The sequence below is a fragment of the Zalophus californianus genome, chromosome 2, assembly GCF_009762305.2.
Source record: "Zalophus californianus isolate mZalCal1 chromosome 2, mZalCal1.pri.v2, whole genome shotgun sequence".
Classification (NCBI taxonomy): domain Eukaryota; kingdom Metazoa; phylum Chordata; class Mammalia; order Carnivora; family Otariidae; genus Zalophus; species Zalophus californianus.
The window spans coordinates 43,286,353-43,358,441 of NC_045596.1; the positions used below are offsets into that span (position 1 = coordinate 43,286,353).

Below are 72,089 nucleotides of genomic sequence, written 5' to 3' on the forward strand. Positions count from 1 at the left end.
TGGGGTTATAGAGACGGGAAATATGGCTTGAAGAGATTCATCTGTGGACTTCATCTAAGTGTTAATATCCTCTTTCCAAGTAGCATAAGAATCAAACAGAATAGGATGGCAGAAGACCGTAGCAGAATCCACTAACCCATTTCCTGTTAATGGCATACTCCTGTGCTTGCTAGAAGCTCTGATAATCCAGAAGTAAAAGCAAAAGAGTAACAGGTACTGCATGCTTTCCTATACATATGGAAGAGGCCACATTCCTGAAAGAGGAGATCTGAGCCTCTTCCTGGGTGGGACCATTATTCAGAGCCTCAGCTGCATTTGCAGAAAGGGGTGACAGATAGCCCTACCTCACAAGTTGCCAGGAGGATTAAATGAATTAATATATGCAAAGCTCTTAGAAACAGACCTGGCATGTATTAATTATTATTGCTGGTATTATTATTTCCTCCTTTTTAAAGATGAGGATTGAGACTTAGGGAATTTGAGATATATACCCTAAAATCTCACAGCTGGAAACTCGGCAATCCTGCCCCTTAGTCAAACAGAGGGATTGGAACAGGGATGTCAAAATAAAATGTGCACATCACAGCGCTGATACCATCACCTTCACCTGTGAAAGGCATTGCTAATGGGTCCCAGCACACTATTCTGCAGAGCCCAGGTAAGGCTGCCGAGCCCTCCTGCAGCCCGTGCTGGGGCTGGTGAGGGCTGCCTAGAAGCCCAGAGACAGACCTGCTTGACCACACCTGCAGTGGGAATATTGAATCTGGGGACACTTGTAGAGTGTTATAAAGTGAAAGGGCCAAACTCAATAGTAGAAATACCTACAGATGGGGAAGAATCCTACCATCTTCCCTCTTGCTCCTTCTGGGTTATGTTTCCCTTACTTGCAGCCTTCCAGATAGGGCAGATAAGTCAAAGAAAAGAAAAGCCATTTCTATCGCCATTCTACCTTTGGTATAGGCCAGTAGTTTCTTCATATTTAAAAAAAAAATAACTTTGTGTTTCAAAAGGCACGCATCGGTAACTCAATTTTGTCTAAGGCAACCTCACATTAAATGCTTCCTGACCAGCAGCAGGAGCTCCATTAAAACCAAATAAAAAGGGAAACATTTTAAGGATCAAAGCAGATGAAACATTACAGAAATGCCACCATCATATTCAAAGGTCCAGTAATTCTGCAATGCAAATCCCCGATTCTTTACAATGGTGCTAGAAAAATTAATTGTTTAATCACGATGAAGACATGGTTATAAGTAATATTAATTAATATTGCCTTGGGCTGATATTTTATTCTTCTCCCACACTGAGAAGGGGATTATTATGCATAGCAAAAGATAATCTTCAAAGAGATGTTTCAGCATTCTCCCCACCCCCTCCCTGGCATCATGCACACAGGCACTTTCTCTCACCATTATTCCCTGACTGACTTCACAAGTTCTCATTCTGGTCAAGGCACGCACATACTACTTACTATGTGCCACACACTGTTCCACGCACTTCACATGTATTAACTCATTTATTCCTTACCAGATCCTATAAGATGTTACAGAACAAACCTGGGCACAGAAAGTTCAAGTCACTTGCCTGAGGTCACACAACTAGGACGCGGCACAAGACCAGTAGGGGCAGGTGTGATGACGTAGCCTGGAGAGCGTATGACGTGAAGTGTTCCTGGTGAAGCTCTGCCTTCACCCTGTGTGTGAATTATACCCACTGGCCTACATTATCTCAGGGCACGCTTCGTTAACCCTCCAAGGAAGTCACCAGTACTTCTTTGGATTTTACAGTTAATGAGAATCAAGATGAGAGAGGCAAAGAAACTTGTCATAGCCACACAACTAACAAATAGATGGGGGGATTCTGACCCACTGGGGGACTCCAGAGCACCTCTATGCAGCAGGCTGTATTGGCGAGACTTCTAGCTCTCTTCCTGCTATCCTTTGTCTTGGGCACAATTCCCTGTTTCTAGCTTTCCAAGGGAGGCCTTTCACCACTGCCAGCACCGCTGTTTGGCTATGTGGTTCCTGGGTAAACAGTTTCATTGGAGTATTCCCACATTCCCCTCCTGAGTGCGACACGCAGCGGCTCCCAAGGCAAGTCCAGACACATGAGTGAGTCTGCCTCCCTCTCCAACACCAGGGTAAAAGTCTACATTCAATAGCCTGGACTTAGTCCTGCTCACCGCTGAGCGCTCCTGGGCCCATCACATCAAACCTGCCCAAATAGAACCAGTGTGCCGAGAAACAGACAACTTCCTAGCACAGGATTCTTAACCTAAGAGTTTGCATTTCCCTGGCAAAAATGTTCTTGCCTGCACACCAGGAACACTCATCTATGGCAGAGTCTGGACCAGAGAATGAAACCAAGTTTAATTTTAAATAAAAAGTGGAGGGAGAAGATTATACAACAAAGTGCAACAGAAATGTTAGCTTCTTAAGTCTTTAATGTAGTTAGCGTTTGAGGGACCTAAACTTTCTCTGGAGGTGTTGGGAACCCAAACACCTGGATTCCAGGGGCTTGTGTTAAGGGTTGTCTTAGAGATATTGTCTCTCTGTCTCTCCATCTGTCTCTCCCTGTCTCTCTCTCTCTCTCTCTCTCTCTCTGAAGTGGTACATCCCTGTTCATTTCCTGATGCGGAGCTCCCAGGAGTTGGAAACAAAATGTTTTCGATGGATGCCCTTTATCTTTGGAATCCCTTCCTTCCTGGACTGGCCGAATCTAAATCTCTTGGCCTTCCACAAAGGCTGTTCCAAGGTTTGTCTTTTTAATTGAGCTTCCGCTTAAGAATGCTTAAGACTATTTGCTTACTACTGACAACACAATGAAACTCGGTCATCAAACAGCGCTAGGCCCTCATTTTTTCCAGACTTTTAAAAGATCCAACTCAGTGTTCACTTAACTAGTAACCATCCTCCCTCTTGTAATTTTCTATTAAGAATTCTTTTCTCAGCCCCTAGAAAAAAAGGCTTTATGGTGTGATTTGCTTTGGACTTAATTTTGACTCTCAGAGGAGTTTTTAACCCATGGTAAGAGGAATGCACAAAGAGAAAGCCTGCAGGGGTGACTTCCAAAGGCCAGGCTAAGTGGAATGTGAGCATCAGATGTGAGTTCCAATCTCCAGAGCCTCCAAAACAAATGATAAGGCATAAGTTAATTTGAAAATGTTTTTATGTTAATGAGTTTAAAGTTTTAGTAAAAAGAGCTATTTTCCCTAAGTTTATCTTGCACTAAGAAATTGAAATGCCATTTTATATATCCAGATTTGAGTAAACAAACTGATCCGACATCATTAAATTTTTAGGAAAAAAGATTATATAAACACAGACTTTCCAAAAGCAACATATTTAGTAACTAGTGAAGTCTATTTTCTCCACTGAAACTCATTTTATTGTGTGTCCCATTTTCCTAGTAAAACCTGAGTGAGGAAATCAGAATGATTGGTATGATAGGAGGAATATGACATTTGGCTGATGTGGCTGACTTTCCTTAACTCTTGGTTTGCACATTTCCATAAGGCTCTGTTAGCCAGTGTTGGACCCTGCCTGCAAAACTATCTGTCCGTTTTCCTAAGTACAGTTCATACCCAGGACTGGACTTTGTGTTCCCACCATTGGTCATCACGCTGCTATTTCCCGGCACCTGTCAAAACCCTGAGACAGTTTTTTAAGCTACTAAGGTCACTTGTGGTGATCCAGAGCAGAAGGCAGGAAGACCCATGATGTTTGCCAATCAGAGTATTCTCTGCATCTTGGCTTCTGTGTTCCTGCTTCCTGCCTGCTCACCCTTGAAGGAGTCCCGGTGGAACCATGAGCTGGGGGATACAGCTTCTACAGCTCAGATGCTATCCAGACTCCAGGTCTTGGATTTTCACTGACCTCTGGGCCCCTAGCTGGCTGACTTCCCCTGCCCGCCCTCCCACCCAGGTGTTTGAAATGACAAGTTACTATTTATTTAGCTCCCTTTCCTACTTTCAACAGAAACCAGTGGCTAAAGATGTGCCAGGTGGTGCTGTTGATAAACAAGTTCTAATACAAGATTTCCTCCTGGAACTCCGGCTTCTTTTTTTTTCTGGGTGATGACCGAGGTGGGAGGAAACTTGGCTCTGCCTTCTAGACATTTTTCCTTTGATAGCTCATCTCCATGCCGCATAGAGTGATGGGAGAAAGAGAATAATAAGCTGGCTGTGCAGGAGTCCCTGAGGCTATTTCATTCACCCTTACCTCACCCAACTTACTGAATTCCCGAGGCCAAGCCACCTCCCCCCGCCCCGCCCCCGAGTGCCAGGTGCATGGGCACTTAGGACAGTGCCCATATGACTCTGGGGTTCCCCTAGCAAGCCCCTTCATCCACCACAGCCCTACAAAATCTATCCCTTAGATCTCTTGCACATTCCATCAGGGTATTTCTTATCTCTGTTCCTGGACATAGGAAGTGCTCAATAGATATTTTGAAAGTTGAATTAACTCTACTCATTGTTTTCCAGTTTTACTAATAGTCCTTTATTCCAGAATTAACACATCAATCCAGTAACTGACTTCCTTGTTTCTGAATTCCATGAGAGATAGTAGAATACACTGGAGCCTGAAGTTTTCATGGAGATCAGCTTTGCCACTTATAGTCTACAGCTTTGGCTAGTTTCTTCATTGATGCAGGAAGCACCGACGAGTGATTATGGGTCAAGGACTATGCAAGACACAAAAGATGGAGACATGAAATGCACAGTGCTTGCCTGCAGCCTGCAAGGCTCCCACAGCTTAATGGGGGACAGCCAGGGAACGCTTCCCAGAAGAACTCACACTTGGGCTAGGTCTGGAATTATAACTTAGCCATTCAGAGAAGGAGAAGAAGGGTACTTCTGGCACAGAGAACAGAATCTATATTGTCAAAACAGGCCAATTTGAAAAAAGCTGGAGCAAAGGTTCTTGTGGAAGAATGGAAGGAGATAATACTGGAAGGTGAGGCAAGGGGCCTGCATTCTATAATGAGGTATCTGATTTTTACCCTGAAGATGGTAGGAAGCAAATGAAAGATTTAAAAACAAGAATAGCCTGATTATGGGGCCCCTGGGTATTACAGTCAGTTAAACATCTGACTTTTGGTTTCAGCTCAAGTCGTGATCTCAAGGTCGTGAGATTGAGCATCATGACTGAGCTGGACTTGGACCCACCCACCCCCTCCCGTGACGGCTCTGCACTCAGCACAGAGTCTGCTTGGGACTCTCTCTCCCTCTGCCCCTCCCCCCTCTCTAAAATAAATAAATAGATCTTTTAAAAAAAGAAAAGAAAAATTATGTTTAAAATAAATAAAATAAAATAAAATAAAAACAGGAGTATCCTGATCAGACAGGCATTTTAGAATGCTCACTCTGACTAAGGAGGAGAAAACAGTAAAGGGAGTTAAAATTCATTCATTCAACAAATATTTAGGCATCTTCCCTGTTCCTGGTGCACATTTGGCAGGCAGGGCTCCTGTCAGCTGGAGCTTGAAACCTAGCTTAGAGACAAGAGGAGAACTTGGAGGCCGATATAGGGCAGTGGGAATGAAGAGAAGGATGTTGATTTGAGAAATATTTAGAAGGTATAATTAACAGGACTCAGTGACAGGTTAGCAGGGTGAGGAGAGGGGAAGAGAGAGGAAGGGATCTTGGATGACTTCCAGGTTTTTCTCTTGGGCAGTTGGGTATCCAATGCTGACATTCATATAGTGTTTCTTAATGGAGGTACTAGTGGCATTTTGCACAGGACAAACCTTTCTATGTGGGACTCTTTTGTGCATTTTAAAAATGTTTGGCATCTTTGGCCCCAATCCACTAAATTCCAGGAGCATTTCCTAGCCATTATGACATCCAAAAAGTGACCCTCCTACCACATTTCCAAATACCTCTTGAGAGCCAGAATACAGAAGGAAAAATGGATTGGAGTTGCAGAGGAGAAATGAGACCAGTTTGGGGGCATACTCAACTTGAGGAACTAATCAAAGTCTTCCATGTCTGCATCCACCTGTGTGCCACCACCCCCATCACCTGCAGAACAAAGGCAAGTGGAAATGCCAGTGTCTCACTGTGGGAACACCTGTGCTGCTCTCACCGGCAAACCACAGATGGGTTCACCTGCCCAGAAACTGCAGAATTCAACTTCTCCAATTAAAACACATTTTTTTCGAAGTACTTCATTACAGTTTTTCTTCCTACTATTTTCATCTCCACATTTCCTACCTCCTGGAAGTATCAACATCCCTTTTCCAAAACTCAAAAGAGCTGTGGTTCAGCATAAGCTCAGACATACTGAGGGGGTGTATAAAGTCACTCTCATCTTTCTCAACTCTCCATCCTCACTTGGTTCCACAGCTCAGCTCAGTTCACCTTGGGCTTCTTTTCTGATGGATGACCCATTAAAATACTCTTCCGTCCCCTCTCACTCTTTCCCTTTGATATGATCTGATATTCCCCCATGGCTCTGGTATCAAAGCTGTAAGTATAATGTGTTCCTGCTTCCTACTCCAATTCCTATACGATGCACCCATTTACTGATGAAACCAGGATCATGAAAGTAGTTGCCTAGGGAATATGTATGTGTTAGATAAGATGATCCAAGGCCAGAACTTTGGTGAATACCAACAGGGAGCAGAGGCAGAGGTACCCCGAGGGGATCCAAGAAGTAGCAGGCATAGACCAGTAGAAGCCACAAAGGAAAATAAATATCTCACAAAGGAAGGACTGATCAAGTATTAAAAATGAAGGGAGGTCAAGTACAATGAAAACTAAAGATGAGTATTCCAAGCACAGCAACTAGGAGGAAACTCGTGTCTTTGGTTTATCAATCAGGATAGGCTAGGTTATGTTGCATTAACAAATGGCCCCCACTTCTCAATGGTTTGCGGGATCAGAGCAAAGATTTCTTGCTCTGATTACATGCCCACTGTGGTTTGTGGCTACAGATCTGTTCAGATCCTCTTCACTCTAGGACCTGGGCTGACAAGGTAGCCTCTACTGAGAGGAAAAACAGCAATGGATCTTCTGCTTAGAAGTAGTGAAGGTCACTTTCACTCACATTTATTGGCCAAAGAAAGTCATATAACCAAACTTGATGTCAATGGCACAAGTATAATCAGAAAGTTGTCTGGTAGGGTGGACCTGATAAAGAGAAGCTACACGGGGAATGACAAAATATAGTTCTGAACAATAACTAGTCTACCACACTTGACAAAGCAGTTTCCCCCAACCCTCATTTTTCCTTCTGTAAAATGATGAAGATGATTATGTTACCATCCCCGTCAGGGTTGTGAGGTATAAATGACATGTTGTATGTGGAAAATTACTATAGAAGATGATTTTATCTCTTATTTACCCAATGCACAGCTATTTTTACTATTATGATGATTATTAATATTCTCTCTCTATATATGTCACTCCTATATTCAAGAACCATTGCTCCCTCTATAACATTCAAATCAGGACCTCAAGCCCCCTTCCAACAGGCTTGTTTGGCATTCATTTCCTATCATCCCTCTTCACTCCTGCAAAGCTACTCACAGTATTATCTCTGTCTCAAGTGTCTTTCTCTCTTTTCTCCCAACTCATATCTCTCAGCTCTATGTGAGCTCACCACAAAGTTATCTTGGTCTGAACCAACTCAAACGTAACAACTCCTCCACAGTATGTCCTGTCTTATTTGATCCCAAAACAATGTGGTGCATAAGTGTCCGGCAGGAGTTTCAAATGTGTCTGTGTGTATCAAGTTTATGAGAAGCCTAAGAATGAGGGAGTCAGGTTATAGAAAATGGGATTTGTGCTGGCTATTCTCCATGTGCCTCTCTGAACCCCTTCTCCACCATTCCTTGCCTGGTTCTGTGCCCCAGGAGATTGCTGTCCACAGATGGCAAAACTCAGGGTCACTTGCCATCCAGCTGCTGGTTGGTTTGGCCAATAGGAGGCACCAATATGGAGACTGGAAGGTAGAAGAGAGGTGGGTGTTTTGCTCTGCATCCTCCCCTGGCCTGCTCTGGTCCTGGCAGTGGCCAGGTCCTGTGGCTACAGCTGCTGTCAAGCACTTCTCTTCTCTGCAGCTCAAGCTCCAACAACACCATTCCTGTTTCCTGCCCCTTTATATTATGAAGGCCATGTTCTGGTCTTTTTTATTGCAAATTCCATAATTAGAACCCGCAGGAAAAGTGACAACCCCCTCCACTCTTACCCATACACATATATTTTAAAGTATTTTATTGGTCACCTTTTGTCTACACTTCCGTCTGGGTCTTTATACTCTGCTTTAAGTAAGGTCAAGTATGCTAGCTGTTCAGGAGTCTAACATGTGGCCCTTTCAATGGCTAAATGAAACCCCTGACTTTGAGAGGACAGATGCCCTGACTGGAGTGATAGCTCATCTGGTTTGGATAATTTGACGCCCTAAAAAATCATTAGCCTGACTCAAACTATATAAAATTGCATTCCTATAATGCCCGTGTGGAATACTTAGTGATTCAAGTGGAGTTATCTAGCCTACAAGTTTCCAGATAAAAAATGGAAAACAATATGCATGGTGACCATACCTGAATTACCATATTTAAGTTCTTAAAAAAAATTGAACAAAGTATGTAAAAGTCCCACAGAAATGACGGGTTTGGAAGACCTTAGAGGTCACCTTAATTTTCTCATGCTCCTAAATTCCATTTTGTAAAAAGGTAGGACATTAATTAATCAATATGTGGTAATAGAAGTTACCTAGGGCCTTGCCACTCAGAGTGACCTAAGGACAAGCAACGTCAACATCACCCAGGAGCTTGTCAGAAATGCAGAATCTCAACCCCCACCCCAGACCTCCTGGGTCAAAATCTGCATATTTAACAGGGTTCCAGAAGTTCCTTTGCACACTGAAATTGGAGAAGCACTAAACTAAGAGAATCCACAAACTATCTGTACTGAAGGGCCAGTTGTTGTCTACTCAGGGTTCTTCAGAGAAACAGGACCAGTAGAGGGTGTGTGTATGCATGTGCACATGTGTGTGCATGTGTGTATGTGTGTGTAAAGAGACTTATAGGGAATCGGCTCACACAATTATGGAGGCAGGCAACGGTGAGTTAATAAGAAAAGACCCATGGTTTAGTTCCAGTCCAGGAGCCCATGGCTGAGTTCCAGTCCAAGTCTGAGGGCCTGAGAAACAGGAGATCTAGTGGTGTAGTTACCATCCAAAGGTTGGCAGGCTTGAGACCCAACATTTCAGTCCAAGTCCAAAGTAGGAAAAAAAATCCAAATGTCCCATGTCAAAAGCAATCAGGCAGAAAAAATTCTCTCTTACCTGGGGGAGGGTCAGCTTTTTTGGTCTATTCATGCCTTCAACTGATTGGATGAGGCCCACCACATTAAGGAGAGCAATCTGCTTTATTCAGTCTACTGATTTAAATGTTAATCTTGTCCAAAAACACCCTCACACACACACACCCAGAATGATGTCTGACCAAATATTTGGTCACCTTATGGCCCAGTCAAGTTGACACATAAAATTAACCATTACAATGTTTAACCACTATCCCATCCTACCGCCCTTCCCTACTCTTTTCATGAACTATTAATTGCGGGTTATACAGAACTTGCTGGCCCAGGCTTGCACACAATCTTATTTTACATTAAAATAATATGCTAGCCCAGAGTTTTTGAGACCTCTGAAATTGAGCCAAGTTTTCTGCCACTTTGTAACAAGGAACACTTTTCCTCCAACATCCAAGAACATGTTCATCATTTCCAGCTGAGACCTCACCAGAAGTACCTTTCACATTCACATCTGCAGCGACATTCTGTAGGACAGCATATGCATTCTCTAAGACGATAAAAGCTTTCTCGGCAGTCTCCCCACTTCTTTCTGAGTCTTCAACAAAATTGTCTTTCATGTCTGTATTTCTATCAATCAAGACAATCTAGGTTCTTTCTATCACATATCTTAAAATTCTTCTAACCTCTGCTGTAACCCAATTCCAAAGACACATCTACATTTTTAGGCATTTATTACATCACCATCCCACATTCACTACCAAAATCTGTATCAGTCAGGGTTCTCCAGGGATTTATTTTAAGGAATTGGGGGGCTGGTACATCCAAAACCCACAGGGCTGGCCAGCAGGCTAGAAGCCCAAGTGGGAGTTGGTGCTGCTTTCTTGGCTTGAGTCCAAAATATGCAGGGCAGACGAGCAGGCTGGGAACTCAGGCAGGAGTTAAGACTGCTTGGTCTTGTGCAGAATTTCTTCTTTGCTCTTAAGGCCTTTGACTGGTTGGGTGAGACCCACCCATGTTATCAATTATGATCACCTTTACTTAAAGTCAGTTGATTGCATATGTTAACCACACCTCCAAATTAACTTCATACCTAGATTGGTGTTTGATTATGTAACTGGGTAAAATAGCCTAGCCAAGCTGACATATAAAACTAACCATTGAGACTGCCCACCACTGCCTTAACCCTTCTGATCCTCCTAATTGCTTACCTTGATCTTCTTTATTTCTTTATTTTTTTGCCATAGAGCTTAACATTTTCTAACATTTTATATAATTTACTTATTTATTATGTTATTTATTGTGTGCCTCTCTCCCTTGAATTTACAAAGGGAAAGGAATCTTTTCTGTTTTGTTCACTGATACTGTCCAAAGACCTAGAACAGTGTCTGGCACTCAAAAAATAAATATTGAATGAATGAATCCAGATTTTGCCACTTACCAGAAAGTAATGACCAATGGATAAATTATTTAACTTCAGTGATCAATTAAAAACAAATGAACAAATAAGAATTTTTCTCTTAAGATTGCCATAGGACAAAGCAAGATAATGTTTATAAAGTGTCAGTAAATGGTATTGATGATTGTCATCTCCTCAGTTGTTCATTCAGCAAATGCTTACAAAGTACCTGCTATGTGTTGGATACTGGGCACCAAGGATACCACAGAGTGTAACGAAGTCTTGGAACTTACTGTCTTGTGTGAAAATAAGACCATAAAAATATTCCCTGTCTTAGAGAGGAAGTTTCTACATTTTTATTACAACTCATGGCTCTACTACAGGGTCAGCAACATGGGCAGTCAGGGGTTCTTTCACAGAGGATTGGACATAATTGCCTCAAGGACATGTGGATGTCTACTTCAAACCCGAGCTCTTCTTCAACTGTCAAATCCTTTGCCACATAGGCCTTGCATCTGGGCAGTAGGAAAAACACTTGCGCCTCGTGATTGGATGACAAATCTTACAAACATGGAAGGTCAGGGTAATTAGCATCACATCTGAAGCCTCCTCTTCTTCATTCAGGGTAAGTTATTTCATGTGTGACTGAAAGAAAAGGAGGAAAAATCATTGAGGTGGGATCGGGGAAAGCTTTCCATGCCAGTCTGCGTCTGAACAGTGCTAGTTCTTTGATAATTACTGCTCTACTGATGATAATAATGATCATAAACTTTGGGGCGAACAGCCTTGTCATGACTTCTCTGACCCTCCAAACCTAGAGGCAGATTCAGGTGTTTGGGTGTGGGGATATGGGTGAACCCTGAGGAACTGCTGAGGACAAGGCATCCCCAGAGCAGTAGAGCTCAACATTGGCTGCACTTTGAATCATCTGGAGAGCTTTTAAAACTCCCAGTGTCCAGGCTGCAATTAAGTCAGATTCTCTGGAGGTGGGATCCAGGCATCAGTACTTTTTAAAGCTTTCCAGGGATTCCAAAACGTGGTTGAGATTCAGAACTATGCCCTTAAAGGCTTTAGACCCCTCTTAGACCAGTGCTTCTAAAACTTTAACGTGCCTGCGTCACCTGGGGATCTTGCTAATGGTGCACACTCTGACTCAGTAGCTCTGGTGCTGAGATTCTGCATTTCTAAGAAGCTTCCAAGTAGATGCTGAGGCTGCTAGTCAGCAAGGGCATTTTCAGTAGCAAGAGCCTAGTCATTTCTGATCCAAAATAGACCCTGGGGGGTTGGGGTAGTTCTGAAACTAATACAGGAGTTAGTATTGACTCTATAGAGAGTGTGGAATGGCACCAAAATCATAAAGAAATGGGTTTATCCAAAAGCCTTCTTAAACCATACCCCCAGACCTGCAGTATGCAAGCTAGCATAGTGCTAAAGTGGACATAGTGGTGTTCCAAGAAGGTGGCTCCCAGAGTTAAATTGCTCGAATTCAAACCCTGGTTCTACCCATCTCCAGCTGTGTGGTCTTTAGTAAGGCACTTAATCCTTTTTATGCCTCGGTTTCTCCATCTGTAAAATGGGGATGTTAGCAAAACCTACCTCGTAGTCTTGTTATAAACATTCAATTAGTTACTATCAATAAAACCCCTAGGGGCACCTGGGAGGCTCAGTTTGTTAAACGACTGCCTTCGGCTCAGGTCATGATCCTGGAGTCCCAGGATCAAGTCCCACATCGGGCTCCCTGCTCAGCAGGGAGTCTGCTTCTCCCTCTGACCCTCTTCCTTCTCGTGCTATCTTTCATTCTCTCTCTCTCAAATAAATAAATAAATAAAATCTTAAAAAAAAAACCCTTAGAATGTGGCTGGAAAATAGTAAGTTCTCATTAATTTTTAGCTATCGTAATTATTAGAATGGAAAGATGTAGGGTTTTGAGTCAAGAAAGTCATGGGTTCAAATCCTAGCTTAGCCGCATAAAAACTATGTGACACTAAGCAAGGCATTTAGTCCCTCTATGCCTTGATTTTGTCATCTGTATATCACAGCAATGATTCCTTCTCTATAGACTTGTTGAAAGGGTCCAAATAATATGTGTAAAGCACATGGCATATAACAGGTGCTATGATCTGAATGTTTGTGTCTGTCCAAAAGTCATACGTTGAAATCCTAACCCTCAATGTGATGGTCCTGGTGGGTGATTAAGTCATGAGGGTGGAGCCATCCATCATGGGTGGGATTAGTGCCTTTATAAAAGAGACCCCACTGAAATCCTCGGCCCCTTCCACCGTGTGAGGATACAACAAGCGGGTCTGCAACCCTGATCTCCAACTTCCAGCCTCCAGAACTGTGAGAAACAAATTTCTGTTTACAAGCCCCTAGTCTGTGGCTTTAAGCAGACTAAGACAGTAGGCATCAATGAGTGGTAGTTGCTGCTGAAGGGTCAAGTCCAGATTTGACTGCAGGAGTAAGGGGCTCACTAGCTGTGTGACTAGAAGCAGGTTGCTACCTCTCTGAGTCCCCATTTCTGCATCCATAATAGGCGGATGACAGCAGTGAGGTTGGGAGGAGAAATGAGTACACATAAACATGCTTAATAAATTGGAAAGCTCAAAAATACAAATATAAGTTTTTCATATTATGAAGGGATCCCTCCCCCACCCGCATAGTAAAAGGAAAATGAGACTGGCTGTGGGACACCAAAAACTTTCCCAAAGACCTCTTTCAGTAAAGTGGGAAGTTGACCCAGGTTAACAACTCACTTGCCCCTCCAGCCTGATCGCACCGTGAAAGAAACGTCACCACTCATTACAAAAATCTCTTTTGCCTTGTTGATGGCACAGTTTCTCTATGACAAGGCTTCGCTCCCACACTACTCTCTTTCCTTTTACAGATTTTGGTGGTACCCCTTAGCCAAAGGACCTCCAAACACATCCCGATGAGTCCATTAAATGGCGGGAGCAGAAGGGTGGTGTATGTGTTTAATGGGTATCTAAAAGCAAACTGGATAATGCCCCAGAGGGGGCAAGGTGGCACTCAGCAGTGCCAGGCCACTCATCTCGGCTAATAAAACCTCTCTCAGTATCCATCCCATGTGCCCAACTTTAAGTGCCATCTGGCACCCACATCTTGCGATTTGCTGCTTCTGTTTGTGATCCAGACAGCTACAGCTCACTTCCATGTGGCAACGTAAGTGTATTGACATTTATCATCGGATTCCACTTTCCAGAACAGAGAGAGATGGGCCTGGCAGGCACAGAGGGCGTACATCTCTGTGGTATCACACCCAACAGCTGACATTGGGGATTACTTATCTATTCTGTCACCCTTTGGCACGGACACCTCTACTCAGTGTGAATGACAATCACTGGCTTGTGCTTCAAATAAGGAGAGAAGAGAGTGTCTCCAAAATCTCCATGCTCCACACAAGCTCCTCTCTCTAGGACAGGATTACACAACTTTTGCAGATGCAACTCACATTTCAAAAAAAACCCACAAACATGTATATATATACATAACGTGTGTGTGTACATATATATATGTGTATATATATATATATATATATATACACATATATATATACATATGTTTCTGTAAAAAATACTGTGGCATTATTTGAGCATGTATCTGTGCATGTGTCAGCATATTCACATACGCGTGTCTCTGTGGATAAACAGCATACAAAAATGCAGGTTATTTTCCCACAAACTGTGTCCTAATGCTGCATTAAGCAACAGATTCAGTTTTTCATTATTAGGACTCAGACTTTTGTTCCCCAATCCTTAATGAAGGGCTAAAAATCTGCTTGAAAGCCAAAACACTTTTGCCCCTCTGCTTAAAGTCTTTGTAGTCCCATTAACAAGAGTCTTAAATGAGCTCCAAGCACAGAGAAAGCATGACTCCACTTTTGAAGTCCCTGAAAATACTATGTCAACCAGAAAGTTCCCCCAAATTGCCTCATTTATTCAGGTGTTACCGATTCTTCTTAGTCTTTTTTTTTTTTTTTAACCACAAGCCATTGTTTTAAAGGTGAGCTCATAACCAGAACAATGCATCTTACATAACTGGGGCTGTCAGAGAAGGAACCTGTCACCCGTGTTATCAGGAGCTCTTGTTTACGGTGACCTCACAGTCAATGAACCGGCCTCAGAACCAGCCAGTGAGTCACGTTGCAGGAAGATGACGACAGCCATGATATTTTGAATCCTCTAGAGAGGAGACCGAAGAGGAAACTTTGGTGCATGAATGAGATTTTACTACAGAGAGAGAAAAGAAAAAGAGACTACCAGGAAAGAAGAGTGGATTTGCATTTCTCTTATGCCTTCTATGTCACCACGAACCATGCAGCTGCTCAATCAGTATTATCCAAGTTGAATTGAAAGATCTTTATCAGCCTGAACAAAGACAAAGATAGAACTCAAATTTCTATTAAGGATGTACGTTTGCAAGGAAAGGATAAGAAGGCAGAAAAATCTTGTCCAAATATACTTGACTTTGGATCGACCTTTCTGTCCACAGATATTGAGGATGAGCTGGCAAGAATGTTCCCTGAAACAGGAAGACAAAGGATCGTAGAAACTAAGAGCTGGAAGGAAGACAGATGAGGTGCCTTGAGCCGAGGGATAGAAGTAACTCCCAAGGACAAGGCAAATGGCCCCCAGGCCAGGACTTTTTGACTTGAAACCATTTTGGCCTCCGTATGTTATTAGCGGTCCAGGTCTTCCCGTGACTTAAAAATGGTGGCCCAAAACTTCTTGCCAGAGATTATTAATCAGTCCACTTAAGTAAGAAAAAAAGCCAAATGAAAGCAGTCTCCTTCTTACATGGAAACAGAAATCAAGGATAAGAAAAAATCTCAAGAAGTCATCGAAGGCAAAGATTTTTTAATGCTAACAGTAAGAGAAATGATGTCAGAAAACAGGCATTATCATATCCTGCTGAGAGGAGAGTAAACTGATAAATACTTCTGGAGGACAGCTTGGTAATATTGTACTAAAAGCCTTAAAATTTTGCATACCCTTTGACCCATTTAAGGTATAATTGACCCAATTATAAGATCTTATTCATAGGAAATAAATCATCATGGCTTTGTGGAAAGATATAACTAAAATGTCATTCATTCTGCTGTTATATAGTGAAAAAATTGAAACAATTTAAATTTTCTATAACAGGAATTGGATGAATGATTATTACATATATGAAATGAAATCCTATACAGTCATTAAGTTGATGTGTAAGAATATTATTTAGCAGGGAAACCGCCAATGCTATATCATTCAATTTTAAAAGTTATAAAACTACGTATCAGTATGATCCCATTTTTGTATAATGTGTGCATAGAAATATACACACCTGAATATTGAGGGTAATTATCTCTAGATGGAGGAATAATGTGTGACTATCATTTTCTTCTTTATATCTATTTTTAATTTCTAAGTTTTCTACAATAAACATGTGTTGTTTTAATTATGTTTAAAATGAGTATTTTTAAAGTCATCTATTCCTAAAATCTTTGTAGGTGATTGCCCAGTTCTTTGGGGTGGGGATGGGGGTTGGGGGGAGCAGAATAAGCAGAGATTAAAGTCACCTTTTGAAAATTATTATTGGTGCCATTTTACCAACAGATGAAGCAAGGAAACAAAGTCCTTGATCTGAGCTAGGAAGATACAGAACTAGTACTGCTCTGAGCAGTTCTGCACCTCCAGGAATTTCTCCAAGATCTTTTGTGGCTGGTCTCTCTGCCCAACACCCCTTTGTACAAGATGGCATCCAAGTGCAGCTTCATATTCTTATGGAGGAGCCTCTGGTTCACAGAGAGTTGTCTCTATACTTAGTGGCCTCTGTGGAGGTGTCCTTGGTCCCAGCGTGTCACTGGATGTCAGGCACAGGTACCCCCCTGGTTTTTTTGGGTGTCATGCCTTGACATGGACTCCAGTAAAGAAATCTCTGTATTCTGCAGGCTCTTCACACTGACCCAGGCCTTTCTCTTACATCCATCTCTCAGGCTTCTCAGTTCCTTAATGGGCTTAAAGCTATACCAGGACCTTCTGCATATTGTGCATGAGAGGAAATGGGGTACTGTCTTTGGTCTTTCTGCAGTGTCCTTTTTCCCTCTTGCTGCTCCTTCTAGACAATTCTCCTCTTTTCCTGATCACAAACTCCCATGCCCACTTGGCTTTAAATCTTACGTCATTAGATCACATCACTTACTACTCCTCCTTGTCATGTCCATGAACAAACCCCAGGTCATACCCTTCATTCCCTGAAGACTTTGGAGCCTGGTTCACAGTCAGTTTTCCCAGCACTACTCTGGGCATTATAATTTGCGGGTTTAACATTCAGGGAGATGGACCTTCCTCCATCTTGGTTTCTCAATTTGTGGACCTCTTCTCCTCCCATGATATGATCCCCTACCTACTTTATCTGCTCACTCCCGTGATCATACCCTAGACCTTGTCACTCCAATAATTGAAATTTTCCATTTTCCCTAGTTCCTGTTGTTTCAATTCAAGTCTTCCACTCTCCTATTATCACCTCCCATCTTTCTAGATTTTTTTCTCTAGTAGTTCCCCAAATCCTCTAACCCACAGGGATCCCAAATACTTTGATCCTACCCCATTTTCACTGTCCTTTTTTTTTTTTTTTTTTTTTTTTTTTAAAGATTTTATTTATTTATTTGAGAGAGAGAGAACGAGAGATAGAGAGCATGAGAGGGAAGAGGGTCAGAGGGAGAAGCAGACTCCCTGCCGAGCAGGGAGCCCGACGTGGGACTCGATCCCGGGACTCCTGGATCATGACCTGAGCCGAAGGCAGTCGCTTAACCAACTGAGCCACCCAGGCGCCCCATCCATTTTCACTGTCCTTGACCCCTGCCATGTCCTCACTTCCCTACTAACCCAGCTTGAATTCCATAATCAATTATTGTAGTCACTTCCTTGCATAGATGCTCAGTCCCTCACCTCTCTCTTATTTCATTTTACTAACTTGACAAAACTACAACCATGCTTAGATCCAATTCTCTGCCCATTCTGTGCCTGCACCCATTGACTGTGGCCAGAGAAAACCACAGTGTCTGTTGAATGATTTCATTTTAAATTCATGATCGGTAATATCAATTGATCACTTTCACTGATCACTCTTTCCTTAAGCCTCCTTCCTTGTCCTCATTCTCATCTGATGACCCTACTTCCTATTTCACTGAGCAAATAGAAGCAACCAGAAGAGAACTTCCACCACCACACCTACCAGCCTGCTAGCATCTGTGTGCATGTATCTCTCTACTCTCTGGTTGCTGTGGATGAACAGTCCATGCTCCCAGATAAGGCTAACACCTCCAGTTGAGCACTAGATCCCATCTCTCTTATTAACCCAAGTTCATAGAGCTACAGCAGTTCTCCCTTCTCTTACCTGGATTATTATTTTTCTATTAACTTTACCCACCAACATATAAATCTTATTATTTCTTCCATATAAAACATCCCTTGATCCCATTTCCCCTATAGCTGCCACCTCATTTCTCTTTTCCCTTTTCACAAACTCCTTGAAAAATTTGTCTGTCTTCACTGTCTCCAACAACCCCTCTCTCCATCCCCTGAACCCATTCAAGGCTTTTGCCTATTAAAATCCTATTAAGATCCCCCAGTGATCTCTACTTTACCAAGTCTGGTTGTCAATTCTCAGCCCCCATCATAGCTGCCCTTTCAGCAAATTGGCCAAGGTGACTCCTTCCTTATCCTGAAACACTCCCTTTATCTGCCTTCCAGTATACCACATTCTCCTGATTTTTCTCCTACTCATTTGCTGTTCTTTCTCAGCATCCTTTGCTGGTTCCTCCTCATCTCCTGACCAAGACCTCATAACACTGGGCTTTTTCTCCTCTACCATTCACACTCACTTTCTTGGTGGTCTCATTCAATCTCATGGTTTTAATACCATCGCTATGCTTGATACCTCCAAATTTATATCTCCATCCCTGACTTCTTCCCTGAACTCCAGACTCATAGATCTGTCTACCTACTCAACATCTTTCCTGGGGTGTCTAACTTAACATATCGAAAAGCAAGTTCCTGTTCTTAGCTGCCAAATCTACTTCTCAGCCATCACATCAAATAATGGCAACTCTATTTTTCCAATTACTCAGGACAAAAACCCGTGTGTCACCTTCAATCCCTTTCCTTCTCTCATATTGCATATCCAATCCATTAAGAAATCCTGTTGGCTCTTTCTTCAAAATACATTTGGGATCTGACCACTTCTTATCCTCTATGTTCCTATTACACTGGTAGGAGCCACCATTATCTCTTGCTTGGATACTCGAAAATTCTTAACTGGTTTACCTTATCTACCTTCAGTCTATTCTTAATCTACTTTAACAGACTGGTCCTGCTAAACACTAGTCAAATCAGGTCATACCTTTATCAAAACCCTCCAGTGGCTCCTCATTCCTCTTAAAGGTAAGCCAAATCCATGACAATGGCCTATAAGGTCCTGGATGATCACGCTGCCCTCTCTAATGTCATTTTCTCTTCTTCTATGGCAGTTTTAAAGCATGGCTCTCAAAGTCTTTGACATCTCCCCTGTAGAGAGGACAGGGGTCTTTCTCTCCTGCCATTGAATCTGGCCTCTGACTGCAGGACCAATAGATTATGGGGGTTTCCATTTTATGCCTCATGGAACACTTGCTCTTTGAACCCAGCCACCATGCCTGCAGGAGTCCAGCAGCTTGTGGAACATCCTACATGGAGAAGAACTGAGGCCCCCGACCAACTCTACCTGCAGAGCTCTCAGCTGACAGCCAGCACCTACTTGCAAGCCGTGTGAGTGAGCCATCTTGAAAGTGGTGCCCTAGCCCCTCAGTGATTCTCCCCAGCTGATGCCACATGGAACATCGATAAGCCATCCCCACCATGCCCTGCACAACCTGAAGACACATAAACAAAAACATGATTGTTTTTTAAGTCATTAAGTTTCACAATGGTTTGTTTACAGCCATAGAGAACTCTCCCATTGCAGCACACTCACTTACTGCATGTTTGCCACTCCGTCCTCTTTGCTGTCCCCTGAACACCCAAAATGCTCTTGTCTCAGGGCCTTTGCATTTGCTATTCCCTTCTATGTTCCCATATGCATATATGGCTCTCTCTCACTCACATCCTTCAGGTCTTTAATCACTTGTTATCTTTTCAGTAAGACCTTCCCTCCCAAACTGGCAAAGCACAGGTGCTCCCTCCAGTGCCTTCCCCTTTTCACTTTATTTTCCACCATAGTAGTTATCACTGTCTAATATACCACATGATTTACTCATTTAGATTGTTTATTGTATGTCATACCATCTTTACGCTGATTACTCTCTTACACTAGAAGGTAAATGCCATGATACAGGAATCTTTGTTTCATTCCTTGCTGGTGTGCCCAGAACAGTGTCTTCCACATGGTCACTCCTCAATTAATATTTGTTGTTCTACTGCAGCCATGTACTGGGGACCTTGTTTCCTCTCAGATTTCACCCTCCCTCTTGCAATAAGTCTATGAGGTATTATTATTATTATTATTATTCCTGTTTTACAGATGAGCAAACCAAAGCTCATCAGGGTTAAGAACCTGCTATGAAACAGCAGAGCTGGGATACAAGTTCAGGCAATCAGACACTGACACCCACTCTCTTAATCATTGCATATGCGCTGATTGCTTTGGGGACTACATAGGAGAAACATTGTAACCCAGCTTTGGAGGGTCAAGGAAGGCTTCCCAAGGAGGTGATTGCTTTTCTTTTTTTTTTTTAATTTTATTTATTTATTCATGAGAGACAGAGAGAGAGAGAGAGAGAGGCAGAGGGAGAAGCAGGCTCCCAAGGAGCAGGGAGCCTGACACGGGACTCGATCCCAGGACCCTGAGATCATGAGCTGAGCCGAAGGCAGACGCTTAACCATCTGAGCCACCCAGGCGCCCGAGGAGGTGATTTCTAAGCAGCATCCTGAAAGACAAACAGACTAGAGTTTGAGACAAAGAGATTGAGGAAGGGCTTTTTTTTTTTTTAGCAGGATTTGCGAGATCATCCAGAGTTGCAGGCATTATGGCAGGAGCAAGGAATACCAGGAGAAATAAAATATGCCCCCTGATTTATATTCAGAAAAGTAGGACAAATTGTTGAAACAAAGTGTGTTAAGGGCTAATATAGATGCACATAAGATGCGGTGGGGAGATGGAGGAAGGAGGAATTGAGCCAAAAGTAATAGTTCAGTGAGGGTTCAGTGAGGGCTTCAGTGAGGGCTTCAGGAGGAGGTATCTGGGCTAAATCTTAAAGGATGAGTAAGAGTTTGCTACACAAACAAGGGGTGGGAGGTACTTTTCTAGCAGAGGGAATGGCACATGCAGTGAAAACATGAAAGAGCTTCTGCGGTTAGGGAAATATCACTAGGCTAGGAAGATCATTATATTGTTCTTTCTTTAATATTTCCAGAAAATGAGTCTGTAACATTGCATAGCATTGGGAGTAGAAGTTTCTGTTTGATGTTAAACTTTTGTTCATCTTCCTGAAACACAGACACCCCCACACGTACCCTTGTTCTCTAACCAGGGTTATATAGACTCACTATCCTTGTCATTTATATGACGTCTCTTCATACAGGTGGAGATTGCTAATATGTCTCTCATCCTCCCAAACTGGAGGCATCAGTTCCCTCCTTTGCTGGTTCACTCAGTAAGCAAGCAGTGTATTCTGAGAGCCAGCCTGAGCCAAGTGTGCATCTAGCCATTGCAGGGAATATAAAGGAAATGTAAAGTGTTTCCCTGCCATCCAGAGTGGCTTACTATCAGTCCAAAAGGTCTACTTTTCAAACTTTAAATCACATTGTTACCACCCACCCAACACTCTCCAATGCCCTTCTATAACATAAGAGGTTAAGGACCTGTGCTTTGAAGTCATGTGGACAAGTTTTGTTACTTTGGGCAAGTTACTAACTTTTTGAGCCTTTGTGTCCTCTTCTATGAAATGTGATAATATTAATAACCTGATGGGGTATTTTTGAAAATTAAAGGATTAATGTATGTGTATAAATTAAGACCACTTTGGAAAAAAGTCACAGAAAACATGACTTAATGTGGTTTAAAGAGAAGGGGGGCATTTGTTGATTTACATGAAAATTTGGGAGGTATGCCAATTATAGCAGTAGCTTGTTCCAGGGGCTCAAATGCTGTCACCAGAACTTGATCTTTCTCCAATTCTAGCTCTACTCTCCTTTATTGGCTTTGTTCAAGGCTCCACATGGTGGCAAGATGGCAGCCAAGAAGCATAGACCCCATTCTCCTGTGCTCCAGTCCAACAATCAAATGAAAGTCCTAAGCCTGACACTCATTGATCTGAAGACCTTCAAATGCCCATCCTTAAACTTTCTACTTGGCCAGGGAATGGAATATGTTGATTGACATAAGCCTTGGTTATAGGTTACCTTGACAGCTAAAGAGGGGTCTACTCCACCCAAACATAAAATAATATTTCCACTATAACATGTAAAACAGTGGCTAAAATATTTAAAAATCCTCAATGAATAATCATGACCATCATCATCACTACTACCATCAGCACAGGGATTAAGTTTCAATTTGTAAATATCTCAAACAAACATAACTCAACACTATTCTTAAATAAGAGCTTTCCCAGTACTGAATTGAGAGAAATAGCTATGGCAGACATTTGTTATTTGTGGCTGCCAAAAACCTCTTGAACACTCTTTCTATGTTTTGATAGTTTCCCAAACTATGGGTCCTGCCTATCCCAAATAGAATCCCCCCCAAAGTTTATTTTTCCCACATAACCCATCCCTGCGCAAAACACCACCATTATTTAGTTGATTTGGAAGTGAGTTATGGAAACAAGAGGAGCATGGAACACCCCTTTTGCTGTCGTAGACGGTGGAAGACATCCAGCTGGTTCTAGAGTCAGTGCAAGGCATCGCCTGTGTCAGGCCAATTCTTGAGGGTGGCTTTAGGCATTGTTCCAAGAGCGTCAGTCCAGAAATTATTCCTCTAGCTTTGCCAAAGATTCTGTGAGTGTTTAAAATCCCCCTACCAAATCCTTTCTTATACAAAGCAGGTAGAGTGATAATGTTGTCTGCAGCTAAGAACACAAACCAATACACTGTGCAAGAACTTCGATGGGCTTGCATTATAGTTCCCTAGGCTCACCTTCTCATCACACCATTCTCCATGATGCCAGAAGGATGCCTTGCAAAAAAAAGTAAGCTCTCAGAAAAATGCCAGTTCCATGACTGAATAAATGAATTCACGACTGGCCTGAAGGATCATTTGGGGGAATATTAGAATTTTTAAAATGTGAAGGGGTGAGGAAATTATTGAGCTCATTCTACACATTGGATAAATGAACTGAAGACCCAGAAGGTTAATTTGATTTGAAACATTACCCTGATATTTCTACCAAATAGTTGATAGTTTCCACCAAAATGATCACAAAATTATGGGTATAACATCATCATATCAACTTTATAAAGATAATATTAATTGTTTTTAAGGTTCTAGAATTTCACTTTGTTCACTGTTATTTGAAACAATTGACATAGATTCTTGGACACCTATTTTTCTTTTAAGAGAGGATTTGATCTTCACAATTTTCATTTAATAAGCTTCAATCAGTGACAGCTTTCAACAAAACCTATTCCAAATTTGTTTTCTACCAGTTACCCCCATTAGAGCTTATACCAAGGTACAGCATTAAGAGCATAGAATCTGGAGCCAGCCTGCATGAATCTGAATTATGGCTCTGGACCTTTCTAGCTATGTAACAAGACACAAGTAACTAGAACAAGTTATGTATTCTCTTCATGCCTTAGTTTCCCATTTGATAGTTGGGTCTAATAATCATACTTAACCTTATTAAGTCGCTGTGATAATGAAAAGAATTAACATCTGTAAAACATTTAGAGCATGCTTGTTGATACACTGTAAGTCCTGCATGATGTTTAATTTAAAAAAAAATAAGCTTGAAGTTAACTAAACTCTCAAATCTCTTTCATGTATGTGGCTGCTGATTCAGTCTCTCCCAATCTAAAATTGTGTGGCTGATTTCTTTTTTCTAGCCTGAACACAAGACTGCACTGAGCCCTGTTGGATTTCCTTTTGGTGGCGCTGGCTCAGCACACTCTCATTGCCCCTCATTTCATATGCTCACCCACCCAGCCAAGGGGGCAGGTGCTAATGAAAGAGGTGCAAAAGAGAAGGGAAGAAGTCTCCTGCAAGCTCTGCATGCAGTCTGCAGTCATCATGCTCTGCTTGCAAATTAAGTTTGCAGCCTAACCAAATTTAAGTGGCTTTAAGTACTTATAAATTAGGCAGATAGTTAAATTTGACAGACATAGAAACCAAATAGCTGATCGATCTCCAGGCAATACCACAACCAAACTGATTTTTTAGCTGCCATCAAAATAAGCTAGGGAGGTTGTTATTCAAAGTATCCCAGTGAAATGAGATGAGGAGCATGACAATGGGGACAGTTGTGAAGATCACAAAACTGCCATGTCCACAGGTGGAATTAAGCTTCTGTCCCATTAATGACTAGAGACACAATTCTGGGAAGCAAGCCATCCAAATGCACCACTTGAATCCTGTTTGGCTGTTCTGACGTAGAAGAAGATAAGAAAAGGAATCAACTGGGGAAACGTAAGATGCGGAACTATAAAAATAAACTTGTTTCATCCCTGACATCTGTGTTTATAAATGCATTATGTTAAACAGCAGAGATTTTCCCCATGGCTAGCCAATACCAAGATGGCGCCTTGCGTGTTTTGTTTTTTCTATAGCCCTAATCATAAGGGCTCTCCTTACTGTCTCTTGGCTTCCAGCTTTTGTTTTAGTCACTCCATAAAGAGTTGGCAGAGACATAGCTGGGCCATTTCAGAAACATGGCTTATAACCAACCTGCTCCTCTGTTTTGCAATAAAAACTGAGTCTGTGCTAATTGTTCTTTAATGAAGAGGTAGTTAGTCCACATCCCGCTCCTCATCCAGGTGGAGATTTTCCCTATCAATAATCCCAGAGCAGGCTCGAATCAAAGAACTGACACATGCAGGAGCCAGATGTTTAGAGAGTAAGAAGGGGAGGTAAGTTCACACAATTGTTCTGCCTTCTTGTTTTCCGCTGAGGTTCTTTCCTGTGGGCTGTAGGACACATTAACAGTCTCTGGGCATGCATGTGGACAGTCCCAGCGCAGCCCTGCACTGAGAGCCTGCTAGCAGGCTGCCTTCCTTTTCCGGTGCAGCTGGTGTTTGCAGAAGGACATGATTTGAAAGTTGATTTATTTACCTTGTTTTTTTTTTTTTTTTTAATGAATGGACATAGATGTCTGTTTATTGAAACAATTGTTAAACTCTAGTGATATGATTAGAATTTAAGAGAAAAACATCCTTGTCTTTCAGGTGGAAATCTAAGGACTTTGACTTTTGGAATGTTCATTATGTAACTCAGAGCAAGATCAGAGGACATTTTGGGGGGAAGTCTTGTTTTTAAGAAAACAGCTGATCACTTTTACTTGTGGAAGCCAGTGGGCTCTAGTTTATACCCCTTCGTTTTGTCTCTGTTATCTCTAGAGACTTTGAAGATGTTTATCCAGCACCACCTCGACTATACAGGGAAGAAAACACACCAGAAAGGGCCTCCTCCTCCTGGGCCAGCTCCTCCTTCCAAGTCTTTCCAAAAAGTCAAGGAATCTGAAACCTAAGAGATATAGCCTGACTGTGGTGAAAAGTGGGGGTAGACAGAAGAAGGTGCTTTCTTCTTTAAAAAATCTTTCCATTATTTTGAGTAGTGATATGAACATGCACACTGATTTAGAAAGCTTTAAAGGAATATCCAATGAAAAATAATTCTCTTTGCATCCCTGCCCCCCACCAACAACTAAGTTCTCTTATCAGAGGTAGAACCATTACCAGCTTCTAGAGTATTCTTCTGAAGAAATCCTATGGAGACTATAAGCATTCATACATGCATATGCTTCTCAAACATACAAATAATGTACAATACACATTGTTCTACACCTTGCTTTTTTCACTTAACAATACATCAAAGGGCTTTCTTTGTCTTTTGTTTTTTTTCTGCCTAAAGTGCTATCAGGAGACAGAAGTCATCCTTCAGTTCAGTGATCTGCATCTGGTTCTGGTTATCGTACTGACAACAAACAAGATGCCAAGTTAAACTCTACCTCAGCCTCAGGTCATCTTGGCCTTGAGAAATAGGAATCACATTTAGAACCTTAAAACTTTTAAAGATTTAAATAACAGAAGTTTGGGGTGGGTAGAGGAGAAGGGAAGGATGAATTCTGTTTAAAAGAATGTTGTGTGGAATTGATGGTTGAGCAGAGACACTTTGCAATCTTGCAAAACTAAAATCCATTGGTTCTACTACTGCCTTCGTAAATAGAACAGAAACTTATTGACTATGATTGTGTCATTTTTGCTGGTTAAGGATCTCTAGAGGCAACACAGCATCAATATTCTGGACACAATATGAGGAATTTGGAATTGAACAGAGCTGGATATTAGTACTGGCTAATACATTAATAATGGTTATTAACTTGAATAAATTACTCAACCTCTCAGAGCCTTGGTTTTCTTTTATGTAAAATATAAACACATACCTTAAAGAATGGTTACAAGAATTTGTTAAAAAAAAAGAAAAAGAAAAATGTCACGCACTGTAGGCGTCCACTATCATTGATAACGCCACATAACAAACAACCCCAATTCTTCATGACTTGAAACAATGTACATCTATTTCATGTTCATGGGTCTGTTCACTGTGATTTGGCTGTACTCAGCTGTGTTTGAACTTGGCTGGACTCTGTGCTCTGGGTCAGGTTCAGGTGTGCTCCACATGTTTTGGTTTCAGGTCAAAGAGTAAAAATTACCTAGGGGCATGTTCCTTTTGTGGTGGAGGATGGAACCTCAAGCAGACCCTCACCATGCCTCTTATAGCCTCACTATAAGTAATTGGCACAGTGTTATTTCTGCCCAGTTCTAATGCCCAAAATACCATATGGCTAAGACCAAAGTCAATGGAGCAGGAAGAATATTCCACCCACAGTGAACAGTAGCAAAGGCAGGCAGGGAAGGAAGAATTGCAGACAAAATGTATAGGCACCCAGTACAGTACCAGGCACCTAGAAAGTTCACATAAATGGGAGTTACTATACTTATATTTATTCATGTTATATAATATATATAGTTATTATTATATGCTTTTCACATGTGAAAGGCATAAGAGATGGCATTAAATTTACAATAATTCTAAAACACACTTCAAAGAGCAATATTTAAAAAAATTAAAAAAAAAACTAACTTTAAAAAGTTAGTCCATTTGTTATCTTGTCATTAATATGCCTGACCAGCACTAGCATATACTCGTGTCTCTGTGAGGATTTCAAAGAGATGACCCTTCTAAGCAAGAGCAGTCCCAGAGCCAACAGCATGGCAAGTACATAACCAGGGACCCTTTGCATGGGGCAAACACAGCTCTGCACAAAAGCGTACAGCTTGGAACCTCGGTGAGCTGCCCTCTCAGCCAGGCACATTGTGCAGTGTGCGACCTGCACACCATGGGCAGCAGTGTTGCTCCAGAAACTGGAAGGTGACTCCAGAGTCTCATCATGTTTTGGGTTCTGGTTCATTGCCACCATTGCCATAAGCAATTTGCTTGGAGCTTTGATTCACAGCTTCCTTTCTGCTTTTCAGTTATGACCTAGAAGCTTGGAACTTTGGGAGCCCAGTGACACCTATTTCCCAGAACCCCTACAGCTTGTCACGTCTGAATCCAGACCCAGGTGATGTGGCAGCTTGCAGGCAGCTCTAAGGCCTGGAAGCTGGATCACAGAGAAATGTACAGACTTACACAACTTAATTTCTTTCATCCTGACTGACAGGATAAGGACAGAAGGGAAGAGGAGAGAAATCTAAAGAAGCTTTATAGGCTCTGACATTCTAAGCTCGTGGATAGATAAGCAGCTCATCGGAGTGGGGGTGCCAGGCAGCAAACATGGAAGAGGGGGAAGAAGAGGAGTGGGGAGTGGGGGAGAGAAAGAGAGGGTGGGAGGGGGGACAGGGAAGGAGGGAGGGAAGAGGGAGGGAGGGAGAAAGATGAAGAGAGGGAGAGGGAGAGGGAGGGGAGAAGGGATAGGAACAGAGGGAGGGAAGACAGGAACTTTGTTGGCTTTGTCCCCAGGGTCCAGCACAGGGCCTGGCACAGAGGAGATACTTATTGGTATGAGAGTATGTGGGAGAGAGAGAAGAGATGAGAGACTGCAATGTTGACCTTCATGATTTTACTTAAAGCACTGCCAGCCACTGGAGCAGACATCTCAAGTTCCCACCAAGCGTTGGTTAAATATCTTATGTAGAGAAGCAGCACATCCTCTGTCCGGTGTAACTCAATCCTTGCCCTGCTTCCTTATCATCTTTCTAGACCTTGTTCTTTCTCCTTCTTCCCCTCCTGCAGGCAGAGCAAAGGAAAGCATCTCCTGCTCACTGGCTCGAAGGCTCTCTCTCTCTCTCTTCGGTTTTCCTGTTTTCTTGCTTGTAAGAATCTGTTAGACACTTCCTCTGAGGTTTATTTGCAGTCAGACCTGAAAATCTTTGAAATGGTCTCTCTCGGGGTCCTTCACTCCAGTGACACTGCAAGGCCCCCCTTAGCAAGGCAGGGAGATAGCAGTAGCCAACCAGACTGCATGCTGTAGAGCTGGAGGCTTCTAAAGAAGGCAGAAACCCCGAAGGATGCTCCTGAGTGAACTCTCCTTGGACACTGGCCAGAATCAAAGCTTGACTTCCTCTCATCTTTTAAAATGTGGTTGGGCTCAATCAGGTCTCATACGCTCAGGAATGAGTCCCACCACTTGGCGACCCAGCCTCCTCCCTGGACCTTTCCAGATCCATTCAGAACCCAGCTGCCAGTGCAGGGATTCAGCATTCTGGGGATGGCATGTTTATTTCGAAACAATCGTGAGGCTTGATTTGATGTAGTGAAAGAAATTAGTGCTTGCTGAATACGGCCCAATTATTACTGCATTAATTCATACAGATTAGCAGCTGACATTGGCTGGAAGGCATACATCAGGATGTTTCAATAAGTTTGGCTAAGAGAGCTACCTCTCCATGGCTGCCGAGCCTCCCCCATCACCCCAAAGCTCAGATGATGACTCCTGATTTGGAATGACTTTCACGTCACGGGTGCATGGTATTAGTATTAACTGGCAATGGACAAATTGAAGCATGGTTGGCAGTTGCCCCAAAAGTCAGTCATCAAACTGTAACCCTTTTGAGACTTGCTTTCTTCCAAGCCCAGGTTCTAACCATTAAATAACTCATCAAAGATGGAAGACACTGCAACATGCCACCATGGAAATACAGCAGGACACCTCGTGGATCATCAAATTTGGTATGTGAATCCACACCTGGTGTGAGCAGTTAAATATGTTCTCACTTGCAGTTAACCATGGCTTGAGCAAAGGAAGGATTATTTGCTCACTGTTACTGGTGGGATTGTGTCCCCCACCCCCCGTAAGATGTTGATACCCTAAACCCTAATACCTCAGAACGTGGCTGTATTTGAAGATAGGGTCTTTAAAGGGATGATTAAATTAAAGTGGATCCCTTAGGATGGGCTTTTGTGTTAGCCAGGATTCTCCAGGGAAATAGAACCAATAGGATATATAGATAGATTTCTTATAAGGAATCGGCTGTCATGATTATGCAGGCTGGCAAGTCCCAAGATCTGCAAGGTGAGTCAGCAAAGTAGAGCCCCAGGACAGCTGATGGTGTAGTCCCAGTCTGACCTGACGGTCTGAGCCCAGGAGAGATGATGGTGTAGTTCCAGTGGGGGCTAGTAGGCTTGAGGCTCGGGAAGAGCTGATGTTTTGATTGGAATCTGAAGGCAGAGAAAAGCTGATGTCCTAGGTCAAAGGTAGTCAAGCAGGAACAATTTTCTCTGACTAAGAGGGTCACTCTTTTTGGGTTCCACATTCATTTTTTGTGGGTCTATTACAAGTTCCCAAACAGACTCAACTTCATGCTGTACTTACTACCTCAACATCCTTCCCACTATTCATTCATTCATTCATTCATTCACGTACGAAAGACTATTCTAAATGTTGGCATACATTGTCTCATTTAAGCACTGAAGTAGAATGGTGGGGAAAAAAAAGAAATAACTGCTGTTATGTAATTTACAGATTGGAGTAAAGAAACATATTCATGTTATTATAATGAAGTGTGGTCAGGATCTGAAAGGGAAGCTCCTGGGAAGATAGGAGTCACCAGCTGAAAAGATCTAACCTATTTTCCATTCTGCAAGTGGGTGGCAAATGCTAACCCTTCATGACTCAGCACTCACCCCACGCCCTCAGAATTAACTGCACCTTTGTGCTTTTATGTATTTAGTAATGTTAAAGAGCATTTACCCCCAATGCTAGGCTTTGAGTTAAGCACTTTAGATGCAGTGCATATCATTGAACATTTACAACGATCCCATTAAGTAAATTATTTCCCATTTATAGACAAAGAAACTGAAACTCAGAGACTCATGTGAGCAGACCTTTGCACCAATACTTCCCTCTTCCTAGAATCCTCTTCTTCCAGATGGTCACCTGGCTGCCTCCTTCCCTAGGTCTCGGTTCAAAACCTACCTCCTCCAAGAAGGCTCCCTTAACTACTCATTCTTAAAGAGCTACTGCTCTGAGTCACTCTTACACATTACTCTACATTTTTCATAGCCTCTACCAATCTCTGGTAGTATGTTTATTTATTTGTATACATGCTTATTGTCTGTTTTCCTCCATTAGAATGTGTAAGTTCTATGACAGCAAGAAAGGTTGCCTCCTCTACATCGGGCCACTCTGTATCCTTGATATTTAGCAGGATACCTGGTACATAGTCAGCCTCCAATTAATGTTTGCTGGATGAATGAAGGAATATAACCAAAGTCATATAGCTAGTAAATGGCAGAGTTGAGATTTAAACCTAGATGTGTCTTTCTCCAAACTCCAGGATTTAATTCTTTTTATACATCCCGCTCTCTCTGCTTCGTGGTTCTGAAGGCAATGCGACCACATCCTAGACAACTTTGCATCTCTGGTACCTTTCTACTGGGACACTGCCTTGCCCCCCAGACACTCTGCCCATGTTTGCTGAGATGACTGAGTTTCCATGACAACGCCAGAGGAGGAAGAAGGGCTCTGAAGCCCTATAAGATTTTCTTTCCTCTTCGTTGAAGTTGGCATCACAGACTGAGAAAGTTTCCTCCTCAGCCTGACTCCGGCCCAATGTGTCATTTGCAGCCTTGGGAGGAGGCATGTCCCAGTGCCAAGCAGGCTGGCTCCCCATGAAGTACAGCTTTCAGGTGAGTGACCCACATTCAGGGGCAGAGATTTCAACCTAGGCTCCATTTGAGGAGTATGACCAAGTCCCCAAGTTTCTTAGAAGACTCTGGTCCTGCTCGCTGAGAAACTTGCTTGGGTCCTGGTACCATGGGCAGGATTCTTCTCCACCATGAGAGATGTGGGCATTTCAGTGGGTGGCCAACCCACTCTCACATGGGGAAGGGATATAGCATGGCAAAGAGGTTTCCTGCCCTGAGCCCGAATCAACTTTTCCCATTTTCCCTTAGCTTAGAAATTGATGGAATCTTTTGAAGTTCCCCATTGAAACCCCTTTATTGGTGCCTGTGGAGAGAAAGGGAGTAGTGAAGCCTTTCTCTGGGGCTTGCAAAAAATTCACTCTCTTGTCCTCAGAAAACCCAGAGGAGTAAAGAAGTCAAAGTTGGCTCCTGTCTGTGCACAGAGCTGGGCTGGCTACTCTGACACCAAGGGTGCTCCTGGTACCACAGGGAAGGTATGCTCTAGATCTCCTCCATGGGGACTGGCCCCAGCCACGAGAACTGTCTTTCCTTCCCGGTGCTTGCAGTTTTGTGCAGGGATTTGGAAAAGGCAGTCCACTATCCTGGATTGACAGAGAAGACAGCTGTCTATATGGTATGCTTTGACAGTAGCTAGACATGACTTCCTCCTTCAAAATAGCTCCCTATTTGCCTGGAACTTCCTCTATTAACATCATCCCTTTGAGTCTCAGAGTTGCCAACAAAATGCAAACTCCCCTAGAAAGGCTAATAATCTGCTAGACAGGGGTTGCCAAACTTTCTGCCAAGGGCCTGATAGTAGATACTTGAGGCCACGTGGACCATACAGTTTCTGTTGCAACTATTCACCTCGGCAGATACAGCCCCAAAGCAGCCACAAACAGTGTGTTAGCAAATGGGCATGGCTATGTCCCAGGAAACTTTATTTACAAAACCCGCCGCAGGCTGGATTTGGCCCATGGGCTGTAATTTGCCAACCCAGCACGAGGCTGTAAGTCAGTGACATTTCCTTACTCTCTCTCTGTCCCCAGTGCCTCTCACATGAGGCACACAGTGAAGAGATTCAAAATGCTGTTTGTTGAAGTACTTATCAGCTGACAACAGTTCAAGAGAAGCTGTTTGATAGCCAACTTTGCCAGAAGGAGCCTCAGTATGGGGGAGGGAGGGTCATATTCAGAGGCTAAGGATGGAAATCAAATTTGCCAACTTAACAATTTTAACCAAACACATTCCATTAGTCATACATCTCAAAATCCCACAACTGGGCTGAGCTTGCCGTATGCCCCATCTGGGGACCAGCAGAAAGTGAAGGCTGGAACCAGTGACAAACAAGAGTCCCTGAGCACAGTCACTCTCTTCAGTTTTGGCTCTGCTGAAATGAGCCTGCACTCAGGAATGATGTTTGCTCTTGTCATTCCAGAGAATGAGCCAGATTCCTACTGTTCTGGCTCAGATAAACCACTGAAGCCCTTTGGTAAGGGGTTAGCTGTTCTTGCAACAGCTAATTCTGCAATCCAGTGTCCTACTTACCTTCTTTTCTCCCTCACTGCAGTCACATCACTGTGGCAATCATGGAATCCAAGACATGCCCGTTGATCTCTTCCAAGATGGTGGAAGTCATGACAGTGAATCCCAGCACCGATTTTAGAAAATAATAACTGTCACCTTAACCCCAGCTCTTTTCTGGACTAGCATCTTGGTTTAGTAGAGGGAAGAGCATGAAGGCCTAGAGTGTGTGCACTCATTGCAACTCCAGACATTTGAAGACCTTGCATCAGCCAGGGTAGGTAAGTTTAGGCTGCAATAACAAACAACCTCAAAATTTCAGTTTCTTAACACAACCCACATTTATTTCTTGCCGATGTTACATTTCTAACAAGGTTTTTCAGGCAGGCTGTATGCATTACAGTCATTCAGGGATGAAGATAATGCTGGCTCAACCATGACATGTATTATGTTTCATCAGGTGAAAGGGGCACGATGCATCACGCCCTGGTCCTTAAACTCTCTGCCTGGAAGTTTTATATCTGCACACATTTCATTGACCAAAACAGTCCTATGCCACATGGAACTTCAAAGAGAGTGGGTAAGTGGAATCCTACCATGTGCCTGAAAGGATGACATAATTGTGAGCAAGACTAATGACTATTCTAGGACCTGAAAAAAGGGTTAGGGGAATCTGCTCCCATGAGGAGTCAAATATCCCCATGGGAAAGACACATAACTAGAAGCTGAGCACTGATATGGAGGGGGAAATTCTGAAGGCCCAAGGAATAGATGTTAATCTGATATTTTAGATGTGTAGCAGATGAGAAGAGCACTCACCAAGTAAAGGTGATTGTTGAGGGCCAGGGTGAGGGGGGCTACGAGCTAGAACAGGTGTGGAGGACCACTGAGTGCTCCACAATGGGAGAAATAGTCAGACTGCCTTCTTCCAGGAAGATGTACCTTTTTAATAAGTCTGAGATAAATATAATATAATTATCACTAGATTCTGTATAAGATCAAGGGTTAAGCACAGAAGTGCTTCTAAGAGGGGATAAGACCACTGACATGGGAAAGTATGAGGTACTCTGATGGAGCAGACGATGGAGAGATGAGGAAGAAGCTGGGGTGTCTGCTCTATCCTGACCTGGAAGTAATGTCCTCCATGTACCAGAGTGGCACCAGTGCCCAAGACAAAAACAAACAAAGCAAACAAAAATAGGTCTCAGTGCATAGCTCATACAGTTGTGCAGGTTGGGCAGTATGCAACTTGAGGGAGTGCCCATCACATGGTGATTTATGTGAAGGGAGCCCATGGGAGCTGGCAGTGCACAACTTGAAGAATTCTGGGTGGTAGCCCTGCCTCCAGGCCCTGTGCAAGACAAGATCTCAGACTTATGCTTGTCATTTCACCCGGCTCCTGCCCTCATTAGTGTGGTTTCCTGTTTCTGGCAAGGCCTTCACCCACTGAATCTGACAACAGACCTAGGTTTTCTGGTTTCAACATTTGGTGCTTACCAGTGTACAGCTTACATAGTCCCCAGAAGTGAGGTCACAGAGGGTGAATTCTCAGCCATGCAAGGTACACAACCCTAGAGAGGACAGGGAGAGGAAGACTACACACCCCACAGAACACTCCAGACCAGAAAGAGGGATTAGGATGAGACTGGGATTCCCGTGAGCAGAGGAATCAGGGAATTGCCCTTTTGTTCCAGTTACTCTGATCCTTTCCTATCAGTTCACTAAAGCTGGCCCGACCTGGAAGAACACCCGTAACAGTGGTACACTCAGTGCCTAATCCCAATTCTTGGTATAAAATGGTCCTCAGTACCTTTTTGTTGAAAAAATTTCATGACTATGTATATTTAAAAAATAGTTCAACTTTCTTCTTTCCATACTCAAGAAGGGTGTTGAGATTTTGACTACAAAACAAGCTATTGAAATGTGAAAAAGTCAAATCAACCAAAGCGGAGGGAGAGGAGAAGCGTCTTTGTTCTGCAGGAAACCAAGTGACCATCTGGAATTGGATTGGTGCTTGGGGACTGTGTCTTATAGATCTACCTTCCCTTAGGAATTCGTCCTTGTCATTTCAGCTTGAAAATGTCCAGTGGTGGGGTGAGCTTACAGCTCTTTAAATGCCTGTGAAAATACTAGTCAGGGTTACTATTGGATCTGATATTGGTATCACTAATATCAGAAGGTACCATCATCTTGAAAACTAACATTAAACAGAAACAATCCTGCCATAACAATGTTAAACAAATAGAAGGAAAATTGCTTACTTTCTTGGTCCTTCTGAGTAAAAGCAATGTATTTACACTGCATACTTCCTCCTCAGAGTAAACATAACTGTAAATCATAATTGAATGTGTATAGGTGTGGAATATCCATTCTTCATGAAATCATTCTGCTTAGGAAAATAAATACTGAGATTGAGGTGAAGCTGTTTTCGGGCAAACATTTGCCTCCAAATGCATGTGTGACCTCCACCCCATTGTCCTTTGTCATTTGCCTCCAGACAGAGACACAAGTTGAAATGTAGGCATAGTGAAAACCTAACTCACTGTCAGTAAGTCTCTTGGCCCATACAATATCTGTCCTCAAATCAACAGAAAACCTCACCTTGAAACAAAGAAGAAAATCTGGAAGAGGGGGAAGGGCAGGACAGAGGGCAGATCTAGATTTTTAGGACATTGCAGGCCAATGGATTTTTCTCTGCCAAGATGAGTATTGGCTATTACAAAACCCATGCTTAACAAAGCTTTCCACCATCAAATTTGCATAATGCCTTATTCACATGCATAGAATTCCACATAGCATTGCTTCTGACCAAGGAACTCAATTTGCAGGGAAAAAAAATTGTGACATGAGTCCAGGAACCAAAGGTGGAGGTGGGAGTGGCTTCTCTCACTATGACACCTAATATCCACTCACAGAACATTTGCTCTCTGACCCTGTAACTTTGGGCTCTTCTGGTTCCGAGGCTGGATTTCTTAATGGAGAAACACTTCCACCAGTTGACACAAACACTGCTCCACTGGTTTGGAAGTTGAGAAGGCCAGTCTGCCTTGTAGGGCTCCTAACCCTGCTGGTGGAGCGGGGGTTACTGTACTGGTTGATCTCCATTACTAAGGGATGTCGGATTTCTATTACACAAGAAGTCTTTCTGAAACCCTAGGGATTCTCTACGGTATTTCTTATTACCTCTATGCTCCATAGTAAAAGGTAATGGAAATTGGTAGCATCTATAGCCAAGGCAAAAAGTTATTATTTTATATGGAATTTCAAATACCTTGAGATAGTATATTTAGTAGCTGAGTAGCCAAGGCGGTGAACTGTGCTCAGAAGCTACCTTTCTACGTTCCTCGCAGTGATGTGGGGGCTATAGTATAGCCCTTTTGACTGTTGGCTCACCGTTATGTCCTGCCAATAGGGGGCACTAGAGGAATGTCAGAAGGCTAGAGCCCGGATGGGGTGGGGACTTAACGCTCCTAGGAACATTGCCTCATAAAGACCCTTCACCCTGGCATTGACTTTCATTATTGCCAAGAGCAGCCTCATTGCACCTCTCAGAGGTATCAACACAAAATCCCTTCCCCGGAGTGTCTAGGTTTTAATAAGACCACCTGCTTCCCTTTGCTTCCTCATCCCTGAGCAGTTGCTACTTCCAGCGGTAATTACGTTGATGACCTCGATGATCGCTTTTTGTTCCTTCAGCCCTCTCAACACCTGTGCGATCAGTTCTCCATATTAAACTCCCTCTGTTGAAATATCAAATGTGGGTTTAAAGAAATTTTCTTATTGAAGTAGAATTGACACACAATGTTATATTCATTTCAGGTGTATGACATAGTGATTCACAATTCTATACATTATGCTCTGCTCATCACAAGTGTAGCTACTGTTTGTCTCAAATGTGGTTTAGTTTTCCTGACTGGACCCAGATACCCAGCATTAGAAAGAAGCTTAAGATTATTTGACATTTCATTTACTATCAAATCTTCAGAAAGATTTATTAGGACACTTAGTTTCAAAAAATAAAAAAAAAGGAGAGAGAGATTTTTAAGAGAATTTAATATGGAATTGCTACTTTTCAAATGTCAAAAACCATCCAAATAGGAACGGGAGATAGTCCTGTAAATGCTTGCTGGAAAACAAATTCGTTTTATTAAAAGGTTTCCCTCTTTGTATTTGGAGGTTAAAGAAATGACAGAATTTATTATTCCACCAAACAAACCATTTTGCTTATTTTTGGTAAATTGCACTAAATGTGGTTTAATTACTGTGTCCAGAATAGCATTTCACATCTGTGGCCCCAAAAGCTGTTATTGCAGTGGATCTGTGGGAAAAAGAAATAGAGCCCTCTCGTGGCTAACTTAAATACTACAACCCCTTGTTGTTCAAGATAGATGGTATTAACCTCCTACCTAGGTTACGGGATCTTTGGTCGGAGATACCTTAGGGACCCTGCCTGGCATTGCCACAAAACAGACAAGAAGCATACTGTCCAGAGAAATAATGGCCAGCTTCTTGGCAGTATACAAATACAGGCATTTCTAATTTTATTGCGCTTTGCTTTATTTTGCCTAACAGACAATGTGTTTTTTACAAATTGAAGGTTTATGGCAGCCCTGCACCGAGCAAGTCTATTGGCACCATTTTTCCAACAGCATTTGCTCACTTCATGTCCCTGTATCATATTTCAGTAATTCTCACAATATCTCAAACTTTTTCATTATTATTATATTTGCTACAGTGATCTGTGGTCCGGGAATACAACCCACTGAAAGCTCAGATGATGGTTAGCACTTTTTAGCAGTAAAGTATTTTTAAATTTTTTAATAAGGTAATTTTTAACTATGTACTTTTTTTACACATAATGTTACTACTGCACACTTAATATAGTGCAGGATAGTGTAAACATAACTTTCATATACACTGGGAAACCAAAAAACTCATTTGACTTACTTTATTGTGATACTCGCTTATCGTGGTGGTCTGGAACTGAACCTGTAATATCTCCAAAGTACACTTGTATAACATAAACATGCTTATAAACCATGTGAACAAGGTCATTATTAAATACCCAGCTTTTTAAGGAGTTTGTAGAGGGAGTGAGAATGGAAGTGAGCCTGTGTAGCATTATCAGTTGAAAGAGACACTTAGATCCCTTATGTCAGGGGTCTTAACGCAAACCACAGTCATTTCTTTCTGAATTGTCTACACACACAGATAAGGTCGCTGGGCGTCACAATGAGGGAAACTCAATGAATGCAGTAAGAGATTGATGTGCCGGTCGAATGTGTTGAAACATGCACATTATTATTTTTTGTGGGCAAAGACAAGATAGCCCCGTGAAGTGGAGTGTTAGAGACCTCATAGGACAACCCAGAGAGGCTGCCCATGGAAGAGAGGAAGCATTTAAGGATGGCATTGCGTTCAAATGCCATCTTAGCACATTCCTAGCTGTGTGACTTAGAGCATAGTTGGATAACAAAGTTATCCAACTAATCTATTTCTCAGCTTCCTTAACTGTAAAATGAATTTAATAACATCTATGTCAAGACAATGAATAGCATAGTGGTTGAGGCTTCCAATCCTAACCCTGCCACTTACTATGTGACCTTGGGCAAGTAACTTAACCTCGCCATGCCTAAACCATAAAATGGGAGAAAATACATTGACCTTGCGTGGTTGTTTTGAAGAGTAAATGATTCAATATACATAAAACACTTAGAACAGGAGTCTTGGATGAGTTTGCCTTGCACATGGTAAACACACAGTAAATGTTAGCTTTATTATTGGCTGTAAATCACCAGGGATGGTTTACTTGCGGTCTTTTCCTACCTGCTTCTTTTTCTATTAAGTAGAGTCGTGTGAAATTGCCATTTTGTAGGTCAAAAATTCTTGAATGCAGCAATTTCTTGGTTTAATCTAATACAGACTGATGTTTGTCTCCACACCACATTAAGGGTTATCAGCAAGAGCCTAAGGTCGAGGAATAAAATAGAACTTTCCATCCACATTTATGTCACCGAGACCAGATCCCCTTTGCCGCCTGCGATGACAAATCCCTTGAGCAGTTTAAGTGAGACTTAGCCCCCTGGGAGTCCCCTTAGTCCCCCGTTAGCCCCTGGGAGGGATGGGAAAGCAATGACAACAGTGTGGGTACCAATTAGATCCTAGTCAGGAAAACAGAACCCATTCCAGGTAGTTCCATAGAGGGAATTTAATATCAAGAACTAGTTATTACAAAGGCATTGGAAAAGTCAAAAAGCCATATGGGGGCATTGAAGAAACCCAGAGATTAGCAATAGCAGAGAGTATCTACACCGTTGAGTGTTGGAGGGAACCATTGCCAGGGCCAGGGTCCCCAGCAGGAGAAGGAACCGTGTGGGGCTGCCTGGCCACTCCCAGAGCTGCCCCCACCCAAAGCAGACAGGTAGAGGGGAAATCTCTCCTCCCTCTGCTCCCCAATCTGGCAGCCCCTCCCTTTGGCCGAACCTAACCGTGTTCCTGTTGGCGAGGCAGTCTGGGGCATGTAGTTCACAGGGACTAGCCCCTTGACTACAGGGCAGACAGGAAAGAAGAGAAATAGATTTGAAAGCAGAGAGACAAACACCTGCGTCGAGAAGCAGGAGCTGGGAGGGCAAAGACGGGCAAAGAATGGGAGTTGGCGGGGCAGGACGTGAAATCCCGCGACCGCCATCTTCCCCCCAGCCGCAGAGCCTCCGGAACCTAATGGCGGTGGGTCCCTGGCACTTCGCTGCTCCAGCCAGGTAATTCCGAATAAAGCCGTGGGAGCCACAGGAATCTGTCTCTGGTGACGTCATAACATGGAGAAGGGCGCAGGCAACTCAGGTGGGTAGTTGTGGAACCTCTGGGGGACTGAGGATCTTCCAGGAAAGGGGCCTGCGCTGCACATTCTTGGCCTCAGCCCTTAGTTTTGGCGCCAAGCCCAGCAGCAGTCAGGAAGCCGGACTTCGGGAAAAGACTCCTCATCTCGGAAGTTATCTCCCGCAAGACAACGGAAACAAGGCAACAGAATGCAGTTTGGGAGCCTGGATAGAATCCTGGAGCAGAAAGGGGCATTCCTGGAGAAAATGGGTGAAGTCCTAATTTAGTCAGTAGGATTGTACCAATGTTAACTTCTTAGTTTTGACACACGCACTCCGGATGTTTGAAGTACGGTAGAGGAAGCTGGCTGAGGGTATATGGGAACACTCTGTATTATTTTCTCTTCTATAAATTTAAATTTATTTCAAAAAAATTGTTTTAAGTTACCTCCTCTGGAATGGTTTCTTCCATTAGCTTCGGCGGGCAGCTCCAGGAGAGTTGACAGGCTACTTCCAGCTCAGTGAGGCATCACCAGGGGAAGCGGACGCCTCCCCAAACCCCCAAAACGGCAGTGATCACATCTAGGAGAATGACGGAAAGGCCACCATCTGGGAAACATTTCTGTGGACATTTCATTACTGGTACAAAATATGAATTCATTAAACAGTAGCCTACTTAACAGAGAAAATGATGAACACTTAAACGTTTTTTGCACAGCCATGCCGTTACTCTTGTCAGTGGGAGTTCTGTTATGCCCCTTTGGCTAAAGCAATGAGCCGGCTTACGTTCAAATATAATGGACAGAGTTTATGCTCTCCGGAAGTTCTTAACTCGAGACCAGTCAGGGTACTGGTCACAGATACTCAGAGTTTGTACATAAGCATATTTTAAAGTTGCCTTAAATCATTTTCAGAAAAAGCAGAGTACAACTATCTACATGCATGTATAGACACACGTAGGACCAGTTGAGGGAGGAATCTAACTGTTAGTATCTAAGTGAGAAGTGAGGTTTCTCCCTGTTAACTGCTCTCATTGTCCTCTGTCAAGGTCCCACTTCCCTCTGGGTGGTGGTTCCCTTTAAAGCATCCCAATCCAATTCTATAAACCTTTTTATTTCTGGTAATTAAAACGGTGTCATTCTGGCCACCAAGTCTCAATCCTGTGCATTTTAAATCTGCAGTATTGTATCGAATGGAAATCTGCCCCAGCCCCCCACATAGCTGGTGAGGCTAGTCTTCCTCCCACTGCTCTCTTCCTCAGGGTTGCTCCTCTGGTGCTGGGCTGGGGGCCTGGGGGAGTCTCCCTTTGGGACTGGTTGTGATAAAGTATATTTGCCCCTTTCTGTAAACTTATGGCCTCTGTCTAAGCTTCTAAGCTATAACTGCTCTGTGGTTACAGATGGAGACGGCAGTAGTCCCTAATACAGAGACATTTGACTCCACTGACTTCTGCGCAAATGCTGGCCCACCATCTGCATTCCTTTGACAGGACCAGCCTCTTTGGTGTTTGCTCTGGCAGTTCTTGGCAAGCCTGTCTTCCCCAAGCTCACATACTCTCTGCAGCCCTAATCTAGGGCACAAACTCAGTACATCTTCTGGGACTCTCAGAGACCAGCATCCAGGAGGGTGGTCTTTGACCCTTCTTCTCCATCTGGGTGTGCCTTGCTCAGGTCAGTTGAGGTACGTCGGGAATCTGGATGGCTGCTAACCAGGGCAAGGAATGTCATCCATCCTTACAGAACCTGCAATGCTGTATGTAATTTGGGGGGTTGCCTTGTCTGATCTTTAGGGGTGGGAATCATTCATGCTTACTGTCTTACGCCCCAGAAGGAGACAGAGGTGAGGAAATGGCCACTCTTTATTGTACTCCCTAAAGGGTGGCCTTGACCTCTACCTTACACGCCTTGACAGTATAGGACCTGACTCTGCTCAGCATTGATTACCCCTGGAACTGGAGAGTCTTACAACAAAAATTCTCTCTCATTTGAACCTGGCACTAGAAAATACAGAGGCTTCTCCCACCAAGAGACTATCTCCACTGTGCATAACCTCCAGAGCAGGAAAAGATCTCAATTAGGACCTCCCTCCAGACTCCTAGGCATGCATAGGTAATTATATTCTTAAATGAAACAGCTGACCCCTCCATAAGAGTGACCTCCGTAGCTCCAAGGATATACTCTTTGAGATGCAGTGTGGATGCTATAGATCTGTCCCATCTCGACATTCCTTTGAATGCCATGTATTCTTTTTTTTACTCTTTTAACACAATAGTGGCAGGGGACTTGAAACGTAAAAATTACCAGTGGTTTCAAAGCTCCAAGCATCTAAAATCCAGAGGATGGGAGAGGTTGCCTCCCTGTGGACCACTCTTTGAGGGAGGGCTGTCCGTGTCAAAGGACAAAGCACTTGGCTAAACTCATCCCAACCACAGCTTTGCACTGGCTGTCTGGAGTGTCCCCAGAGAACTTCCCTTACGTCTGTCTATTCAAGGGCCACTTGTATTGATGACTTAACGGTTAACAGCTCTCTGCCTCTCACTTATGTTCATAGACTATGTTGAAAGGTCATTACTCCCTGCACTTCATTCCCTTTGCATTGCTCTTTTTAGGGATTTAACTAAAATGGAGGCTGAGAGGTGGAGAGATTCTCTTGAATTCCATCTCAGTGTAATACATGTTCACAACACCAAACATGTCGTTCTTCTAAACATTTGCTGATGGCCCACTAAATGCCAGGCATAAAATAAGCACTGGGAGATAAAGAATAGGCATGGTCCCTGCCTTTCAGGAGCTCACAGGCTGGCAGGGGAGACAGAAAATAGTGAATGCCTGGTGTCCCTTGGGAAGGACTCACCTGTCATTCTTGGGTGCCAACAGAAGGCTCTAGAAAGGAAGTGACATGTGACGTGGGTCTTGAAGAATAAGAAGCCAAGGGTGGAGATAGAGAGGGGCTTTGCTTGAGGCAAATAGACTAGCTAGACAAAGGCATGGAGAGGTGAGAGCCCATGGCATGGGCAGCCATGGTGCTGTCTGGCAGAGCAAGAGCCAGGAGTGTAGGCCTTTAGAAGCCCTTTCTCTACTAGCCACATGTCAGCAGATCCTGAGGGATAAACTGAGCATCTCATGTCCAGGCCATAGGAGGGCTGGCTACACACTGGAGGTTTGGGGTACAGAATTGCCCACGGCAGGTCTTTACTGGCCTTCACATTTGTATTAAGCACTTACTCATATGGCAGACAGTCTGCTAAGCATGTTATATGCAGTATACCTCACTTAATCCTTACAGCTACCCTGCAAGTCAGTACTGTGTGTATACACCACATCTGACAGATGCAAAAACAAGCTTCATAATTTAATTTATCAAATCATAGAGCAAATAAATAACAGATCCAGGTTTTGAGCTCGGGTGAATATGACTCCAAATCTCATATTCTTAACTACCTCTCCTCTGCAGGAGGAATTGTGAGACACAGCTTTCCACTGATGAATCCAAGTGTGTGGTTTTACTCAATGTTATAGCACAAATCATCTACAGGAGACCCCAGGACTCTTGCTTATCAGGATCAGGTAATTTAACCCAATATCACACATGGGATTAATTAACTTAAGCTTAGCTCAGGAGCATCTCTCTTAAGAAACAAGAGGATTAAATTTTTTAATTTGGGAGAATGATTTAGGAACTCATCCCAGATCAGCAGCAGATCTCCAGGAAGGAAACCTGGGCATTCCTTAAAGATCTCCCCCCTGTTCCAGCGTCCCCATCTCTACCCTCTTCTTGTTCCGGGCTCTGGCCCCTGCTCAAATGAACAGATGCACGTTTTAAAACGAGTCAGGGCTGATTAAAACCTTGGTGTAAGAGGGAAAGTCATGTTTCACCTTGTAACATTAAGACCAAGGAAGGAAGCTGATTTTGAAAGGCAGATGTATGCTAACTGTCATCAGAACTTCATTCACCTTTGAATTCAAGGTTTTGCCCTCAAATCAGGATTTTTATCATCCTACCAGATCTTACAGAGGGTTGTTAGTTTTGTTAAATTCAGCCATTTGAGCACAGAAGAAACTGAGAGTTTCAAGGAAAAAGATTAGGCTCACCCTTTCATTTTATTTAGAAAACCTTCTTCATTCATTCATTCATTTAATTTGACAAATATTGATCGAGCACCCCCATGTGCTGGTGTCAGGGTATACTACAGACACTGTGAGACCCAATGCTTGTCCTAGAGGAACTTGCACTCCACTGGATGAGAAACAAGTAGCCCATTATGAACCCAAATGACAAGAGTTGTGATATGTGTGCGTAGTCCTAAAAAGGCAAAGATGATGCAACCACCCAGCAGAGAATAGGATTGGAGGAAAGGTTGTGGAAGACTTATTGGAAATGGTGAAATAAATGAGTCCTGAAGGATCAGCCATCAGGAGCATTTTACCCATCTTTTGACATCAGTCCTCAATTGAAACCAATAAAAGCAAATCATATGCTAATGCACCCACCTGGACAATTTAAGCATACACAATATGGGTAACTAAAATCCCAGGTCATGAGCAAATTCAATTTCAAGGCAAAGATCAAAAGGAACAATCAACACAGCAGAACACACAAAACACTCTGTTGTTAGCAGATGAGCAAAACTTAAAATTGGTGGTCTCTTCTGGAAGAAACAAGACGAAACCAGAGAGGGAGACAAACCGTAAGAGACTCTTAATCTCAGGAAACAAACTGAGGGTTGCTGGAGCAGAGAGGGGTGGGAGGGATGGGGTGGCTGGGTGATGGACATTGGGGAGCGTATGTGCTATGGTGAGCGCTGTGTATTGTGTAAGACTGATGAATCACAGACCTGTACCCCTGAAACAAATAATACATTATATGTTAATAATAAAATTAAAAAAAAAAAATTAGTGGTCTCTTCTGGCATAGCGGTAACTTCAAAGTTAAACACTAGGTGGCGCTCTCAGCATAGTTTGCTGTCATCTCCTGGCTAGAGCCAGCCAAGGAATGGGAGGGTACACTCCTTCCAGGAAAAACAAAAGAAAACAGAGTACAGCTATCATGAAACTGATTTTATAGGAAGAAATACCTTTTTGGTATCCTTTCTCTACAATGAACAATAAATGCATCTTATTGCTAACAGTAAATGTTTTCTTGTAGTCACATTTTCCTTGCAAAAATGAGGTGGACCCATAGAGGGGCAAATTCTCCCAGGCCCTTTCAGCCAAGCTGTTTTGTAAAGGTAGCAATCCTCTGGATAATAAAGCCAAGAGTTCATATTCAAGAGTACCCCAGGCAACTTTGACCCATCACTCAACTTCATAGTCTCTGAGGAGAAGCTTGTAGCTTGGGAGAAGTTGTTAGGAAAAATTTAAATGCCCAAATCACCAAGGCTGGGTAATACAGAATACCTGCCTCCCACTCTGCTAAGTAGAAGAATGCTTTATTAGAGGATCAGGGGGTACTATGCAAAGCACGTTAAGCTCCTTGAATTAAACGAACTATGAGAACACCAGATGTTAGCAATAAGTCTCAGAGATGACAAAGTGGAGACCTAGCCTCTTAAAGCCATTCTCATAAAGTTGCAAGAATCTGATAGCACAAGGAAAAGAAGAAAAAAGAAGGAAATAATTACAACAGAAAGTATTTTAGGCAAACAGGTAAATTATAGGGGGGAGGAGTGTAGATCTCATTCATTGTATGTAAAAGGAATGGGAATTTTTTTTTTTAATGCTGCAAACAAGAAGCCAACTGATACAAGACACAAGGCAGAGAATAAAAAAAGAGAGAATGATTTACTCCCAATAATTTTTTAGGCAAGCAGGTTGATTCTGTCTGGTTTCCAAACACTGATGTAAGAACCAGTCCTGATGCGTGACAAGATTTTCACTGGTCTATGATGAAAAGGAGACAAGAAGGACGTTGTAAAAAGTTTTTTAAGAGGCTAAATACATTGAATTTAAATGATGTACTTTTATTCTTAGATTAGAACTTTGCTATCTTTCTAAAATTAAAAAAGGAAAGCCTTCCTCCTATGACATGGTCATCATAGAGCTGTTTATGTGTTATTGTGTTGTTTTGTAGTTAATCCTAACTCTAAGTTGGCACCATGTGGGTCCTAAAGCATATTTTTGGAAATGTTACTGATCTGAGAAATCTAAAAGTCTGAGAACTACTGCATCAGCAACCTGTTGCAGAGAGAAATAGCCAGGTGTTAATCATTCATTTATACAACAAACACTTGTTGAGTCTGTCCTGTGGGCCAGTGTCATTCAGCAAGAATGGATGAAGCAGGGAGGAGGCTGGAGGTCCACTGCCAAAGAACAGGGTCATACTAAGGATGACGGCTGACATATTGGTCTTCTGGTTGCACATGGGCTAATTTTTAACATCGTCTGTAAAATTTAGCACTTTATTTTTTAAAAGCCAGCTTGGGATGAATGGTGTTTCTTTCTTCTAAAAGTCGAGTGAGTGTCTATTACTATCGAGTTACTTAAAAAACAGGTATCTGCCCCCCACATTGAGCACGGCCAGGCTCTCTGACCAGCCAAGGCAGTGGCCCACTCTCTATGTGCAGTGTGCAGTGAAAGGAGTCTTCCCGAACACAGAGCTCCAGAGGTTCACATGGTGAATATCTGTATCTATCCTAATAAGATAGACTAGGAAGGTTTAGGTGTGGACCAGAAATTTTCACCCGCCATGGAGAGGAAAAGTCTATTTATAGGATCCACGGCTACTCCCATTTCCAATGTGTGCAGGCATCCCTGAAGGATAGACAGTTCACCTTGGTCGCCTTGCTTTCCAGTGTGACATTTCAAGACTCTCAGGATCATTGGGTTATATTTGGAGCTCATTCCAGCAACTGCCTGGGTCTCCAGTCTTTAACAGTCAAATCAGCAGGAGGATTTTAGATAGAAAAGATTGATAAAACCTGATAGTGCCTGCGCTGGTTTCCATGGTGACAGGCTGAGTACTTACTGGCCCTTAAGACCAACAACATGAATAATTAAAATAAATTATTTCAGGGCTGCCTGGCCTAGATAAAGGGATCTGAGTTAAGAAAAAATTTTAAAGTCTCTGCTTCTAGAACAAACGTGATAGATACACATACCTAAAGGGAGGCTTGAAAGTAATATCCAAATGGCGTTTTGTTTATAGCAAAATCAAAACAGAGACTGACTATAAGTATTTCTATATCAGAGAATTGTCTCAATGCATTCATTACCTGCAGCCTTACTTTACAAGATTTTCAGGTCCTTTAGGAAAGTGTTTCAGTACATGTACAACCTTATTGATTCTTTTTACAGCAAATTAGTTCTCTTAACTATGCCCCTATGCACCTCACTTTACATTTTAAAATCACTTGGAGTTATTGTTTCTACAATATACCTTTCAGCCTCAGTGTATCTGGCCAGTGTGAACGCCTTCGAACCAGTGGTGAACAAGGAGTACCTTGCACACTGCACAGCATCCATGGATTTGGCCCAGAGGTGTCTTTCCTGTATCTCTCGACACCTTTGCCAGATCCCATGGATCAACTTTGCACACATCTCTATCCCAGACCATGCAGGAGCCCCTCTACTTCTGGCACCTGACTAGTTAAGTAAGATTTCTGAACTTCATCCGGCTACCTCTCCACACTCTCCTTCTGGCTGGACCCTTCTATGGATAGATCTGCCCTGAATGCTTCAGCAAACAACTTCCTAGAGGCCAGCCTCGTATGGTAAGGCTCTGGACCACCCTCTTGGAGGACTGTCCTTAAGACAGCCTCACCAGACAACAACTGGTCCAGCAGAAGGGCCCGGATCAGTGTCACTCTCCACTCTGATTCCTTCCTGCCTTCCTCCCCTGCCTTCTTTTGTAAATTCAGCATTAGGTCTCGAATCAAAGTCCACAGTTCATGATGCACCATCACCATTGATCCATGCGAGGCTCTTTTCTGGTATGCATGCATGTATCTATTTATTTATTGTAAAACAATTATTGTCTTGTATGCAGATTTTCCAAGTACACAAATTGTATTGCACCATACACCTCATTCCCTGTCTCACTATTTTACTCAGCAGTCTGGTTTCAAGTTCTCTTCGTGTTGCAACACACGTATCAAGTCTTGTCTTATAATATAATATAAAATATAATATAAATATTCTATTTATATTTGTTAATATTAATATTTAATAATATATTTATATATTATTCAATATGGACTAATATACTTATATAATAAATAATGTATTTATTATAACAGATTATTTAAAATACACTTAAAAATAATATATTAACATTAATAAAATTAATAATTTAATATATTTATAGATAATATATAATATGATATATTTGTATATGATTATAATAATATAATAATATATAATAATTTAATATAATATTAATATTTAATAATAAATATTAAAATAAAAACTGCTTTATAATATTCCCTGGTACTACAAGTACCTCTCCATTCTCTCAGTGAGGGACCCCAGACTGCCTCCACCTCCCTGAAAAACAGTGAACATCTTCACATACATCCCCTTAGAGACCTATATCAGCCTCTCCCTGGGACAGGCACCCAGATACCCTGCCCACAACAAACCCCTGGATTCTCTAGCAGGACGGCTGAGTCATAAGATATGTGTAGTCTTAATTGGACCAAATAGGAACATTGGCTTTCCAGCATGGTGCAGCACATTCCCACAGTCCACATGTGCATCTGTAGGGCATGAGGATCTCTACACCCCCAGCTTTTCACAGTACTTGGCATGAGCTCCAGCTTTGTAATTTGGGCTAATCGCATACAGGTAAAGTGATGATTTTTGTTTTACTTTGCATTTCTTGTAAACCTCAGTAAGTCTGAGCATTCTCATCAGAGTCTTGATATCACTTTTTCTCATTTTATGAATCAAGTGGTTTTTTTTCCTTTGATTATATTTCTACTGGAATTCCTGAATTTCCCATCTGTTTTTTTTGCCACCTTTACTCATGATTATTTTCATTGAACACAGAAGCTTATTTATGGTGTAATCAAATCCATTTTAAACTCATGGTTGGTCCTTTGAGGATCTTGTTTAAGAAGTTCATCCGCATCTCTGAGTCACAAAAATATTCTCCTTCCTATTTTCTATCAACTTTATGTCTTTACCATTCACACATTTAGGTCTTAATCCAGCCAGAGACCATCTATGTATGTGGTGATAGACAAGAATAGTTTTCTCTCTGAGCCCCCAGCTGTGTTTCATCGGACTATTTTTCTTTTATCAGAACTGTATTATTTTTATTACTATTACTCTCGGATAGAGTAAGTTCCTATTCTCCCACCCTTTGGTCTTCTTTTTCAAAGTTGACTTGGTTACTCAAGGAGCATTAAACTCCTTTATCAGCCTTATATACAACTGTTGAGTTTCTAAAAAGAAATCTAGCTGGAATTTCAATTGGGATCTCACTGACTTTATAGGTTCCTTTGCAAAGAACTGACATCTTTATATATTAAATACATTAAGTCATCCCATCCAAGAGTGTGGAATAATTCTTCATTTATTCATATCTTATTTATATCTCTCTTTTTTAAGATTTTATTTATTTATTTGACAGAGAGAGAGCACAAGCATGGGGAGCTGCAGAGGGAGAGGGAGAAGCAGTCTCCCCGCAGAGCAGGGACCCAATGCAGGGCTCGATCCCAAGACCCCGGGATCATGACCTGAGCCAAAGGCAGTCGCTTAACCAACTGAGCCACCCAGGCGCCCCTTATTTATATCTCTTAATAGAGTTGCATATTTTCTTCACTGAGATCTTAAGTAGTCATTTCTTAATCAAATTGTTTCAATAACTGTTGTTTTATAATACTTATAACTTTTCTGCTAAGTCTTGTTCTCTCTTGTTTTCTTATTTTTTTCTCTCCAAAATGTTCCCAGCTATTCTTTAAAAAAAAAAAAAAAAAACCTTATTGGGATGCCTGGGTGGCTCAGTCGGTTAAGCATCTGCCTTTGGCTCAGGTCATGATCTCGGGGTCCTGGGATTGAGCCCCTCATTGGAATCCTTGCTCAGCAGGGAGCCTGCTTCTCCCTCTGCCTGCCATTCCTCCTGCTTGTCTTCTCACTCCCTCTCTCTCACTGTCTCTCTGGAAATAAATAAAATCTTTAAAATTAAATTAAAAATTAAAAAAAACTTATTTATTTATATATGACCTGCATACAGAAGAATGCACTAAACTTTATTATTACAGCTTGATGAATATTCATATAATGAACATTATATCCTCATATACCAGAGAGATCACTAAATGTTCTTCGATAAATTAGTCCCTGGGAACTTTATAGCTTTTGTTTTTATTGTGAAGAGTAACCTATTTTTTTTTTTAATAAATGTAGTAAATAGTTGTTACTGGTATAGAGAAATGCTACTGATTTTTTAAGTGGTATCTGGCAACCTTACCGAACTTACTTGTTCTAATAGTTGGTTGATAATTCTTTCGCTTTACTAAATAGATTATCTTGTCCATGGCAAATAACTATTATTCTTTTCCCTTCAAATCCTTTGCCTCTTATTTATTTTCTTCCAGTACACTTGCGCAGGACCTCCAATATTAAGCTAAACAGTGGCAGTGATGATGAGCATTCTATTTTGTTCCCAGTCTTAGATGGAATTCTAGAATTTCTCCAGCAAACATAATGCTTGCTGTAGGTATTTGGCATATGACCTTTATAAAATAAGGATGCTTCCTTCCACATCTGATTTTCTAAGAATTTTTATTTTTAATCATAGTTACTGAATTTTATCCATGCTCTTCCTGGTCTATTCATGTGGTGAGTTACATTAATTGATTTTCTGATATTGAATCATCTTTGCTTTTTTGGAGGTAAAACTTTCTTAATGGTGTATTATCATTGTCAAAATGTGAGTTACTATGATTATTGTTACTGTAATTGTTAATAATATAGATTGGCCTTACTAATAATTTTTTAAACCTTTTTTTGGAGCAGCTTTAAGTTCACAGGAAACTAAGCATAAAGTGCAGAATTCCCATATATCTCCTGTCTCTACATATGCACAGCCTCCCCCATTATCAGTGTTCTCCACCAAAATAATACATTTGTTGCAACTGATGAACCTACACGGACACATCATAATCACCCAAAGTCCATAGTTTATGATTCATTCCTGGCATTTGGGTTTGAACAAATGTATAATGACACATATTCCTCACTATAGTATTACACAGGCTATTTCACTGATCTAAAAATCTCTGTGATCCACCTATTTATCTCCCCCACCCCACAATAACCTCTGATAACCACTGATCCTTTTACTATCTCTATAGTTTTGCCTTTTCCAGAATGTCATAGAGGTAGAATAATACAGTATGTAGCCTTCTCAGATTGGCTTCTTACACTTAGCAATATGCATTTAAGTCTCTTCCATGTCTTTTCATGGCTTGAAGGTGCATTTCTTTTTAGTGTTAAATACTATTCCATTGTCTGGATATGTCACAGTTTATTTATCCATTCACCTATTGGGCATTTTGGCTGCTTCCAAGTTTTGGCAATTATGAATAAAGTTACTGTAAACATTTGTGTGCCAGTTATTGTGTGGATATAAAATTTCAACTCCTTTAGGGAAATACCAAAAAAATACAATTGCTGAATGATATGGTAAGGATATATTTAGTTTGTAAGAAACTGCCAAACTGTCTTTAAAAGTGGCTGTACCATTTTGCATTCCACCACAATGAATGAGAGTTCTTATTGCTCCACATCCTCACCAGCATTTGGTGATATCAGTGTTCTAGATTCCAGCCATTCTAATAGGTATGAAAATATCTTTTTTAACAAAGGAAATAACACTGCTCCCCTACTCAAAGTCTTCCACTGCCTTCCCATCACAATTATGTCCAAACTCCTTAACATAGTCTGTTAGGAACTTGACCATATAATTTTTATATCCAAGACAGGCACTTTTGAGACTAAAAGGAGGCTCTGCAAAAACTGATGTCAGGAAAGATGACATCACCACTTAAGCCTTCCTTGTTCCCTCAGCTCCAACCACACTCACTGTGTTGCTCTTTTTCTTTTTATTTATTTATTTATTTATTTGACAGAGAAAGACACAGTAAGAGAAGGAAACACAAGCAGGGGGAGTGGGTGAGGAAGAAGCAGGCTCCCCGATGAGCAGGGAGCCCGAAGCGGGGCTTGATCCCAGGACCCTGGGATCATGACCTGAGCTGAAGGCAGATACCTAACGACTGAGCCACCCAGGAGCCCCTGTTTTGCTCTTTTTTAATGGTTCCCACATTGAGGCTTTTGCACTAGCAAAAATTCAACAAGAATGTATGAAATGCCTGGTATGTATCAGGCCCTGTATCTGGGGACATAGTGAACAAAACTAAGTTTCTACTTTTATGGAGTTCACATTCTAGATGGTCCCTCTGTCTAAAAGACTCTCCTTGAAGATTCTCATATGGCTCACTCATTCACATCATTCAGGCATTTATTCAAATGTCATCTTCCTGGAAAGGTCCTATCCCAAATACGATAGCCAGCTCCTACCACATCATCTATCTCTATTCCCTGACCCTAATTTATTTTTTTATTAACAACTTGATATTATATTAGTATATTGTCTGTCTTTTTATAGTCCATTTCAGCCTAGGAATGTAAGCTTCCAGAAGGCAAGGATTTTGCCTGCTTTCATCACTGCTATATCCCCAACCCCAGGAACACTGCTTGAACCATCAGTATTTGTCTCATAAATAAATAATGAACAGTTCATTGGGGACATTTAATGTATACAAACCTTTCCTATGGGAACATATGTTTTTGAAGAGCACTTAATAATAGTGAATTCCCCAGAGCTATCTAAAGAGATAGCTCACAACCATTTCTCTTGAAAAAAAATTTTTTTTCTTACTCATTCACTTAATTTAAACGGCTGTTCTCTCTGCACTAAAAATTGGACTACACAAGTAGAATTCACATATAATTCTGAATTCTCTTACTATCACTAAAACCCAGACTGAAAGCACATGCATGAAAGAGTTGATAAATCCTTTTTCTGATGTCTTTCATGGCATATTTATCCACTATTCTCCCTAATAAAATGCTGCAACTTTTAAACTGCAAAGAAAGGCCTGGAAAGAGAGCTTTGTTTTTCCTGAATACCCTTAGTGCTGAAGTCTAAGATGCATGGGCTCCCTAGAAGTGTTTCCACCTTTGGCCAAAGTCCAGCTGGCTGGAGTTTTTGTAGGTTATTACCTATATGCTCCAGAGAGCTCTCTGTAGATAAGTATGCAAACAAGAATAAACTATACAGTTGACACTTGAATGATGCAGAGGTTTGGGGCACTGACCTCCCCATGCAGTCAAAAATCCACATATAACTTTGGACTCCCCAAAAACTTAACTACTAATAGCCTACTGTTGACTGGAAGACTTACTGATAACAGCCAATCAACATATTTAGCTTGTCGTATGTGTTATATCCTGTATTCTCACAATAAAGTAAGCTAGAGAAAAGAAAATGTTATTTAAAAAACCATAAGGAAGGGAAAATACGTTTCCAGTACTATACTGTATTTATCGAAAATAATCTGCAGATAAGTGGACCCGTGCAGTTCAAACCTGTTGTTCGAAGGTCAACTATAATTATAAAATAATGAAAATAATTTTTCTGCAGAACTTATGGATATCATTCTCATGAAGCCTGCCTGCCTAGTCAAATGTTTTTTCTTTCATTCTGCCAAGTTTCTCAGAAATTTAATTAAAAATGGCTTTGGTGGTGTGTATCCAAGGGAAACCAATTCCTGGTTTTAACTAAAGAAGAAATGAATACTTAAAGCAGGTTGCTATGATGGACTAGAAGAGCACAAGTAGGGTTTCAAGACACTGAACTGGCTTGCATGCCAAATCCAGCTGATGGCTTAAAGAATGTGTTGAGAAAGATGGTTGTTTAGAGCTGAGAATATCACGAAAGCATGTGATTCAGCATAATTTTTGACAGGTGTGTGTCAAGTGTTCCTTAGAAAATAATTGCTTGAACCCTCCAGGCATAGTGCTTTGAGCATCCTGCAATCGCAATTTCAATTAGAATACTTCTTATAATGAATTTTATTCATATATTTCAATCCATTATTACTGGATTCCTTATGCTGTCTTTTGTATTATTTTCCTAGAGTGCAGTTATGTTTTTGTGGAAAGAATGTAACTTGTGTTCAGATTCAACTTGAACAAGTTCAAATTTTCAATTTAAAAGTTTGGCAAGACATTTAATCTTTCTGTAGCTCAGTCTATTTCACTGTAAGATGAAGCTAGTGATCACTACATCTTGAACTGCTATGAGAAGTGAAGGGGTCATATGTGTGAGTATTTGCCCTTCAGTTTGGTATGAGCAAGGCTGGGACCAAGGTGAGGAGAGTGAAGAGCAAAATTTAAGTCCCCCGCCCCCGCAATTCAGCAATCAAGAGAAATAATTCTTTAATGGAATATTTTTTAAAAGCCAAACTTGATGTAAAAAAAAAAAATCTGTGTGAACAAAATATCAAAAACGCTCGCCCTAGGTATGAGAATGTTATAATCATCTGTTTGGTAGAGCTATAAAGGAACTTTGACCAACAGTGTTGCATTGTCACACAATTTTAAGACTGTTTTTTTATTTTCAGCAACTGGTTTCAGAGCCAGTTTGCCATCTGCTTCTGCTTCCTCACTGTCTGGTCAGCTGGAAGCTGTTCTTAACTTGCTCTTTGCTTGAACTGGCTCTCTCTTCCTTGCAGTTACATGGTCGCCTTTCTGACCATTCTCTCACCCTTTAAGTTCCTCCATTGTCCTGCAAGGGGCACTCTGGTTCTTTGAAAAACCTTTTGTTTTAGCTCAAGATTTGGTGCCAACAGTTTGTTTTTTAACCTTGGTTTTCCTGACATGGACTCCTGAGGCTTTTTCTGAGGCTCTCAAGGTGGTAAAATGTCAAAAGAATCACCTGCTTTAGGAGGCATCACAATTCTGGACTTCAAGCTGTATTACAAAGCTGTCATCATCAAGACAATATGGTACTGGCACAAAAACAGGCACATAGATCAATGGAACAGAATAGAGAGCCCAGAAACGGACCCTTTAACTCTATGGTCAACTAGTCTTCGACAAAGCAGGAAAGAATATCCAATGAAAAAAAATCTCTTCAACAAATGACGTTGGGAAAATTGGACAGCCACATGCAGAAGAATGAGACTGGATCATTTTTTTACACCATACACAATAATAAATTCGAAATGGATAAAAGACCTAAATGTGAGATAGGAATCCATCAAAATCCTAGAGGAGAACACAGGCAGCAAACACTTTGACCTCAGCCGCAGCAACTTCTTGCTAGACATGTCTTCAAAGGCAAGGGAAACAAAAGCAAAAATGAACTATTAGGACTTCATAAAGATAAAAAGCATTTGCATAGCAAAGGAAACAGTCAACAAAACTAAAAGACAACCTACAGAGGAGAAGATATTTACAAATGTCTTATCAGGTAAAGGGCTAGTATCCAAAATATAAAAAGGACTTATGAAACTCAACACCCAAAAAACAAATAATCCAGTCCAAAAATGGGCAGAAGACATTAACAGACATTTCTCCAAAGAAGACATACAAGACATACAAATGGCCAACAGATACATGAAAAAAGTGCTCAACATCACTCAGCATCAGGGAAATACAAATCAAAACCACAATGAGATACTACCTCACACCAGTCAGAATGGCTAAAATTAACAAGTCAGGAAACGACAGATGTTGGTGAGGATGTGGAGAAAGGGAAACCCTCTTACACTGTTGGTGGGTATGCAAACTGGTGCAGCCACTCTGGAGAACAGTATGGAGGTTCCTCAAAAAGCTAAAAATAGAGCTACCCTATGACCCAGCAATTACACTACTAGGTATTTATCCAAAGGATACAAACATAGTGATTTGAAGGGGCCCGTGCACCCCAATGTTTATAGCAGCAATGTCCACAATAACCAAACTATGGAAAGAGCCCAGATGTCCATCAACAGATGAATGGATAAAGAAAAGGTGATTATATATATATATATATATATATATATATATATATATATATAAAATGGAATATTACCGAGCCATCTAAAAAATGAAATCTTACCCTTTGCAACGACATGGATGGAACTAGAGGGTATTATGCTAAGTGAAATAAGTAGTCAGAGAAAGACAATTATCATATAATTTCACTTATATGTGGAATTTAAGAAACAAAACAGATGAACATAGGGGAAGGGAGGGTAAAATAAATAAGATGAAACCAGAAAGAGAGACAAACTATAAGAAACTCTTAACTATAGAAAACAAACTGAGGGTTGCTGGAGGGGAGGTGGGTGGGGGTATGGGTTAATTGGGTGATGGGCATTAAGAAGGGCACTTGATGTAATGAGCACTGGGTGTTATATGCAACTGATGAATCACTGAACTCTACCTCTCAAACTAATAATACACTCAATGTTAATTAACTGATTTTAAATAAAATTTTAAAAATGCTAACAACAACAACAAAAGAATCACCTGCTTTAATCTCAGGTGCATTGTGCACATGAAGCTGCATTCACCACTCCAGCTAGGTGACAAGTCCATGCCTACAACCTGCACATTTCACGGAACAGAAAGACAACCAGTATTTAAATATGGAATAAATGAAGCAAGTTTAGAAGTCTAAGACATATGGGGTGCCCAGGTGACACAGTTGGTTAAGCGTCTGACTCTTGGTTTCAGCTCTGACCCGTTATCTCAGGGTCCTGAGATTGAGCCCTGTATCAGGCTCCCCACTCAGCTTGGACTCTGCTGGATATTTTCTCTCCCTCTCCCTCTGCCCCTCCCACTCGTGCTTGCTCTTTCTCTCCTTCTCTCTCTCTTTCAAATAAATAAATCTTTAAAAAAAAATAAGTCTAGGGCATGTATCCCACAAAGAGAACCTACTCAAACTCTCTCCTCCTATGCAAGAAAGGGGTTATTCATTGATTTATTGTTATCACCATCACCAGATTCATATTTCTACCAATAATAACTACTCTTTACTGCTTACCTACTAAGTACCGGTTGCTCTGCATACATTTATCTCATTCAATCCTTACAACATCCATTTGGAGTAGGAATTACTAGCCTGTTTATGGATGAAGAAACATAATCTTGGGCTATTACAGCTAGAATAACAGATTTATTCATTTATCCATGTAACAAATACTCACAAATTTTCTGCAGTAATTGAGGCTCTGTGTTAGTGTCTTTGGAGGCTGAAACAGACTCTGACTGTGTTGAAAAGAAAGGGATTCATTAAAGAATGTTAAATAGCTCACAGAATCCTAGGGAGATATGGCTATGCCAACAGGGACAAAGCCTTAAAGTCACATCACAGACCCAATCTGGTGAGGAACAGTCACACTGACTTCACTATCATGGGCACTGAAAGATGCCATCAGCAGCATGACCACTGCTACCCTGGGGGCTTTGTCTTGCTGCTCTGTCACCTCTAGCAAAGAGAATCTTTGCTGTTCTTGCTGCCTTGCATCAGCTTTCCATTCAAGGCCTCATTTGGGGCATCTTTTTGGAAGAATATAAGTCACATGTACACATCTTAACTATAAAGAAAGCTGGAAACATGAGTGTCCAGGAACTTCTATAGTAGAAGGTGGGATGGGTCTTCAAAAAAGACTCAATTCTCAAAATATAGAAAGGGACTTCAGATACTGGTACATCCAAAACAATAACGCACGACCACTACATTGAGTCCTTGACCTCCAGGCACTTACAAACTGACAGGAGAAAAGAGGCACACAAATGACCACAGTATGTAAGATATGCCACCAAAGTGATCTGGACAGAGTGTCACCTGTGGGGAGAGGTAGGAGATCAGTTCTGGCTGGAGATAACAGGACAGACTCAAAGAATGGGTTGCACTGCTATTGGGTCTTTTTTTTTTTTATTTCAAGATACTTTAATTTTAAAACAGGTCACAACACTAAGCTTCCATCCCGCTCTGCCAGTGTTCAAGCTACAAACACTTGCTCAGCAGCGGAGGGGCATGCCTTAGTAGCATGTTTGAAAACTGAATAAAAATCCATATAAAACAAATATTCAAATAGTTTCCATAGGAACACAGATAAGTGACCCCACCTCCTAGTTTTCCAAACTGTTTCATCCGTGCCAACCCTACTTACAGACATTTCAAAACTAGCAAGAATTAAGTTAAACGGTCCCCCCAAGTCCCCCAATTCAAGCTAAACTCGAAGGTAACAGCTACAGGAGTGGCACCTACACGTTGATGCTGGTGGAGGCACAGGAGGCCGGGGGGCGATTCAGCCCACTCTCGCAGGCACAGGACACAGGCAGGCTGCTGACATCCTGCTCTGCCACTTTGGCCAGGAAGTCGTGGTTCTGGATCTGCTGCATCAGTTGCCATGTCAGCCCCAACATCACATAGTAGATAGTCGGCCTCTCCTGGAACCCATTGAAAGTAGAAGCAGCAGCAACAGTGTAAGCACCCATGTTTTCAAAGACCATCCAATCGCCCACATGCATCTCAGGCAAGTCGCAGCCCTGGATAATGAGATCCAGGCTGTCACATGTTGGTCCCCATATGCTGGTTGAATAGTACTTCTCATCTGGTTTGGGTCTCTTCTGCAGAAGGGGCTTCACGTGGGCATGATCATAGAGGATGCAATTAAATGATCCATACACTCCATCGTTCATGTAATACATAAAGGTTTGTTCACTCGACTCATCTTCATCATCAGAGCCTGTCTGTTCCTTTAATACAAGTTTTTTGGCAATGATGTTAACTGCCAGCATAAAGGCTGAGGCAACATAGTATCTGCCGGGCTCTGCTATGATTCGCACCCCCGAGTCGGCTGGGAAGTACTTGTCCAGGGTTGGGTTGATCACACTGGTGATCTCTTCAAATTTAAGCTTTACATCCTCAGATCCAGGAAAGCCACCACCAATGTCAAGCAGATACATGTTGAAACCAACCTCAGCTCTCATGTCAAAGACACAGCGGGCATCAGAGATGGCTTGCATGAAGATCTCAGGATCGGTGCGGCCACTTCCCACGTGGAAGCTGACACCAATGACATCAATATTTAGCTCTCTCGTCTGTTCCAAAAGAAGCCTGCTGATTTGAGTGTGGCACCACATTTAACACTGAGGCGACAGACTGCTTTGGAATCATCAGTGGCAATCCGCAAAACCAACTTTGCCTTTGGATGCGCCCTGGCAACTTTCATCAATTCAACTTCACTATCGAAAGTCATCAGCTGGCCTCCATTGTTGGCAGCGTACTTAATCTGAGACACTTGTTTACAAGGATTTGCATAGATAATCCTCTCTGGAGTCACCCCAAGACTTTGTACCAATTGTATCTCGGTCTTGCTGGCACAGTCAAATCCTGTCCCAATGGTGGCAAGGGTCTTCACTATGGTTCTGCTATCATTGCATTTGACTGCATAAAAGGGGGTGACCCGAGGAAGAGCTTTTAACCATCTCAGATGTTTCTTTAAAATGTCTCCCAGGTTGGTGACATAGAAGGCATCCTTAACATCAGGAGACGAAACTTCATTAATTTTTTGGTCCAGAATATCCTTGGCAGTAAAGCCTTCATCGAGGAAATGGCAGTCTAAATCTGCATTACTAAAGTTGTTCATGGTTTCTTGAAGTTCCTCCGAAATGTAACAAAATGGAAAACTAAGAGATGGAATTTAAAGAAATTATTGCCAGTTTCTCACAAAGGCAATTCTCTGGAATTCCAAGTCCCACTGAAGATGTGTGTGCCCTCGATGCAGCAGTGGAAATGTTCTGATAAACAGAATTTGCTTGTCCACCTGAGAGCGCACGTGTGCCGCGGGCCAGCCCCATGGAGATGCCGCCCCCGAGCGCGCAGGACCGCGGGCCGCCCCGCCGCCCCCATCAGCCGGCCCGAGGTGGTGCTGGAGCTCTGGCAGAGGGGCGGCGGCGGAGGCTGAGGGGACTGACCTGCTGTTGGGTCTTAAAGAGTAGTAGAATTGGGATAGATAACAATGGGGAGTAGGTCAGATAGGAAAGGCAATTCAAAGAATGAGGCAGCCAGGCAAAAAAGCCTGAGGCGAGTTGGCAGGGGTGAGTATTCAGATTGTGCTGAGAGGGAGAGGAGAGAGGTAGAGAAGAGCAGGTCTATTGCAGAGAGCTAGCTGTGAGAAGATAAATGTGGCTGTGGGAAAGGAAAATAAGGAATAGATAAACTCAGGAGTAATCATGAAGAGGCAACAAATGAGCTTATTTCTCCTTTTGGCACCTGTCCCGGTTGGGACTCCTTATTTGTGTCTCTGATGACTTAAGTAACATCTGTCTCCTCTGTCAGCCAGCGGCCACCAGGAGACAGGGACCATATCTGCTATGCCCCCTCCTCATATACCCAGAGCTTTGCACAGTGCCAGTTGAATAGAAGGAGCTCAGTAGATATTTACTTAGGGGAAGACAGGTTGATAAACAAGCAGACTGATATGTAATTTGATAGAGAAAAGGAAATGAAAATAACAGATAATTCTGAGGTTTGGGTCATACAGAAGTCTTCTTGACATATTGAATTTGAGGTTAAAAAGGGACATCTCAGGGGAAATTTTCCAGTGAGTTTTTGGAGACAAGGGAAAAATGATTTCTAGCTCAACAGAATTAGACAAATAAGTCTGTTCTATATAAATGTTCAATGGCTAACATATCTCAAGCATGCATTGCTGTGATGACATATTGCATATGCAGTATAAAAAATTGGCTTGGGGAAGAAATGATGTTTAAATATTATCTTTTATTTCACATTACCCATGCCACTGTTCATACATTCCCCTGACAGGTACAAATATTCTGACAGTATTCTGTGGTCTGAGTGGAGAGCTGTAGCTCCTTGGACAAGCTTTGTTCTACTGCCTGTCCTCCTACACCTGCAGTATGAAACAGAGTAAGAGTGAACTCCCAACTGAGGTTGGGAGAGGAAAAAGAATGTATGTTAAAGATCCAGCCCCAAGTCCCCCTGGGTGCAGTATAAGAAGGTCCTAAGCCATAATTCATATCAAGAGCTGATTAATTTTTCATGGTGAGGCTCTTAGTGTGTGTGTTTGTTTTTCAGTCTTGCTCTTCTGGGGTCGAGTGACTCAAGCAGGGTTTGGTGGTTAATAGGGGCACGGGATTTAAGGAATAGTGCAAGAGCTGGAGGGTTTCCACCAAGCTCCCCTGGTAACACAGTGAGGTGATAGGGAGCATTTTATAAATTAATCTGCTTCAGCCAGAAAAGGAGGCAGAACTGTTGCTTCCTTACAGTTAACTATTTCTCTCCCAATAATAAGAAAAATAAATGATATATGTCTACTATGTCTCCCCTAAATTCAGGTATACATAAACTACTGCATCTGGATCATAGAGATCTCAGAAGAAACTAATTGTCCTGGCTAGTAAACAGGGGACATGTCTGAAGAAGGGAAAACAAGGCAGTGGGTATTTGCGGCTTTGAGCTTCCCAGCAGCCTTTATTTTGGCAACAGAACGCAGCCTTCCCTTGGACAGTTGCACCTTCTTGGTCTCATTCCAGGCTACCAGGATGGGCATGTGACAGAGATCCAAGAGCACTGCACCCCTGGCTGGCGAGATTGGTTTAGGGATTGGCACATTTCTCATCAAGTCAGAGAAAACCCTGGAGTCTATAACTACTCTTATTCTGAGGTAGTTTATGTCTGAGTCCAGCCTCATAACATAGTTATATCAAAAGGGTGTAAAAAGTTTCTTTTGAAAATGAATTTACCCCAAAGCTCTCTGTTTACACTTTAAGACAACACTAAACACAAGTGTTATGGAATATTTGTGTCCCCCAGAATTCAGATGTTGAAATCCTAATCTCTTATGTGATGGCTCTGGGGAGGGTTGGTCTTTGGGAGGTGATCAGGTCTGAGGTTGGAGTCCTATGAATGAGATTAGTGCCCTTATAAGAAGAGAGAGGAGAGTTTGCTCCCTCTCTCTGCTCTCTGACATGTAAGGATACAACAAAGAGACAGCCTCTGCAAACCAGAAAGAAGGTCCTCACCAGACACTGGATCTGTTGGTGTCTTGATCATGGATTTGCCAACCTGAAGAGTGGTGAGAAATAAATGTCTGTTGTGTAAGCCACCCAGCCTATGGTATTCTGTTTTAGCAACCCAAACCGACTAAGACAACAAGCTACTTTGTATGAGAATTACTTGCGTATTTATGTGTTCCCTCTCACTGGGCTATGGATGCAGGGGACAAACATCACATCTCTCTCTCTTTTTTAAATCTAATATTCCCAGAGCACTAGCCCAGTGCTGCACACACGAAATTTTTAGATACATTTGATTAAAATGTGTCAACCTCAGCTTTGCCCAAGCATGGGTGATGGAGCCCCTAAAATGGATTGACATCATGGTAAACTGCTCTTCAGAGAGATTCTACAATTTACCCAAGATTTCATTTCATGGATATATCCTAAAATAGGTAACTTTATAGAAACATTCCTTCATTTTCTGAAGTCTTCTATGAGATACCTTCAGAACTAAAAAGCAAAATGCTTTGCTTCCCGAGGAAAGAATATTTTTTCCCTAGTGGATAATAGTATCTGTGTAAATGACCCTATTTCTTTCTTTGCTTTGGCCATCAGAAAACTCTGAGGTGAATTTACTGCTCAATTATTGTAACTCTGTAAGATCTTTTTAGTTCCCTCATCTTTATTTTGTACTTGTTCTAATTTACATTTCTCTGGCCCTGTTATTCAATTTTAAACTTATATTTTATTATATGTATTTCCTGTATTGTTTGTTGGACAAGGTATGGGATATTAATAAGCCAGTTCTGGCTCAAAAAATGCAATTTTTTCAGTGTATGGATGCTTGAGATAACAGTGCTGAGTGTCTAGAACAAGGCGCTCTTTGCTTGACTATTAGGTGGAAAGATTTGTTTTCCTAAAACGTAACTCCTGTTCTGGAGGTGGTAAGAGTTCTTTGCTGGGCTTCTGCCCTGGACCAGCAATGACTGATTCAACCTTGTCAGGTTCACTTTTCTAATATGGAGTTGGCATTGCTCACTGCTCAACTCCATTTGGATCAATGGGTTAATGTTTGAAATCATTTTGAATGTGAAAAATTCTGGGTTGTTCCTATCTTAGTTGCGATGTTAATCCTTGTCTTTGTGACAGATGAGTGTGCTTAAAGTCTTTCTGTTCTATGAAACCATTTCCTTTAAAAGTCTGCTGAAGTCACCAGAAAAATAGGTAGAGCCATCTACCGGCAAAAGGGAACCCAATCTGGACATCTGAATATGACTCAGAGACACCAAACAAGAGACATAGAAAGAGGTTGGGGGCAAGAATTTAGAACTTGCAGGGACACCGGATCATCAAGATTTCTAGGAGAAATTATGGAAACATCTGCAAGGTCAGGGCAGGAAGTCCAGGGCTACTTCTCAGAGAGGGAAGTGCCTTTCTTGGGACTGCTGTGGCAACGCTGAAATGCTGCATAACCCAGGGCCTGGGAGGCCTGCTGAAGACCAGGGAGTAGGTGCTGGGAAGGACCAACCATCCATCAATCCAACTCCAAGTCCTTCATCCACATAGAGGAGAGGACAAGCCTTAGGACTTTGGGACCCTGTGAATTGTGTTAGGCTGGCCAAGACATAGCTCACCATTAATTGCATTACAATGAAGAATCTGTGTTCAGGAAATCTCTTGAGTGGTTCTACTTCTGTTCCCACCCAGGCTTTGCCAATTGTGCTCTGCGAAGGGCGAACCAAAGGATAAAGCAAACAAAGGTCAATTGATGAATTATAATCAGTTGTGAAACTTTGCAATTTTGGTGCTTGAAAATTACAAAGACTATAAAATGTCAGCTGAATAACAGATAATTGGCCAGAAAAATACATCAAAGAGGGACTTGGACTGCTTTGGGTGTGTAAGGAGTGCCTCCCTTCAGCACTATGGGGGTGTGATGAGGCAGGACTGGGGTGGGAGCTGGACAACTGGGGACTCACTCCAAGTCCTGCCAGCTCAACAAAGAGTCTCCTGCTTCTCTGGGCTGGCTCACCTAGCCCACATCCCACCCTTCTCTGCTTGTTGTACAACCTTTCACACTGTTCCCCAGAAGAGCTCACTTTCAGCGTTACCACTTAGAATCACACTTACCTTTGTGACCCTCACCCTTTACATCAATCCAGCTTTGTTCAGCCTGACAGATGACCCAGCCTCCTGGTGTTCCTTAAATAATGAGAGAACATTTGCTGTCTGGAAATATCAGCCTGCATCCAAATTTAAAAAAGAAAAATAGGAGAGGAAAGCATTCAAACAAAACTCTTGGAACTGGGCTCCTGTGGTAATACACCAAATAAAGGAAAACAGGAAAGCAATTGCAATATTAAAAATAGATGACTTCCTGCATGTAAATTCTTCACTGACCTTGTTGATTAGAGTGTGGTCAATGTTTGCTGGCCTGCCACCTCCTGACTTCATGAGGGTTCATACCAAGGGACAGTTCTTCAGGATTCAGAAATCCCCCTCTCCCCATTTTAAAAGCATTTGCTTATAAATTTGCTTATTGGCATCAAACCTTTTCTCCTTGGTCCTCAATGCCTATCAGAGATCAGTTCCTTATCCTTTTTTTCACTGTTGTATCTAAGGAGAATTTACTGAATATTGAGAATAACTCAGAGGACCCTGGAGCAGAGATGGTACCTGTGCATAACACTACGCACCATGATATCTGCATCTACTGCCCACATGGTGTGAAAGTAGTAATGGAGAAAATAATGCATCATCCTGCTGAGAGAGCATTCCTTCACTCAGTGAATATTTAATGAGCACATACTATATGCCAGGTACTGCTCTATACACTTGGGACATATCTGTGCCCTCAGTAAGCTTATATTGTAGTTAGATAAAACAACAATAAAAAATAAGCATAGTAAGTCAGTAAATGACATAGTATAAGATAGATGTATAACAAAAAAAAGGACAAAAGTAGGGTAAGGAGGACTGGGCTGGTGGGTGGTATTAAATAAGGTCGGGTGGGCCTTGGGAAGAAGGTAATGTATAAGCAAAGGCAAGTAGCTAGGCAGATCTCTCAAGAAGGTGTCCAGGCTGACACAGCAGCCCAAGCAAAAGTACTGAGGCAGAACCATTTATTGGTCACCCTGAGACTTGAATTCCCTCTCTTCCACTGTCAGGGAGGCCTCAGACAAGACAGTTGTTCTCCATGGGCCGCAGAGAGGATGACTTCGAAGCAGCAGGAAAAACAATTAAGATGGTTTCAACAGGGACAGCTCTTTGGAACTGGGCTGTGCCTGGGTGAAAAGGAGGGGTAAAAAGTTTTTTGTTTTTTGTTTTTTTTAAAAAGGAGCATGTTCCAAGATTCCACTCCCTGAGTAGAGAGTAAGAACTGGAATCTAAAGGGCACACCCAAAACAAATCAGCAGGAGACAAGGAGCCCGGGTCATAGGGTTTTGATTCCTCATGCAGTTACAAGTACTGCTTGGTGTCTTGTGAAGCACTCGTGGAATTTGGCCTTGGATCACAGAATTTTAGGACTGAATTGTTTCTTCCTAGCTGTGCTTATTCACTAATCCCCTTCTCTGCATCACCTTGGTCCCTGGAGTTCTCTTAAGCATTTTCTGTTCAGGGCCACTCTTGAAACTAGATTTAGCCATGGGATGATCAGTAGCTCTTGGCACTGCTCCCTCCTCTCTCCACCAAGGCAGATTAATTTACTGTAATCTGAGGTCCTGGGGGAAATTCATACCCATGGTTAAAGAGGCATGGGAGTGGCCAGAGCCTGGGAACTCAGGCATTTATCAAAAAGCATTTGATTTTCTCCCAGAGCCATTATGGTTTAATGATGAGAGAGAGAGAGATGGAACTAGAAGTATGTGTATTTAAAACCCTCCCAAAAGTGCCTGGGTGGCTCAGTCATTGAGCGTCTGCCTTTGGCTCAGGTCATGGTCCCAGGGTCCTGGGATCGAGCCACACATCGGGCTCCCTGCTCGGCAGGAAGCCTGCTTCTCCCTCTCCCACTCCCCCTGCTTGTATTCCCTCTCTCACTGTCTCTCTCTCTGTCAAATAAATAAATAAAATCTTTAATAAATAAATAAATAAATAAATAAATAAATAAAACCCTCCCAGCTACGCATCTTTCTTGGAAGAAAGTCAACATCCTTAAATGTCTTCATGATTCTGGTCTACCTTTCCAAGTCCCCCTCCTCACTAACTGAACACCCTGGCACTTGCCTGAGGGGCTCTGCTTTCTATCGCCTCCAGGTACATGTACCCGCTATCCTAGAAGACTCTTTGAGCCCCCTCCTCACCTGGCTAAAGTCTTCTTATCCCTCAAGCGCCAGCTTAGTCAGTCCTGCCCTGAGGAAAGATTTCCTAACCCCCTAAACTAGACTGGGCCCTTATCCTTCCAGAACTTAGCATGGCACTGGGCCCATAGTAAGTGCTCAATAAAGATTGCTGCTTTATGAATTCATTTGATGGATGAATGAAAGAGCAAATGAACAGAAAGAGAAGCTAAGATCAATGTGAATTTTTATAACTGAGGACCAGAAGGACAAAGAGAAGGAATGAAGAACCAAAGAAAATAAATTCTTTAAGGTCTGAAGGGCTTTTGCATAAGGCCATATTCAGGCCAGGTCAACCAGGTCAATCACCAGAGAAAGCAACGGGGATTTGTTCTAAGACATTCATTTTCTGGATTTCTGTTGAAAGTAACATTGTTAGCCTGTTAGCTGACACTGAAAATGAGCTGGATCCCCCATCAGGGCTGAAGGGGGTAACACAAGGGCTAACCAGGAAAGTTAAACATATCCAACTTGAAGGGGTAAAGAAACTAAATTCAAGAACATAATTTCAACTTTTTGCTCTGTCTTGATCCACTGTGGTGGTGATCTTGGGCAAGTCACTTAACCTTTTGAATTATACTTTTATTGTCCAAAAAAGTAAACTAGGGGCCATTTGGGAAAAAAGGATATTAGCCAAGCTTATGTACGACCAAAGGTCCCACACAATAGTGGTATTATTAATGATCATCAAAGCTATCCCCAGCTGTTCCCTGTAAGGTTTTATTAGTCCCACTGCTGTTTCCTGATTCGTTTCCATTCAGGAAGCTTTGAAATAATGGTTAGCAGAGGGGCACATTGCAAAAATAAAAATTTTCACTCTTAACTTTTCCATCCACTTTAATCCCACTGCCCATCCTTCCTCTCTCTCTCCAGCTTCAGCTGGAGTCCTGCCATTCCTGTGATCAATCATGCACTGGGGAGAATATTACTCGTGGTGGGGGTGAGAGGGTGGGGGCAGGGGGAGCTCTGGGCCAGCATGACTGTTGAGTATGATGTCCTTTTGTGGTGCCCTCAAAAACAGAAGTGAGGAAACAGGCCATCATTTTTCATGTGGCTTTATAATGGATGCTGATAATGCAAAACAGCCAGGCAGCTCTTGTCGCTCCAGTGAAGTACTGAGTCAGCTGTTGGGGGCCAAGTCGGAAAGGGAGTTTCCCTGTGTGACTTGCCCTTCTGCCAGGGATCTCCCTGCAGTGACAACTGCCCACTTGCTGATGGAGCCTGACATTTGCCCTCGGAAGGCACACAGCCTCCTACCTTATACACATTGACAGTTTGGGGCCTCTAGGGGGAGCTGAAGACTCCTCTCCTTTCCAGCCACTTGCACCTGTACTCCCCAAGCCAGGCACACTATTTGGATGCAGATGCTTAGAGGGTGGAGCTTTTGGCATGATGGCGGGTGCTGGCCCTTGAGCCAATCACTGTGACAGAGGAAATGTAGCATTCTGGTTGGCCAAGCCTAGGTCACCTGCCCGCTATTGGTTGGAAGAGAGGCAACCTAAGCCATATGCATGCCACAGTGAAGCATGATTCCAGAGTGAAGGAAGAGGAAGTGTGATGGGCACAATAGCGACCACTAGAATTATGTCTCTTATTTCTCTGCATTCCCATGCTTTTGCCCAAGGAAAGATTCCATCAATATGGGTTTACTGGCAAGAAAACCTGTGAATCCACAAATTAACACATGATAAAAGCCATGCACAGGCAGAGCTCCATGAAAACCCTTAAAAACAAAACAAAACACCTTTTCTCCACCAGGTACTCACCTAAGAAGATGTCAAGCCAAGAGAATGGCATTACTAAAATAAAGTAGACTGATCCAACTTCTCAAACCCTCTTATCCACACCCTCTCCTTCTGACCTTTGCTACTCTTCAAGGTCACAATGGCTTCTCTGTTGCTACATCAAGGGCTCATTTCTCACACCTCATCTAACTTGCCCTTTCAGCAGCACTGGACCCAGCTGATAACTTTCTTCTTGAAAACTTGTCTTCCCCGGGCTTTTAGGACATCACACTGGCTTTGTTTTCTTCCTACCTCACTGGCCATTCATTCTTGGATTCTTTTGCTGATTCTCCTCATCCCTTCAGTCTCTGAATGTTCAGTGTCCAGGGATCAGTAATTGGACCTCTACTTTTCTGTCTATGCTCACTCTTTAGGTGCTGTCATCCAGTTTGTCTTTACTACCGTCTGTGTGCTACAACTCCAGTATGAACCCCAGATCTTATATCTATATTCCTGGTTGATATTTCTACTTGAATATCTAGTAGACATCTCCAACCTATCCCATGTTAAATTGAGGCCATAATAGCTCTCCTTCACACTACTATCAAAAGAAACAGTTCCTCCAATAATCCAGTCATTCAAGCAAAAATCTATCATGCTGTTCTTGACTACCCCCTCTCCCCACCTTATACTCCCTATCTTGTCCATCAGAATATTCTATAGGCTCTATCTTAAAAATATATTCAAGATTGAATACACTCTCCTCTGCTACCCCGCTACTCCTAACAGGTTCCCTGCTTTTGCCTTTGTCTCCTACCCCATATTCATCCTCATGGCTCAGTCTCAACATGATAGCCACACTGATTTCATTAAAATATTAGTCAGATCATGTCAACCTTCTGCTTAAAAATCAGTGTCCTCAGAGTACAAGCTAAGTTCTTAGTACCTGTAGGTGGACCTATGTTAATCTGCCTCTAACTTATATTGCTCACTATATCTGTTGTTAATCTCACCCTTATTCCCTGCAGTAGCCACTCCACCCCCTTCTTCAGATATTCCAAGCATGCTTCTACCTTAGGGCCTTTGCACTTGCTTTTCCTGCTTCCTGGAAAGCTCTTCTATCACATGGCTTACTCCTTAACTTCTTTAAGTCTTTACTCCAAAATCACCTTGGAGAGGTCTTTTCTAGAAAGCCTGTCCAAAATTCAACGCCCTCACTCTTCTTGTCCACCTTCCCTTCTTGTTTTTTTTCCCTTTTCTTTTATCACTATCTAACATTCATATATTATTTTTACTTATTTTATCTTGTGCATTATGTCTTCTTCCACTAAATCATTAGTTCCCTGAGGACAGAGCTATTTTTGTTTGTTTTTATCATTAATATCTTCTTAGGACCTACAATAGTCCTTTTATATGAAAAGGAAAGTAAACAAAGTAACATAATTGTACAACTAAGATTTGAGACCCTTGAAACCCATGCTCTATATTTGGGCTTGACTTTTAATTAAATTCAGTCATGGGGCAGGATTGGTTTCCAAGTCTCCTGGACCATTCTTGGTCTAGAGGAAGCCAGGAATATTTTCTATTCATGTCATTTACTAGCTCAAAAGTTTTCAATAGCTTCCCTATTGCCTTAGGGATCAAATTCATCCCTCCATCATCTGTGCTTTTCCAAGGTCATCTCCTGTATCAGCCCTATATTTGTCTTCTCCAGCTAAATTGGTCTATCCACTAATCCCCCAAATTATCTTCCTCCATATTATTTCTTCTCCCTTTTTTCTCATCTGAAATACCCTCCTTTATCTCCTCCATCCATCCATGCAAGCCCACCCCATCTTTCATGATCTATTTCCTTCTCTACCTGCTGACATCCAACTCATTTATTTAATTCACATGGTGCCTCCTTTATAAAGTCTTCCTTGAATACTCCAGATGGAATGAAATGCTCCTTATCTAGTAATTTTACAGTATTTTTTTCTATGCTTACTCCAGCTTGTTTCACAGTTCCATAGTGAAGCAGTAAAGTAAGGGTCCACAACAGTCTGCAGTCTAACATAACTGCGTTGATTCAAATCCAGGTCCTGCCACTGACTGGTTGTATGACCTTGGGCAAGTAATATAACCTCTCTGTGCCTCAGTTTATTTCTTTGTAAAATGAGGACAATAATTACCTTTCTTACGGAGTTTTATGAGGATTAAATGCACTAATATGTAAAATACCTAGAATAGTGTCTCTACTCTGAATGTTTGCTATTATTGTGGTGGTTAGCAATCTATTTTCAGTCCACTTGATTTTTGGGGGTATGAAACATAACAGCTGGATTTATTTCTAGTTGCTTAAAATATATACCTTAATTTTATTAAGTAATAAGTATACCATTTTTTCTGTTTTTCCCAATTTGAAGGTACAGGTCAATTGACTCCATTATAGGGAATTCTTGGTACTGTAAACAATTTCATTAATTTTTTTTCTGCATACACAATATACAACCACAATGCAAGGGTGAAGTTAACTTGAATTGACTTCAACCCCCATTTATTGAATTAACCCACTGTGAGGAACAGAAACATGAAGACAGGGTCCTTCCTTAAACCACTGTCTATTCAGAAAGATCAACATATTCACAAATAATTTCCCAATATCTGTTATATGCTACATACTATATAGTTCTTTTATTTCTATTTTTAGATTTCAGCTTTCCTCAATATCTAAATCATAGCTTTTTTATAATTTTGAATCAGGATGCATTAGTTCATTTCCACCAGTTTTAATGTGGGGACACAAGACATTAGTTGTAGTCTATTACTGCCTACTTAATGAAATTATTTTTGAAACCCTGACTGTTAACCTTTAATCCTGAGGCCCATGCATAGTTTCCATATTCAGATAAATGATTAACTCACTTACCAGTGTTCTTGGCTCAGCCTGAAACTTCCAGCCTAGTTCAGAGACTGAGGAGTTTCCAGAATCATCTCCCCAGGCTTCTCCTGAGACACATCTCTGGCTGCCTCATTTGTCTTCCCTTTCCTGGTCATCCCCCCACTCCTTTTCTCCCACCCCGCTTCACTCTCCCAGGAGGTACAATGCATCTGGTCCTCATTGTGGTGATCATTCAACTTCACAGTTATTTTTATAGATGTTTAATCGGGTATACAGGTGAAAAGATGAAAAGTAAAGGGTGCATCTTTCTAAATATTTATTCAAAAAACAAATTCAGCAATATTCAATCTAGGCTCTTGTCTTCCTCAGGGGCATTGCATCAACATCCTCTGTTCAACAATGGCCTGAGACACTTGGCCCCTGAAGGTGAATCCTGGAACTACTGCTTAATACCCATGAAATTAATTGTTTTTTCACACCTAATAGTATCCTCACTCTCCACTCTGGGTAAACAGACTCTGAAGTGGTTTATATGCCACGTTGTTTTCCTTCTGAAAGATAATCCTTAAAGTAACTTCAGAAAACAGAAGGGCAACTCCAGAGATAAAAAAGGAAGCCATGATTATGTTAAAAGGTTTTCAGTAGGCTACTATGCTATTCACAAAAGTTATAAAATAATTTTCCACCAGTTACTAATTTAAAAATAGTTTAGAGCAATTAGACTTATAAGGAAAGATGCCTATGAGGATAGTAGCTTCAGTCATTTTTCTGAAGGTAGTTAAGATAAAACAAAGTACTCTATAGTCTGCTACAGGTCACTTTAGGATATAAAACCTAAGTATTTAACTGTTGAAAGGGACAAAGAGATATCAAATAATGGCATGGATTAAAGAGGTTGTGGTAATGGCTCATTTTCCTAAAAATCAATAAGACTGGCCAAAAGAGAATGGTCCTTCCACATTGCTTTGGAAATCCTCCAGTATATAAGCTTCACTTTTAAGGTATCTCTGAGGTCCAAGGTCAGGGATTGTGTCAAGCTTCCCAAGTGTACTCAATGCCCTTGGTCCCAGGCTAATAATGACAAAGGGAAGGAGCCATACAATTTAAGAATCTAGCTTGAAGTAGTAGAAAAGAAGACATAAGAACCACTAAAATTCATCTCTGGAAGTTTAGAAGACTAGTTTTCTCAATGAGGCCATAACAAACTATGACCACAGCGTTTTGGTGGACAGAGCCCTATCTTTTATCAAGTATTTGAACATCCCAATAAAATGGCTATACCATTTACAAAAGATTAGAGGAATCCACATAATTCCCTAGACCAAGAACTACTGAGAGGATGTGAAGTTCAATCAATGACCATGGGGATAAATAAAAGAGGAATTCAAGATCACAAATCTCAAAGAGCTGAATGAGATAGATGAGACCTTAGTGGGCAGAAAGAGAAACAGAGGCAGCAGAGATCTCTGTCCACGGTTCTCAGAAAAATGAAGTTGTGTTAGACAAGACTGAACTACCAGAGAGGAATTGACTGCAATTTCCAAGGCCCACATAAAAGAGGGAGGGAACCCATCTGTTTTGTTGAATGGTTTTCTGGAACTTCCTCAAAGTGAAAAAGAACCCTACTTAATTAGTCAAAGTCTATCAGATGCACACCTGAAAGGAAGCTAAAGCCAACATTCATTAAAATGAGGGTCAGGTTCTTGGACCTCAGTGAAAGGCACTGGAACTTTTGCC

At 41.9% G+C, this 72,089-nt stretch overlaps 1 protein-coding gene, 1 long non-coding RNA gene and 1 pseudogene across 2 annotated transcripts; 1 reads left to right on the forward strand and 2 right to left on the reverse strand.

Annotated features, from left to right (window-relative positions):
- Window positions 1–11,069: 11,069 nt before the first annotated feature.
- LOC113925271 lies at window positions 11,070–39,322 on the reverse strand. Its single transcript, XR_003520962.2, has 4 exons — window positions 39,166–39,322; window positions 38,391–38,531; window positions 36,170–36,304; window positions 11,070–11,306 (listed from the first exon to the last, which is right to left on the reverse strand). It is a non-coding gene; the product is annotated as an uncharacterized LOC113925271 (long non-coding RNA).
- An 18,323-nt stretch (window positions 39,323–57,645) lies between these two features.
- LOC113925229 (ornithine decarboxylase-like) lies at window positions 57,646–59,068 on the reverse strand. Its single transcript, XM_035726300.1, is given in 2 exon segments — window positions 57,646–58,508; window positions 58,511–59,068. Coding segments are annotated over 2 exon segments (1,386 nt in total). The 5' UTR covers window positions 59,034–59,068.
- Window positions 59,069–59,248: 180 nt separating this feature from the next.
- The window catches only part of LOC113925591, a 24,682-nt pseudogene continuing 11,841 nt past the window's right edge, over window positions 59,249–72,089 (forward strand).